We start from the raw sequence: 63,663 nt of genomic DNA on the forward strand, positions 1-63,663 counted from the left end.
AACGAAATACCCATATCGTATTCCAATGTGAACAATAAATATTTCTGATAACTTCTTCTTGTATGTCACTTGTGTGTCCTTACTCTAACAAACTTCGAATCCAACTATGTACCATATCACAACAGAGATCGTTCAAAACTAGAACATAAAAGGCTGGTCTAAACATATTAGCGTTAGCTACAAACTACCCTCTAACACAGATCAGGCTTATTTTTTTTTACTGACATTACTAATCTTTCGCAAAAAAAGTTAAACGCATCTTAATGGGGAATTAAATTGTCGTAAAGTTTTAAGGAATGAAAATCATACAATGTAATTATTAAACCTTGTCCGGACTGTAGCATACACGCTTACACACACGCTTACACACACAAATACACTCTTACCCACACACAAGCTTATATATAAACACACTATCACACACATAATTATACACACACACACACACACACACACATATATATATATATATATATATATATATATATATATATATATATATATATATATATATATATATATATATATAAGCGGGGGGGGGGCGCCAAATTGAAAGTTCGCCCCGGGCGCCGGGAAGGGTCGCTACGCCTCTGTTCGCTAATAAAAGTACGTTTCTGTTTGACCTCAGCGGGTACGCTGTGATGTGAAGCCGAGATAACGTTAAGCTAACGGATCAGCTGTTCAGCTGCTGACAGCAATGTGTGTCTCCCACCGTGAGAGCGGTAGGCAAACAATATGTGCACTTCGTCACAGCTCGCGCTTTGTAGGTCAACGCCGCGGTGGTAACATTAATCACGGGAACACAATGTGTGCACTACGTCACGTCGCGGTTCGCTCCACTTTTGAACAGCTGATGTCTTTAACCTCAACCCACTTTTCTATCCGATTCTCGTTTAAACATTTTTTTTTTATGTTGGAGTCATTAACTTCTGTCTCGTCGTGATTTAGTACTAATTTAGTTTCTGTGCGGTGTCTCTGTAAGACATTTTTCTCCGGGATAAAGGGGCACTTATATATTTAGTAAAGTTGTATTTCGTTTAGGAGGGGGCGGTAGACGTTCTTCAAGAGGGGGGGGGGGGCAGTGCATCATGAAGAGATGCCGAAAAAGATTCTGTTTCTAAGGCTCTTCCATTGACTGTTGATTCGGGAAAAAAAATTATATCCATCCTTTGAAATCTAATTATTAAGATCATTAATATGCATGGTATACAATACTACACTTTTTAGATTTTGCTTTCAGTAAAATTGGGCTACTTTATATTTATTTACTATGCTTTTGAAACACATTTAAACATTAGCTACCCCTCCTAACATTATAGTGAAACGACGACACGCTTTAGACTTAGCCTCCCCCCCCCCCTCCCACACTTTCCCCCCAATTTGTAATTCTTATGGCTTTTTTTTTTTTAATGGAATATCTTTCCAAATTAATAATTCCACTGGGTCGAAATTAAGAAATTAAGTATAATATTTTTTTAAATGTAAAAAGTCCTATTTTAAAAAACAAAACAAACAAACAAAAAACGAATGTGACGTCACATAACCCCCTCTCTCTCCCCCCCCCCTCATCCGCCCATAATATGTTTGACATCGTCACAAAAGTGAAAAACCAAAGGAAATGTGACGAAACATAATTTGATGTAGTGTAACTAATAGCAACATAACATGACCTATCCTAACCTAACAAAAAAAAAAAAATAACAAGACGCAATATAAACAAAAAGTTCAGATTGTTGTCATACTATGGTATTTCACATGTTACATAATGCATAGCGTATCTTTGCTTACTCACAGGAAGCCATCAAAGCCAACTCGTACTATGACAACAACCAGCACGTGCGGTGTGGTCACGTGACTGACGGCTTCTCCTCATGTGACCAGACCGTGGAGGGGGAGCTGTCCATGGGGGCCCAGGAACATTTTTATCTGGAGCCCCACGCCTGCATCGTCTCCCCCCGGGACACGGACGAGTACCACGTGACCTGCATGACTCAGAACCTGGATGCTATCCATGTAAGAGCATCTATTTTTAGCTGCCTCTCTACTGCTAGGATATCACTTATAGAACGGTAGCAGTAGTAGAGTTACCTTTCGTACCTGGCAGTCCATGGGGCAAGTGAAGTAGAGTTCAGCTGTTTCTATGACCTTGACATGTAAAGAGATAGTGTGCTCAGCACTAGTTCCAATCGCCTTTACTCACCCTAACGTGAGTTAGGTACCCGTCAGAGCTGAGTGGACTCAGGGACGATCTACTGTCTTGAACCCGGATTACTCGAGACTTTAGTGTTACTAACGGCAACTACTTATACTATTTTCCAGTGTCACTGTTTTTGTTGCGGCATGTAGTTTTATAAAGTTTCTTTGATTTTAATTAATCTTAAATTAAGATTATAAAATTGATTAGTTTGAATTTTGGATGCAGTCTAAATAGGCCCAACTATTAAACCGATACTCATAGATGCACTTCATATTTATTTCATCCAGCCAATCTAAGAACACATTATGCTTAAAATGTATTCTGTTTGATGTAACTTTAGTTTAAAGCATAAGAAAAAGTATAACATGATTATATCTTCTTTAGACTGAATTAGCCCAAGTGTTGGGCATTTCACAGAGCCAAATCACTGTCAGTGTTAAGAGAATCGGTAAGTTGTTTTAATTGCTCTTTAGTTACGTTACTCTAGTATTAATATCATTGTGCAGTTTGTAAAGTTTACAAGACAAATTGAAATGTCCAAGTTATTTGAGTTATAATTAACTGGCATAAATAGTTTCAGTGGAAGATTATCTGAATAGTAAACTCCCATGTAAAGGGAGGCTACTGATTAAATATTCCAAATTTATAGTTTTTGTGCTTTCGCTCCCTTTACAGCCACAATTTTTAAAACAATGTGAATATAGTTGGAATGTCTAACCAAAAACTACACTTTTATTTAATAACTTTTTTTTATCAACGATTTTTAGACTAACTCTGTTAAGATTGTTCAACATTGCTTAAACTAATTAATAAGCAAAATATTTTTTTTAAACGAAATGTTAAAATTCTTTCATTGAATGATTAGCCTGAATGAATGAAAAAAAAATTGTTTGAAAATGAAATGTTTGTTTTATTTGAAGATTGATACATGGATGATGGATGGGATGTATTAATATAATCCGTGGTGTTCATAACAGCTCACCCCCCCCCCCCCCCCCCCATGGAAGACAACACCCACCACTCTACCTCCCCTTGTAATGCCCTTTAGTTAGCCTTGTGTATGTGAAAATAAAATATGCCTTTATTGTATACAGGCAAATTTTTCGTGGTAAATTTTGCTATGTGTGTGTGATTACAAAATATGCCTATATTGTATGCAGGTGGTGGATTTGGTGGGAAAGTTTGCTATGTGTGTGTTATTATAAAATATGCCTATATTGTATGCAGGCGGTGCATTTGGTAAGAAAGTTTGCTATGTGTGTGTTATTATAAAATATGCCTATATTGTATACAGGCAGATTTTTTGTTGTAAATTTTGCTATGTGTGTGTGATTATAAAATATGCCTATATTGTATGCAGGCGGTGGATTTGGTGGGAAAGTTTACCTTGTGTATGTGATTATAAAATACGCCTATATTGTATGCAGGCGGTGGATTTGGTGGGAAAGTTCACTATGTTTGTGTGTTATTATAAAATCTTCCTATATTGTATACAGGCAGATTTTTTGTTGTAAATTTTGCTATGTGTGTGTGATTACAAAATATGCCTATATTGTATGCAGGTGGTGGATTTGGTGGGAAAGTTTGCTATGTGTGTGTGATTATAAAATATGCCTATATATTGTGTATGTGAAAATAAATATGCCTATATTGTATGCAGGTGGTGGATTTGGTGGGAAAGTTTACCTTGTGTATGTGATTATAAAATATGCCTATATATTGAATGCAGGTGGTGGATTTGGTGGGAAAGAAACTCGCCATGGCAGTGTTGTGTTTCCTGTAGCAGTGGCTGCACACAAGTAAGCCAAATGTAGATTAGTTGTATTTATAAATGTATCACTTAGCCTCTGGAATGTAGATTTGTTTTAGGGCGTGTTGAGTGTCTGTAGTGTGTTGTTAATTTAAACCTCTAAGATACTGGTTTCTTAGCACTCCAGGCCCAATCGCTTGATATTTCTATAAAAATCAACACTAACCTATGGCCTAACCAAGCTCTGTAGTATCAAGAATCATCATTGCTCAATCTGTAAACCTAGCCCTACACAAACATTTATAATAATAATATCCTAATCTGGTCTATTGAACATCTTGGCCCTCCTCTCCCACATACTCAATGTTACAGCTAAACAGGCCAGTAAGGAGGTGAGGCAAATACTCCATGTCATGGTGACCATGGCCCCAGATGATTTTTATATTACCTGGTGAAGCTTTCTTCATTTATACCTGTTGCTATTCATTTAAAAGAGTCCACCTGTATTCCAGGTACAAAAGGCCAGTTAGAGCAGTTCTAGACCGCGATGAGGACATGCGACTTACTGGCACTAGACACCCTATACTGGCCAAATACAAAGTAGGAAAACAAATCAGTTTAAATTACTTTACTTCATTTTACGTGAAAATATTAGTTTTATTCTTTTTCTGATTTTTATTTTTATTTTATTTTTCAATAAAATATATGTGAACTTTTATTATTTTCATTATTATTTTTTTTTTTTTGCCAGGTTGGGTTCAACAAAAATGGCAAGCTGGTTGCACTAGAGGCTGAGGTTTACTTAAACGCTGGCTCATCTCTGGACATGTCTGCCCCTGTAAGTTTTTTTTCAAAAACTAAGTCCAAATCATTAAAAAAATTAAAATCTATATGTCATTTTTTTTTCATTGGTGAATAATTTCTATCTTGAAAAATGTTTACATAAAAAAGATTATGAATTTATTTATCTTGGCTCTTAAGTAGACAAACATGCGACCCAAAAAATATAGTGCTGACATAATGGCTTACAATACTCACATTGTTTTATTTTAAATAAATCAGTTCTAAAAAAACAAGTTCACTTGCCTAAAAATACCAATATCAATATTGATATACCAGGTACTTCCAATGTTGTTGCTAATTAATACATAACATCTGAACATATTGAATATAAAATAATGTACTTTACCTCCAGGTATCAGAGCGATGTATCCTGACGATGAGCAACGCTTACAAAATTCCCAATGTCCACATTCAGGGCAAGCTGTGTAGGACCAACATAGCCTCTAACACGGCCTTCAGGGGGTTTGGTACCCCCCAGGCCGTGTTTATCATGGAGAGTATCATGGACCACGTGGCTACAACCCTGGGGATGGACCCTGTGCTGGTGAGTACAGGGTTGGGTTGGGTCCACAGTTTGTAGTTGTTAAGTTAATTATAATTAATGATAATTAACTTTTACATTAGGCCCAGATATTTTAATATTTGTCTGGTTTTTTTTTACTTTCTTGTAAACGTAGTTTAGAGAAAGTTTTGTAATCAAGCAAAAAATTGAAATCTTGAATGAATTCCTTCGTCAGAAAAACTTAGTTTTTAGTAAAATCAAATTATTTTAAGTACTGCTAAGCTGGTCAAAATGTTTGATCAAGAAATAAAGATGAAAAAACACAGTCAGTGAAACAAATTTTACAGTAAAGATCTGCTGTCATGTCAGGAGCAGATGTTGTCATAGTTTTTACCACCCACACCTCCCCCTCACTTTCTGTTTAGAATTCTTGATTTAGTTCACAATGGCAATACAATTTTGCAGTGTTATTCAAAAAGTATGTGTGTAATCTTTGCATCCAAATAAGAAACTGCCCCATTACTCCAAGCTTTAACATTTATCATTTTCTTCTGTAACAGATTCGTGAAATAAACTTCTACAAGCAGGGTGACCAAGTGGCATACGGCCAGGTCATAGAAAAAAGTCATCTTCTGGACTGCTGGGGGGAATGCAAAATATTTTCTAACTACGATGAACTTAAAACTAATGTGGAGAAATTTAACAAGTAAACCATTTAATAGTCAATAAAGGTTGTTTTATGTGTGTTCGCGGGATGCTCAGTCTTACTGAATTCTTTTTAAAATAAACAATACCAATAAGATTTTAATAATTATAATGCATGAAATAAAATGTAACAATCTACTATGCTTTTTTTTACAATACAAAGACAGTTTAGAACACAAACTCTTAAATATAGAGAAATTTAAAATTTGAATCTGAAAGTAACAGAATTTTACTATCAGTTCAATTTTTAAACTATATTTTATAAACCATATTTGACTTTAAACAATACTAACTTTTATTTTCTTATGCACGTTCTTGATAAATATGCAAAATAAGAAGCTTTTCAACATACATTTCAGATAAACTTTTAATTCCACTAATTTTTCAGATCAAACACAAATAAAAAGAGAGGCATTGCATTATCACCCTTAACCTATGGCATTGGTTATCCATTGAAGCTATTAAACAAGGTATTTAGCACTGTATGTTTTATACAGTATATATTAATTTAAAGCTAATGCATTCACAACTTTCTTAAAGTTTTGGATATGAAAAGTAAAATCTCAGACTGGTTTTAGGACTCTAAGTGAAAACATTTCAGTGTTCTAAATATAAACTTAGTCTTGTGTGTTATTAACTCTAACATTTAAATATCTTTGACTTGACCCCCCCCCACCCCAACCTCAGATATTTCGAAAAATATATCAGCTTACTAATAAGTAGCTTATATTTTTACAAGCATGGAGTGTTTCTTTTGTTAGAATATAAATGGCACACTTGTGTCTTATAAGCTATTTGTTTTCAATTATACAAACTTATACAATCCACACCCAACATTACCAATATTTTCTGAATACTTTTATTTGCACATAAAGGCCATTTCTTCATTGTGGTTCATTGTTAAGTTGCTTTTAAGGGTTTTTCTTTGTTTTTGAAAAAAGAATATTTTAAATCACTTTCATGTTTTTCATGTATATTTGTATCCAATGTCTTACAGTTGCTGCTTACCTTATGCATACCTATATTACATGATCAGTAAATTGTTGGCTTTCTAATTGGTTGGCACAGAGGCGTAGCAAGGGGGGGGGGGGGGGGCGGGGGGATATATGTCCCCGGGCGCCGACCTTAGGGGGGCGCCAAATTGAAAGTTTGAGGGGGGGTGCAAATGAAAAGTTCGAGGGGCGGGGTGCAAATCGAAAGTTTGAGGGGGGGTGCAAATCGAAAGTTTGAGGGGGGTGCAAATGGAAAGTTCGAGGGGGGGGGTGCAAATGAAAAGTTCGAGGGGCGGGGCGCAAATCGAAAGTTTGTCCCCGGGCGCCGGGAGGGGTCGCTACGCCTCTGGGTTGGCATATATTAAAAATGCATTGATATCTGTTTGTGTCTGCAGGGTTCTGCACAGGTGAATGTCTATCGTGATGGATCTGTGCTGTTGTTGACTAGTGGGGTGGAGATGGGGCAAGGTCTGAACACTAAAATGATACAGGTACTATTTTCTTTTTTTTAAAGTACTTTGTTAACCAGTGGGGTAGTTGAAGTAGAGTTCACCCATTTTTGTGTATGGGCATGCACTCTACAGATTTGATCCAGGAAGAACCCAAGGCTTGTATGTAAGAAATGTCATACTGTACCACTCGAAAACAGTTTACAATTTTGCAAAAATGACAGCATTTTTAATCTTTAACCTTTCTGTATACCCAATATTCTTCTTCTTCGCTCTTAATTTTAGTATTGGAAGGGAGCCCCTTCAACTCAATTAAGTATACGCGTCAACTGGTTATGCGTCATTGAGACTATTTACTCCGATTTCAGCCTGCTTTTCTTTTGGATTTGCTTCCATAACCTTTGTCCAACCAAGAACAAACTACAAGGCAGCAGTTGTTTGATTTTGGAGTTGTCTCTCCTAGAAGAGTGGCTGTCCCTAGCTAACAAGTTTCATCTACCCGAGGGTTCATGAGCTTTACCGACTTGACCACGCCAACCCCTCTATACCCAATTTTAATAATTATTTTTACCAATAAGACTGGGATGTAATTTTTATGTATTCAAAAGTAGCAATATGAATTAAAATGTTGACGCCTTTTCCTATTTTTTTCTCTCAGATTGCCAGCCAGGTCCTAAATGTTGACGTCAAGTTTATCCGTGTTCCTGACACATCCACGGACACAGCTCCCAACTCCAGCCCCACGGCAGGCAGTATGACCTCTGACCTTATAGGACCAGCTGTGGTGGTATAATGACTTGTTTTATATAATGACTTGCTTAATTGATCACATTTAAACTGATTCAATAGCGGTTTTATTTACATGATGAAGCTTTGATGAAAAATAATTCTTCATGCATAGTTTGTGATATCATCACATCATCTCTCTATTTTTTTATAGTTTCTTGCTATATATATATATATATATATATATATATATATATATATATATATATATATAGATGTAGCTAGGGTGGGCCTAACTACTAGTTACAAATCTGATAACGAACGAGAAGCCGAGACGCAGTATTGCAGTCTGACGCAACCGATAGCAGGTGGCTTATTGAAGTCGGACTGATAACAATCTCAAAGCCAACGCGTGCTATTTTGGGAAACGGTACGAAGAGAGTCAGAAGGCCTGTCAACTTTGATTGATAGGATGCAGATGTTATTTCACGGACTGTACGCTAGAACTGCGTAACTAGTGGTCGGAGACATCGAGTACAAGTATCGATTACGGAGGAATACAAGTATGCAGACGAGTACGGATACAAGGCATAAATAGGAGGGGACGACTGAACTCGTTCTCTTACGGCTCTTACGGCTCTTACGGCTCTTACGGCTCTTACGGCTCTTACCGCTCTTCCAGCTTCATCGCTCGCTTTAGATCAGTCAGTCTGTGTGACATACTCAAGTTGGTTATATTGTGTTAAGAAGGACAATAGACATGTGGATTCAGTTATATGAAGCCTAGTGAGGACTGTTAGGGGGTCAGTTGATTCAGACTATTATTGTGAAACATTTCTGTTGATTCATTGTGTTATATTGAAGCATTTCTTGATTCATGTAATAAAAGGATCAATAGCGAACCTGCATCTTCGAGTCTTTCTACTGTAGTCGATGTTGTGTAGCATGAGTGGTTCAACTCGTTACAATTGGCGTTGTCGGGCAGGATAGACTCGGGGAAGGTCACATTTGGCGTTGCGAACAGGAAAGATGCAACTAGCCTAGGTCACATTTGGCGTCGTCGAGCAGGATGAATTCAACTAGACTTGCCGTTTTAGGCACCCATAGTCAACCTTGTGCATAACTGTGTTTTGTGTGTATGTGAATTCGGACATTCAGGAACTGTGAAAATCGAGGAAAATTTTTTCATATACACACGGTAAGAAAGAACTCTTTTGTTTTACTTACGGAATAAAATGTCTACTCTGGACGAGAAGCAGACCCATATAGTGGTCCTACCCAGAGAGTCCCACATTAACAAATTTTACGGGGACGGTGATCCCACTTTAACCAACAGGTTCAGTGAAGAGGTCAAAGCGGCCTGGGCCTCGAGAGGCATGTCACCAGAGGAAAGATTAAGACTGCTGATGGGCAGCATAGGAGAGACGGTTAGGGCAGAGGTCAAATGCCACGATAAAACCATCCAATCAGATCCAGATAAGGTGCTGGATCTGATTATGGAGACCTTTGGGGAGAGACGGTCGGGATCGCAACTGCTAGCAGGGTTCGTAGGCTTGAGGCAGAGATTGGCGGAGAGTGTGATGGAGTACTCACACCGGATGAATAGGGCCTTTGATTCGGTAAAGGTCAAAACACCGGACATTGATGTACGCCTACTGAGGGACCATTTCATTGAGGGGCTGGCAACCCCAATCCTAAGAAGAGAGTTGAAAGAGGAGGTCCACAAAGAACCGCAGTTGACCTTCCTTCAGGTCAGGAACTCAGCGATCCGCAGGTCCGAGGATGAGGACCAATCGAACTGTTCGGTGGACAAAGTCTCTGTGCCTGAACAGAGACAATCCCCACCCACAGGGGCCGACACGATGGAGACCATGATGGCTCAACTGTTGGCCCACCTAGATAAGGTTGACCAACGTTTGGAGAGGTTAGAAAGCAGGTCAACAGCTGAGAATCGGGAAAAGAACGGGACAAAACAGGGACGGGTTGGACGGCCGCGTCCGGCCAAGCCATCACTCCAATGGACGGCCGACGGTCGACCAATTTGTTTGTCTTGTTCACAACCCGGACATATGGCACGGTACTGCCAGGGAAACGGTCGTCCTCTGTAAGGCAGGGCCAGGCTACAGAGGGGCGAGGGTATGGCCCAAGAAGCACAATGATGGGAGTCTGTCCAGAAATGGTGATTACGATTGGGGACATCGCGGTGAAGGCAATTGTGGATACAGGCTCCCAGGTGACGACAATCACGGAAAATTTTTACACCAAATGGATGAAAGGAAAAGACCATAGGTTGAGGTCTGACACATGCATGCGCCTGACGGCAGCTAATGGACTAACCATTCCATACTGTGGTTATTTTCTGGCGGATGTCGTGGTGGCAGGACATAGGTTGAAGCAGGTTGGGGTGTTCGTTACGAAACACAACCTAGAGACAAATGTGTCAAATATACCTTGCCTGTTGGGCATGAATATTCTTGGCCAGTTGCCAGAATTTCTTACAAATATTGTCGCATCGACCACACCAGGTCGGGGATCCAAGTTGACCAGGTTTGCCAAGACCAGAGGAAGGATATCAGTCCCGGCAAACACGGTCAAGGCAATCACATTACAAATTGGTGATAGAAGCGTGAATGGTGATGTGATGATAGAACCATGTGGCGCCGCACTGAGGGCAGGCGTCGTGTTACTGCGGACATACACATCAGCGGAAAATGGACTAGTTCAAGGATTAGTGGCAAATGTTTTGGATGAAGAAATTTTTATACCACCTAACACTCTGGTAGGAGTACCACAGAACGTCGAGGTACAAAAGTCGGCACAGTGCATCGAACTGAGCAATACCAGCAGTAATGAAGTAACAGTTAGGTCGGTCAATGTGACGGCCGAGGTGAAGAAAGAGGATGGCCGATCATATACATTCCCGGAAACTGAGGACCCAAAACTAAATGAATTGCTGAATAAATACAGTGATATATTTGCCTCGTATGAGGGTGATTTGGGGTACACGGAAGTAATCAAACACCAGATACCCTTACTACAAGACAAGCCGGTGGCGCAACCCTACCGAAGATTACCACCGAGTCACTACTCTGCGGTGAAAGCACACCTGAATGACCTACTAAAAAAGGGAATTATTACAACCAGTACGAGCCCGTATGCGGCACCGATAGTAGTGGTAAAAAAGAAGTCAGGGGAGATAAGACTGTGTTGTGATTACCGGAAATTGAACAATATCACAAGAAGGGATGCATTCCCCTTGCCTCGTATTGATGAATGTCTTGATGCGTTGGGGGGAGCAAGATTTTTTTCTACCTTGGATTTGGCTAGTGGCTACCACCAAGTGGCCATGCACCCCAACGATCAACATAAAACTGCATTTATTTCTCCACTGGGACTGTACGAGTGGACCCGTATGCCGTTTGGTCTAACTAATGCACCTGCTACATTCCAGCGAGTAATGCAGAGTGCTATGAGTGACTTTCTATTTCAAATAATGTTGGTGTATTTGGATGATATTCTAGTTTACTCAAAAACTTGGGAGGACCATCTAAAAAGATTAGAACAAGTGTTTCTCCGTCTTAGGGAGATAGGAGTAAAGCTGAACCCAGACAAATGCTGCTTTGGTCTGAAATCGGTACATTTTTTGGGTTATGTGATTTCGTCGGATGGCATCGCCACTGACCCAGATAAAATTGCAGCTGTTAAAGAATGGAAACAGCCAACAACTACAGTAGAGGTCAGATCATTCTTGGGTTTTGCTTCCTACTATAGAAAATTTGTGCCGGGTTTTGCAAAAATTGCCGCACCATTGCATGACTTGGTAAACAAAATGACAAAGAAACACAGTAAGGAGAAAAAGAAAGGTAAAACACAACTGATAGGTGAATTATGGACTGATGAATGCCTGAACTCGTTTAAGCTATTGAAAAAGGCTTTGACAGAGGCGCCGATATTGGGATACGCAGACTTTGACAAACCATTTCGGCTAGAAATTGACGCCAGCTCTAAAGGTCTGGGAGCTGTGCTATCACAACAACAAAAGCAAGGTTTCAGGGTTATTGCGTATGCAAGTCGAGCTCTGAAGGGATCAGAGAGGAACATGACAAATTACAGCGCCATGAAACTAGAACTTTTGACATTAAAATGGGCTGTGACTGAGAAATTCAGGGACTATCTATTAGGTGCTAAATGTGTGGTATACACTGACAATAACCCCTTGAGCCACCTAAAGACAGCAAAGTTGGGATCCATCGAACAGCGATGGGCAGCAGAATTGGCACTCTTTGACCTAGAGATAAAGTATCGCCCGGGGCGGTCCAATGGCAATGCGGACGCCTTATCAAGGAATCCTTACGAGAGACCGGGTGATGAGGAAGAAACACTGACAGGAATATGTGAGGTCAGAGCGTCAACAGATATCCCTCATGGGGTACAAGTGATGCAGAACGGGCAGACCGGGGTGGAGCACATATCCACGGAACCCGGACATATGGACAGTAGTGATTTTAATTGCCTTAATCACCAAAAGATAAGAGATGCCCAGAGAACGGATAGTGGCTTACAACCGCTATTGAAATACGTCCAGGAACAAAAATTCCCAGGAAGAAGGGAAAGAGAACAATTTGGTCGAGAAACAAAGAAAATACTGAGTCAGTGGGACCGTCTCAGTATAGAGGATGGTGTTCTCATGCGGAGAATTCATGACCAAATTGATGGGACAATACACCAGGTGGTGGTGCCTGGACAGTTAAGAGAAGAAGTGCTAAGGTTGGCACATGACAGGGCAGGACACCAGGGTCAGGACAGGACGCACAAAATATTACGACGGAGGTGTTACTGGCCCAATATGGAAATGGAGGTCAAACGCCATTGTGAGGCTTGTGTGAGGTGTCAGCATGCGAAAATGCCAGTTGTCAAAATGAGACAGCCATCAGGACACCTACTAGCGACAAAACCACTAGAGATTGTGGCTATGGACTTTACGTCGTTGGAGCAATCATCGGATGGGACGGAACATGTGTTGGTAATGACTGATGTATTCACCAAATGGACGGTGGCGGTGCCCACGCGAGATCAGACTGCCAAAACAGTGGCAAAGGTCTTAATAGAACATTGGTTCATCAAATATGGCATACCAAGACAATTACACTCTGACCAAGGAAGGGCTTTCGAGTCAGAAGTAATTAACCAACTGTGCAGCCACTACGGGATCAACAAATCTAGAACAACCACATTTAATCCGAAAGGAAACGGACAGTGTGAACGGTTCAACCGCAGCATGCATGATTTGCTGCGTACGCTAGAACCTGAACAGAAAAAACGTTGGCCTGATTTTCTCCCAGAGTTGGTATATCTATACAACTGCACACCCCATGCCACAACCGGCTTTGCGCCATACATGTTGCTGTTCGGACGGGAGGCTCGACTCCCTCTTGATTTGTTCTTAGGAAAAAGGGAGAGTATGACTGGCTCATACACCGCACTGGAATATGTGAATGAACATATGAGAAGAATTAGAGAAATGTACAGGGTAGTACAGGAAAGACTAGAACATGAAGCACGGCGAAGGGAACCGCCGGTACAGACAAAGGACCCGCCACCCAAACTGAATGACAGGGTATTACTGCGTAGTCACCCGTTAGGCAGAAACAAAATCCACGATCTCTGGGGACAGGAGATATGGCAAGTCGTGGAGATGCCTAAAGCAGCAGGTGGCCCCTTTAAGATAAGACCCATCGATCACGCCAAACCGGATCGGTGGGCGAATATTGCTCAATTAAAGAAATATTGGAATAGGCAAGAAGAGCAGTTACACACAAGGAAATCCAAGACAATTAGGGAACCGGAAACTATAACGGAAATTCACATACCCATCCCGGAACCATATCACCATCATCAGAACAACCGCGATACACAAGTGGAGGATAACGGCAACAAAGAGGATCCCGTTCCTTCCAGAAGCAGAGAGACAGTAGACCATCAGATAAGTGGTCCGCGGAGAAGTTTGAGGAACAGAAGGAAGACGAAATTTTTTGTCAGCAACCATCAAGTCTTTCATGGTCGCGCTGGTATGAGAACAGACTGTTCAAAAAGCTATAAAAGTGAACTGGTGAAGGCACCAAACGAAAAGGGTGGATGTGAATTCTAGAACTGTTTTGTGTCTCAGGAAGACGATGTAGACACAGTTGAGATGTGAAATAGGTATAACTGTCAATCGTATACGAATGGGACGTCGTGGACAGTGAGTGGAACAATAAAATTTTTTTACGATTATGCGATTGACTCTGGAGGAGTGCACCTGCCAGGCGTTGTTTGTGGTTGAAAACACACAAAAAAAGGCAGGGGTGGATGTAGCTAGGGTGGGCCTAACTACTAGTTACAAATCTGATAACGAACGAGAAGCCGAGACGCAGTATTGCAGTCTGACGCAACCGATAGCAGGTGGCTTATTGAAGTCGGACTGATAACAATCTCAAAGCCAACGCGTGCTATTTTGGGAAACGGTACGAAGAGAGTCAGAAGGCCTGTCAACTTTGATTGATAGGATGCAGATGTTATTTCACGGACTGTACGCTAGAACTGCGTAACTAGTGGTCGGAGACATCGAGTACAAGTATCGATTACGGAGGAATACAAGTATGCAGACGAGTACGGATACAAGGCATAAATAGGAGGGGACGACTGAACTCGTTCTCTTACGGCTCTTACGGCTCTTACGGCTCTTACGGCTCTTACGGCTCTTACCGCTCTTCCAGCTTCATCGCTCGCTTTAGATCAGTCAGTCTGTGTGACATACTCAAGTTGGTTATATTGTGTTAAGAAGGACAATAGACATGTGGATTCAGTTATATGAAGCCTAGTGAGGACTGTTAGGGGGTCAGTTGATTCAGACTATTATTGTGAAACATTTCTGTTGATTCATTGTGTTATATTGAAGCATTTCTTGATTCATGTAATAAAAGGATCAATAGCGAACCTGCATCTTCGAGTCTTTCTACTGTAGTCGATGTTGTGTAGCATGAGTGGTTCAACTCGTTACAATTGGCGTTGTCGGGCAGGATAGACTCGGGGAAGGTCACATTTGGCGTTGCGAACAGGAAAGATGCAACTAGCCTAGGTCACATATATATATATATATATATATATATATATATATATATATATATATATATATATATATATATATATATATATATACACACACACATTAATCCACAGAATGCTTGTAATGAAATAAAAGACAAACTTAAACCATTGAGAGAAGCAAAACCAGATTTGTCATGGCAACAATTGGTTTGTAGAAATACTCTTTAGATTAAATATAAACTTCATGTATTTATATATAGGTATAACATCCATATAAATCCCAGTTTTTTAAATAGGTCAAGCATGGAACTAGTCCAGCTTACACATTTAGTGGTCATTTTTGTGTAAGCTAATTTCATAATCATCTTCAAGCAAAAGGAAAACATTCAAAACTCTCATCAATAATCATAATAAAACTAACAATTTGTGATAACACAAACTTTTAAAATTGAATATTTAAAGCCAAATGCTGTTCAAAATCATGTATGAGAGAAAAGCTTATGAGAAATATCATAACATGTAACTTAGATATTTAAGCATTTGACATTACAATACAAATTATATCTGATAGCCATCATTTTTTTAAACAGCTGCATGAAATAATTTTAGGTTTTAAACTTGCAATGAGGATGGTGTGTTATAAAACTGAACCAGTTTTTCAGTAAAATGCAGTGGGGAAAAGTTTTAAAATCTAGAAACAGTGAAAAAAAAAAAAATTTTTAAATATTTCATTTTGTTTTTAATTCTGTTATAGGTGAATGAGGCCATAGATGATAGAAAATATTTGTCAGCGATTGGATTTTATGCGTGAGTGTATTGTATAGTTGTAGTGGGGTATACGATTAGATTGACTTCAAGCTCATTCGGCATTAAAGGATATAATAACTAAAGTAAAAATGATAAAAGGTCATTTATTTTAATATACTGAGTCATTTTTTAAATCTAAATTTTTTTGTGTGATTTGATTTTGTAAATTTTATTTTTTATTTTATCTAATTATTTGATTAAGCTTTTGTTTTTATGTAAGGCATTTTTAAAATAAATTGGTAACACCTAATTAACACCTAATTCTTTCAGGCCTGAAGTAAATGGAATGGACTGGAGCAAAACAGTGAACTCACCCTTCCAGTATTACTCATTTGGGGCATGTTGTAGTGTGGTGGAGATTGACTGTCTTAACGGGGATCATACGGTATGTGTTGACCATTGGCTAATTAGCTTTAGCCCGTCAGATGGTCAGTGGCTAATTAGTGAAAGCTCTTTAGATGGTCAGTGTGTAATGACCATAGGCTAATTAGTTTAAGCTCATTAGATGGTCATTGTGTAATGACCATAGGCTAATTAGCATTAGCCTATCAGATGGTCAGGGGCTAATTAGTGTAAACTCATTAGATGGTCACTGTAATAACTATAAGGCTAGCTAGTGTTGGTCCATCAGATGGTCAGTGGCTACCTAGCATTAACTCATTAGCTGGTAAAAAAAATGTGTTGAGAATGTCAGTCTGTGGAAGATGAGTTAATCACTATCTTAAAGTCAGAGACATTTTTCATGAGTTAATCACTATCTTAAAGTCAGAGACATTTTTCATGAGTTAATCACTATCTTAAAGTCAGAGACATTTTTCATGAGTTAATCACTATCTTAAAGTCAGAGACATTTTTCATGAGTTAATCACTATCTTAAAGTCAGAGACATTTTTCATGAGTTAATCACTATCTTAAAGTCAGAGACATTTTTCATGAGTTAATCACTATCTTAAAGTCAGAGACATTTTTCATGAGTTAATCACTATCTTAAAGTCAGAGACATTTTTCATGAGTTAATCACTATCTTAAAGTCAGAGACATTTTTCATGAGTTAATCACTATCTTAAAGTCAGAGACATTTTTCATGAGTTAATCACTATCTTAAAGTCAGAGACATTTTTCATGAGTTAATCACTATCTTAAAGTCAGAGACATTTTTCATGAGTTAATCACTATCTTAAAGTCAGAGACATTTTTCATGAGTTAATCACTATCTTAAAGTCAGAGACATTTTTCATGAGTTAATCACTATCTTAAAGTCAGAGACATTTTTCATGAGTTAATCACTATCTTAAAGTCAGAGACATTTTTCATGAGTTAATCACTATCTTAAAGTCAGAGACATTTTTCATGAGTTAATCACTATCTTAAAGTCAGAGACATTTTTCATGAGTTAATCACTATCTTAAAGTCAGAGACATTTTTCATGAGTTAATCACTATCTTAAAGTCAGAGACATTTTTCATGAGTTAATCACTATCTTAAAGTCAGAGACATTTTTCATGAGTTAATCACTATCTTAAAGTCAGAGACATTTTTCATGAGTTAATCACTATCTTAAAGTCAGAGACATTTTTCATGAGTTAATCACTATCTTAAAGTCAGAGACATTTTTCATGAGTTAATCACTATCTTAAAGTCAGAGACATTTTTCATGAGTTAATCACTATCTTAAAGTCAGAGACATTTTTCATGAGTTAATCACTATCTTAAAGTCAGAGACATTTTTCATGAGTTAATCACTATCTTAAAGTCAGAGACATTTTTCATGAGTTAATCACTATCTTAAAGTCAGAGACATTTTTCATGAGTTAATCACTATCTTAAAGTCAGAGACATTTTTCATGAGTTAATCACTATCTTAAAGTCAGAGACATTTTTCATGAGTTAATCACTATCTTAAAGTCAGAGACATTTTTCATGAGTTAATCACTATCTTAAAGTCAGAGACATTTTTCATGAGTTAATCACTATCTTAAAGTCAGAGACATTTTTCATGAGTTAATCACTATCTTAAAGTCAGAGACATTTTTCATGAGTTAATCACTATCTTAAAGTCAGAGACATTTTTCATGAGTTAATCACTATCTTAAAGTCAGAGACATTTTTCATGAGTTAATCACTATCTTAAAGTCAGAGACATTTTTCATGAGTTAATCACTATCTTAAAGTCAGAGACATTTTTCATGAGTTAATCACTATCTTAAAGTCAGAGACATTTTTCATGAGTTAATCACTATCTTAAAGTCAGAGACATTTTTCATGAGTTAATCACTATCTTAAAGTCAGAGACATTTTTCATGAGTTAATCACTATCTTAAAGTCAGAGACATTTTTCATGAGTTAATCACTATCTTAAAGTCAGAGACATTTTTCATGAGTTAATCACTATCTTAAAGTCAGAGACATTTTTCATGAGTTAATCACTATCTTAAAGTCAGAGACATTTTTCATGAGTTAATCACTATCTTAAAGTCAGAGACATTTTTCATGAGTTAATCACTATCTTAAAGTCAGAGACATTTTTCATGAGTTAATCACTATCTTAAAGTCAGAGACATTTTTCATGAGTTAATCACTATCTTAAAGTCAGAGACATTTTTCATGAGTTAATCACTATCTTAAAGTCAGAGACATTTTTCATGAGTTAATCACTATCTTAAAGTCAGAGACATTTTTCATGAGTTAATCACTATCTTAAAGTCAGAGACATTTTTCATGAGTTAATCACTATCTTAAAGTCAGAGACATTTTTCATGAGTTAATCACTATCTTAAAGTCAGAGACATTTTTCATGAGTTAATCACTATCTTAAAGTCAGAGACATTTTTCATGAGTTAATCACTATCTTAAAGTCAGAGACATTTTTCATGAGTTAATCACTATCTTAAAGTCAGAGACATTTTTCATGAGTTAATCACTATCTTAAAGTCAGAGACATTTTTCATGAGTTAATCACTATCTTAAAGTCAGAGACATTTTTCATGAGTTAATCACTATCTTAAAGTCAGAGACATTTTTCATGAGTTAATCACTATCTTAAAGTCAGAGACATTTTTCATGAGTTAATCACTATCTTAAAGTCAGAGACATTTTTCATGAGTTAATCACTATCTTAAAGTCAGAGACATTTTTCATGAGTTAATCACTATCTTAAAGTCAGAGACATTTTTCATGAGTTAATCACTATCTTAAAGTCAGAGACATTTTTCATGAGTTAATCACTATCTTAAAGTCAGAGACATTTTTCATGAGTTAATCACTATCTTAAAGTCAGAGACATTTTTCATGAGTTAATCACTATCTTAAAGTCAGAGACATTTTTCATGAGTTAATCACTATCTTAAAGTCAGAGACATTTTTCATGAGTTAATCACTATCTTAAAGTCAGAGACATTTTTCATGAGTTAATCACTATCTTAAAGTCAGAGACATTTTTCATGAGTTAATCACTATCTTAAAGTCAGAGACATTTTTCATGAGTTAATCACTATCTTAAAGTCAGAGACATTTTTCATGAGTTAATCACTATCTTAAAGTCAGAGACATTTTTCATGAGTTAATCATTATCTTAAAGTCAGAGACATTTTTCATGAGTTAATCACTATCTTAAAGTCAGAGACATTTTTCATGAGTTAATCACTATCTTAAAGTCAGAGACATTTTTCATGAGTTAATCACTATCTTAAAGTCAGAGACATTTTTCATGAGTTAATCATTATCTTAAAGTCAGAGACATTTTTCATGAGTTAATCATTATCTTAAAGTCAGAGACATTTTTCATGAGTTAATCACTATCTTAAAGTCAGAGACATTTTTCATGAGTTAATCACTATCTTAAAGTCAGAGACATTTTTCATGAGTTAATCATTATCTTAAAGTCAGAGACATTTTTCATGAGTTAATCATTATCTTGAAGTCAGAGACATTTTTCTCAAACTTTGGCCGATACAAGTAAATACACTATTGTTTTTAATTTATGAATACAGTTTGTTTAATAAATTGTATAATAAAATAAACCAAACACCTACATAATTATTTTATTCAATTGTTTATATTATATACATCTTCAGGTTCTGTCTACTCATATAGTCATGGATGTTGGGCACAGTCTTAACACAGCCATAGACATTGGTCAAATAGAGGGAGCCTTCCTACAGGTATTTGAAGAAAGGACATTGGTGTTCATTCAAAATTGTAAAAAAAAATGTTATTATTGTCTAAGATTTTTGCTGTAACATGGCTTGGGTCAACATTTTAACAAGTTGATCTTGAACAAGATATCTGTTTTACATGAACATAAAAATTATGTATGAAGATAGTGTGAGAGAGTTACAGAGTCATTATTTTCTTATTTCAAGAATTAGAAGAGATTATAGATTTTTATCAATGAAATGGCATGGATAACTACTGGGGTAGCCTAAGCTCTCTAAAGATCATGATATCTAATGCAAGGAATATTGAAATTGATTTTTATAACAGAGTAGAAAATAAAACTGCATGAACATTTAAATAATTTTATTTTAAAAACCTACCTTAGCCTATAGATTTAGGTGTTAAATGAATCACAACATTAAAAGCACTATATAAGCCTATAAACATGTTTAATGTTTATTGTAGTATAGTATTTTACATCTTGTTAATAGATTTGTTTATTTTATATTCCCTCAAGGGCTATGGTTTGATGTGTTTAGAGCAGTATAAAATGTCTGCCAAAGGGAGCCTACTCTCATCTGGACCTGGCACTTACAAGATCCCTTCCTTCTCAAACATACCCAAGTGTTTCAATGTTGCCTTGTTGAAAAATGAAGGCAACCCTAAGGCTGTCTACTCATCCAAAGTGAGGAATTTTTAGCCAGTCTTCTGTTTATCAATTAAAGCTATAGGCTTCATGTGTTGTTGTTTTTTTAAATTATGTTAGACATTCAAATATACTCTTTTAAGCAGTGTTACTGAATACTACCATCCCTGAGTCCACCCAACTCTGATGGGTACCTAACTCACGTTAGGGAAAGTAAAGGCGTCTCGTCATAGTGCTGACCACACTATCTCTTCATATGCTGAGGTTACAGAAACAAGTGAACTCTACTTCACTTGCCCCATAGACCGTCAGGTTTGAAAGGGAAACTTTACTTTTACTGAATACTACACAGTTAAAGTTTTACAAATGGACTGATTTAACTAGTTATTACATCTAATGTATGGCAGTAATATGTATAGATATACATAAATATGTACATATACAGAGATAGTTTTTATTTATTTTTGTATCTATTTATTTACCACCTCTTTATCCCTTTCATTTTACCACTTTATCATTTTTCTCTTGACCACCTCTTTAACTCTTGACCACCTCTTTATCTCTTGACCACCTCTGTACCTCCTCAGGCCATTGGTGAGCCACCTCTGTGCCTGTCCGTGTCAGTTCTCATGGCCATCAAGTCTGCCATTCAAGCTGCAAGACCACAACGGTCAGCTGGTCACTTCTTCCTTCACGCCCCAGCTACCCCAGACAGGATTAGAATGGGATGTGACGATGACCTGGCGCAGATGGTGAGTCAACCCTGACCTTGTTTTAATAAACTTTAATCTCTGACCTAGTTTATAAATCATAAACTCTGACCTTGTTTATAAACCATGAACTCTGACCTAGTTTATAAATCATGAACTGACCTAATTTATAAATCATGATTTCTGACCTTGTTTATAAACCTTAAACTCTGACCTAGTTTATAAACCATAAACATTGACCTAATTTATAAACCATGAACTCATACCTAGTTTATAAACCATGAACAATGACCTTGTTTATAAACCTCACTGGCATATCCCACTTTTCTTTTTTTAACACTATTTTTAAAAAGAAAAACATAACAATATAAAGATAATTTTAAACATCCCAGCATTGAATTTGACATGGGCTTATGGTTGATTTTGTTTTTGTTCTAGTTTACCCAGGATGCTGAAGCTGATGCAGAAAAACCATTCTTCGTCGTTTTGTAAAATATTTTTAGCGAAAGTATTTATTAATACAAATTTATTACTTGTGTGTTGGGTATAAACTGTTTGGCCTTTTTGTTGTTGATATTTTTTAAATAAATGTGTGATAGTTAAATGTTATTAATTTAAGAAAAGAAAAATGTAATATCTCAAGAGAAATGTATTGTGTATTATACAAACACGAGCCGACCCGCTGCGTATCATACGCCTCTATTTAGTTGTTTTTTTTTTCTACTTTTCAGTAATTTATAATTTGTGAATTCGACAGTACCAATGCCGCCACTGAAAATATTTGCTTAAAAACACTAAACCCCCCTCCCCCCCCCACGTGAAAGCAGCCTCCTCTTAGTTACCTCCTCTAAGTTTAAAATCGTTTCAAACTAAATTATCTGCCCCTAATAGCCGTCACCAAACCCGTCTCTATGATTGTAAAATGACAATGTGGGGGTGGGGTGGGGGTGGTAGTGATAGTGATAGAGAGAAAGAGAGGGGACTGCAAGGAGGCGCTTGCAGCTTGTTTTCTAACGGCTCCCAGAAGAGAATTATATATATAGATTATATATATAGATTTTACATAAAGGTTTATTGCTGAATACAATACTTTTAAAAATAAAAATGTAACTATTAAACTTATGGAAGACGATTTCTATGCAAATATTTTTTTACTCAGTGTATAGATTTACATAAATTGTTTCTATGAATGTTTTCAGTAACACGCACATCAGTTGGCCTATAATTAATCAGAATATTAATTTACAAAAATGAAATAATTCTGAAAATAACAATAACTTTCATAATAGTTCAAATTAAATAGGTTTCTAATTGTATTGGCTAGTAATTAAATTCATGTATCTGGTGCTATTATGTTAAACTTGAACTTCTGATCTGCACCATTAACTGTTATCTTAGTATCTACGTTTACCCAGAATTCAATATTCCAATTTTTTAAAGTCATTATTTTATTGATTATATACAAATATAGCTATGCAATATAAATAATCTACATGTATGATTTGTATTTACATGAATAAATTATGCATGAATTGGAAAAATAACGCATGTCAATATTTGTAGTTGTATTATGTGTTATTTAGATTTTCTGTTAACAATAGGCTCTAGTTGGCCTATTTATTTATGAACAGTTTCTTTCAGGTATCTTTTTCAGGCGGAAAAAAAATCACAGAAAAAAGTCACAAAGGAAAAATTTTATCGGAAAAAAAGTCACAGAAATAAGTCACAAAAACCATTTAAGAAAAATTTTGATTTAACTGATGTTTACTTTTAAATTTTGGATGTTTATTGATGCAAGTGGTGTTTTTTTTTCGTAGCATATTCGCAAACTTTAAAGCATTATGGCTCATGGTTTATAAAGTATATATATACAAATACTGTAAGATAATTTACACAGCAACCTCAACTTTTGTTACGTATTTAGATAAATACGCGGTAGGAAAAATAATTATAAAAGAAAAAAAACATATAAAATTTTGTTAGAACACATCATTGTGTTTCGCATGTGTTTTTTTTTTGCTGCAGGACGTTTCTTGGTCGGCTTCTCCTCAGTCAACCTAGTCCGTCCATGTTGTGTGTAGTTGACGTTTTGCGTCAATGACAGCCTTTGTACCGTGTCGGCTTTATGTTTTGATCCTAAGCTTTGTTATGAAATGAGCGTGATAAATGTGGGCAGTACAGGTGGTTGAACTAGTGCTGCGATGAGTTGAGAGAACAGCAAGTCACATTAACTACGTCTTTATGCAATCTCACGCGAATTTAAAGTTAGTATTAAAAAAAACACAATGAAAACCATCAACTATTATATGTAAGCCTATAACGGAATTAAAATCTACATACTTCATACTAAATATTTTTTAAATAAATATTACTATACGTATAGGTTTACAACATACACATTACATTGCATTTAATTAGTCGTAACTTTCTGAATATTTAATACATAAAGTATTAATAAATTCCATGCCAATACATATTTGTGATTTTTTTCCTGTGACTTTTTTTTCCCTACAATCGGGAGTAGGGCACCACCTTCTTCACACCACCCCTCACCCCCTCACACAATAGAATTTATATATTAGAAAATAAATACTTTTACCCCACTCCAGAAAATTTAGTCCCTTCAAAAACAGATTCAAGTGCCCTACCCGCCCCCCGCCCCCATCTCCCCGTAGAAAAACATCTGAAAGAAACAATGGATGTACAAAAATTAAAAGCAATGTATTTCATGAACAGTAAAGTTAAAAGAGCAAATTATGAATCAGCATTTCAGCTAACATTTCAGACACAATAACACAATTTAAAAAGTTCAGCCCATTTTCAACCAGAATTTTCAAAAATTTTAAATAACTTGGAGCACATAGACGACAAACAACTCGGAGTGTAGATGAGAACTGACAACATTGAAACCTGTGTCCTTGGCATATTGAATGGCTGTATCCTTGCCCAAAAATACGCCGTGTGTCGTGGACTTCTCGTCCAGGTACGTCTGGGGGACGCAGTGGAAGGCACTGATGCAGTAGAGTGGACCTGCACCCAGGGTGTTTTTGTTTAACATAACGTCATCTTCCGGGCCGACTTCAGTCATGACGTAATAACATCCGGGTCGCAGCAGTTTCCGGATATTGGTCAGACCCAGGGTTGGGTCAGGCAGACAATGGATGACCTCGTTGGTTAAAGCGAAGTCATATTTGGCGTACATCTCTTCAGGTATATCAAAAACATCAAGTTGGATCATGGTTAAATTTGGAAGGTTCATGGCTGATATCGCCTCTCTCCCTTTTTCCAAACAGAAGCTGGAGTAATCGAACCCTAGAAATTTAATTAAACAACATGATTAATTAAGAAAAATCACGAACATAATATGAACATTTTCAGTACCTGTTGATAGACAAACAGACAATAACCTACCTGTAAATGTACTAGCGGGAAAACGCTTGGCCAGACGTGAAATGAACGCCCCCATCCCACAACCTATCTCGATCACGTTGATGCCTGCCTCTAGATGTGGGATAAAAGTTATAATATGAATACATGCACGTCTATACATGATATATTGGTACTTTAACCAGAGGCGTAGCGACCCTTTCCGGCGCCCGGGTTCAAACTTTCAATTTGGCGCCCCCAAATGCACAACTGCAGCTAAAATGAGCTTTTAATTTTTTTGTCCAACCCATTTTGACCACTCTAGGGTCATCACCCGGGGACATATGTACCCCCCCCCCCCCCTCTCTCCGCATCTGACCTTAACTTATTACTTTTTATTGTTCTTATATTAATTTTGAATTAAATGTTTTTAAAACTGATTTTTTTTAAACAAAACGACCCAGTCAAAATAGCCCTGTCAAAAGAACCCCGAAAAATTGGCTCATGACATATTAACTCCCATCATCTGTGCTTACGACAAAATAGGCTCCTGACATATTCGTCCAGTTGTCGTTGGCCCTTTTGACGGAGTCGATTTGATTAGGCTTTTATGTCGGGGCCGTTTTGACGGAATCGTTTTGTCACTGGCCGTTTTAACATATAATTCGCACTGAAGCTCAAACACTAAGCATAATTTAAAAGAAAAATACCTTAATATTTATTTTGCACACAAAATATCAAACGCATATTTTTTTAAAATTCTTTTTCGTTTTAGCGATTGGTATTTCTACATGTGCGCATATCTTCTATGCTGCAATCCCCCCCCCCCATACGCTTTTAAATATGTGCAAGTTTCCATTCTGCATTTTTTTCGTTGCCACAAATATACAAGCCTCATACTAACATCACCGTATACACAACATAAATATCAGGTAAAAAAAAGTGATGGTCACTTACCTAGTTCGTCCATCAGCCCAGGTGTGTTCTGTAGGATAATGTCGACCTCAGTGTTGTACCTGAGTGTGCTGAGCTTGTTTAGAGCTAACACTGATGGCAAATTCTGGGTATAGGGCAATCCTGGGAGTTAAACGGTGTTGTGGAAATAAAACGGCCAATAAAATTTAAACCCAAATGTTAAAATTAACAATAGTCTCGTTAAAAGAAAGTCGGACTTAATTTAAACTGCATTCATGCTTTTAAAAGCTGAAAGTAAGTTTTAGACAATAGCTCTATCAAAAGTAAGTAAGAACGAGATTTTCTTCCAGGTACCTCTTCGGGTGGGCTCTGCCGCCCCCCTCCCCCGAAAAAATGGTATTTATAAAGAAAGCATATACTTTTACCAGTGTCCGTCCACCGGAAAGTGTTGTTGTCCCCCCCCCCCCCGAAAATTTAAAGTGCCCTCCCTTCCCCCCCCCCCCCCCCCCCCCCCCGGAGACAAAAAAAAGTCTGGAAGAAACACTGGTCACAACCAATTTTAACTAGTTTCATTCTTTTAAAAGTTCTCTCAAACAAAAGACATCGTGTTCTCGAATAAAAGAGATGTACGTCAAAAGTAAAAGACAAAACTAAATTCACACAGTGTTGTAAAACAGCAACACGTTAAGACACAAAATAGTTGGGGGGGGGGGGGGTTGTATGTTGATAGTTTGCTCGTATTCTGCCAATCACTTAATGTGTTAGAACACAGGCTGACCCTAACATTAATGCCATTTCTGACGTACCAATTATGTAGGGATTGTGTGGTCAGCCGTCTTTAAGATGGGTGGACTCATGGGCGTTCAAGAGTCAGAAATTTTTGAACAAGAAAAATTTTTTAAGTAGAAGATATCGTGTGTCCTACCTCTATGCCTCCGAGCGAGAGTAATAGTAAGTGCAATCAATTGAAAATCTGATCACAGCTTTTGTTTGAAAACATGTTTAAATATCTTGTGCATGATAACCAATCTAAAAAACTTACCATATGGTCCATCCTTTTGTATGCATTTTTTTATCGAGCCATAGAATATCTTGTGCATGATAACCAATCTAAAAAACTTACCATATGGTCCATCCTTTTGTATGCATTTTTTTTATCGAGCCATAGAATATCTTGTGCATGATAACCAATCTAAAAAACTTACCATATGGTCCATCCTTTTGTATGCATTTTTTTATCGAGCCATAGCGCATGTATGAAGACGTTACACTTCCCATGAAAGGTAAACTGTCATCTAGGAGAATAGACCCTTTCTCACGATCTATGTTGTAATAGTGCTCGTTGCCATGGCACTCGACATCAACAATCTGTGCACACACCAAACAGTTCAAGAGCTCACGAGTGTATCTAAACAAAAACAATCAGGCAGATAATTAATTAAAAGAACAGGAAAATAACATACAGAGGCGTCATTAAGTCGTGTGAGAATCCTTGCGGTAATGAAGGGTGACACCAATCGTGTTACCTCCTCTTTGTGTCACTCTTTACTTCATGATGCCTACAATATTATAACAATCAGCTATTAATCCTATGATGCAATTAAAATTGATGCTTTTTGGTTTGATGGTCACCTCCACAATTGGTGTTTCACCTCTGGGACTAAACGTTCAAGTCGATGTTATATGATACAATCTACATTTTAAAAAAAAAAATCATAAAAAACGTTTTAATAACAAGCTTTTATGTAATAATGCACTAAAAAGTAGAAAATAAATTATAGACTACTATTTAAATTACTATAAAGAAAAGCGTGGGTCACTTTAATATCTATTGGATACCTTTACTAATGTTTAGGAAGAGACCCACGCTTTTCTTTCTAGTTATTTAAATAGTAGTCTATAATTTATTTTCTACTTTTTAGTGCATTATTACATAAAAGCTTGTTATTAAAACGTTTTTTATGAATTATTTTTTTCAGTACATTACATGTTTTATTTACAAAAGTTACATGACTAAAAACCATTGCGCGTCTATTGAACGTGATGGTGCAGCCATTGAAAGTGATGGCGCAGCTATTGAACGTGATGACGCGTGTGGTGTGGTTGGATAGACATGCCTACTAATTCGGTCCAAATTTTAATTAATTCATAAAAAATTAATTAGGCATCCAATAAAGTCAAATTTAGTTTCAGATTGCATTGTCTTCATGTCTTGACCCACGTGCCAACTGTGAATCGTATCGGTCAAGTAGAAGTGTCCGAATTTTCACTCCAGCGTTTCGATCTAGACAGACTGACGACTGACGACAGAGGAAGCAAGTTAAATAAAAGCTTGTAATAATCACAACATTGTCTGCGTATTTTAACAAGTTCCTTCTTCTTCTTCCTATATTGTCAAGCAGAGGCTTATTTGAACATATTGTGTTTTTTGTTTATGTTAATACAATATTTACCAATGTTAACGTATCTTTAAAAAATATGATTACCCCACAATGTTTCTTAGTCAGACCCACCTTTCTTTGAGTTCCTTTCTGTTTGCCACTTCCTGTGACGTCATCGGCTGATCTGTCAGGACAAGAAGCTCCAAGATCCCTAACTCCTGTGCCACAGACAGAACAAATCCCACAGTGCTGTAGTGGATTATCTCCTCCAGTTTTTTCTTCAGTGATTTCCTTTCACTGCTTGCCATCTGAGTATTTTTATGCTTACATGGGAGGAATTAATTAATTTTTATTGTGCTAATTAGTTACCTCACTTATATTTTGATAGCGTGTTTCTTCTGGGATGGCTCTAGGACCTATTACAATCACTGTCGTAAACTAAAGGCTCACACATCGTTGTTCAACGCAGAAAGAAAATCATGACAAGTATCCAACATTTTTAAACCAACCAGCCCCCCCCCCCCCACACACACACACACACTTTATTCAACACAAGAAGGTTTTATCTATTGAACCCACGTGACCATAAATTAATGCGGTCAATGGCGAAAATACATAACACGGGTCAAATTAGTGAAACACGATTAACAGACTAAGCGTGACATAAAAACCAATTCTTTAAAAGTTACACATTTTAGAATTATAAAAACAACATTGAAAAGTAAACAAAATAATACACATGCAACAAAAGCGAGAACGGAAACTGAAAATACTTTAATAGATAAGAAATAAACAAGACAATTATATGTATTCGTGTATGTGAATGTATATGTATGTATGTCCGATAATAGTTATTCGCATTTGTACAAAATAGCATAGTAGAGAAGAGTTGTAACATTTTAGTTCACAATACAATAGAGGTAATCTTTGTTTATATATCATTGTGATACATAAGTATGATTTTATATATATATATATATATATATATATATATATATATATATATATATATATATATATATATATATATATATATATATATATATATATGTATATATTCGTCTTGTTCAATTATCAGCTTGATTATTATCAACTTCCAAAATATAAACCACAAATATTTTAGAATGAGGATGGCAACCAACAAGTCTGAAACCAGATTCTTTAGCGTAACGAATGGTTGTATCCTTCCCCCACAGTATGCCGTGGGTGGTGGACGTGTCGTCTAGGTAGGTCTGGGGGACACAGTGGAAGGCGCTCACAGAGTACAAGGCTGCTGCTCTAGGCTCATCTTTGTTTAACATGACGTCATCTTCCGGGCCCATTTCAGTCATGACGTAATAACATCCGGGTCGGAGCAGTTTCCGGATATTGGTCAGACCCAGGGTTGGATCAGGCAGACAGTGGATGACCTCGCGGGTGACGACCAAGTCATATTTGCCGTACATCTCTTCTGGTATATCAAACACATCAAGTTGGATCATGGATAAATTTGGTAGGTTCAAGGCTGATATCGCTTCTCTCCCTTTTTCCAAACAAATATTGGAGTAATCTGAGCCTGAACATAGCAAATATTAAGTCAGATTCCTAATTTATTAATGAATATTTAAAATATCGCTAGTTTTTATTATATATATATATATATATATATATATATATATATATATATATATATATATATATATATATATATATATATTAATCTTCAACTTAAACCTAGAAGATTTTTAAAACAAAATTATAATACTGAAGATAAGGGTGCATACATTTAAGTGAAAACCACTCATTGGAGCCACTAAAATCGCAAAGTCATATTGTGTTTATGACCATCTTCATATAATCATGTAATTACATAGGGTACAGCGAATTTGCTTGGCAACAATCACCAAAGGTAGTGGGTAACATACTTGCTACTCTCATGTAAAGCCCGTGACACAAGAGGGTCGGATTGCTTTTAAAATGCCAGGGAAATTCAATTATATTCAACGAAACGAAACCGTTAAGGGAAGTACATGTTTACATACAAAGTGTCCTGTTTTGTTTACAATTCCCGTTCAAAAGAAAATATTGTGATATTTCTCAAATAATTTGAAAAGTTTGCTTAATACAATATTCGTTGAACTAAATTATAGTTTATTGTGCATGTTTAAACACAACAATATCACATTATTATTTAATACTCTAAGTGGCGTCGCTAAGTCGGGTGTCACCCGGTGCGGCACTTTATGGTGTCACCCCCCTACACACACCAAAAGATAAAAGTGTGTGTATTTGTGTGTGTGAGTGTGTATGTATAGTCGAGGTGGTCGACTTTTTAACTCAAATTATTCATTAACTAAACTGGCAAAAAGCATTTTTCTTCTATATGTTTTGCAATTTTTCGTCGTGGTGTCACCCCTCTAAATGTTGTCACCCGGTGCGGATCGCACCGCCCGCCCCCGCCTCGCATCGCCTCTGAAAACTCTTTAGTCTATATTATATTTATCGAAAACCACCCTCCAAGTACCTCAACAAACCAGGTGGAATGATGTACTTACCTGTAAATGTACTGGCGGGAAAACGCTGGGCCAGACGTGAAATGAACGTCCCCATCCCACAACCTATCTCGATCACGTTGATGCCAGCCTCTAGATGTGGGGTGAAACGTCATAAAATTGTGTAAGTTTAATAGAACTTACCACATATATGGAAAATAAAATGTGCACGTAAGTATTGACAACAACGTTTTTAAATTTAAAAAAATTAAAACCAATCCTCGTTATTATCAGTTAAAGGGGAAATCACAAATTATGGTTCTAATTGGTAAAATATGCAGCGAAAATTTTAATTAATAATAAAAGAAACGAAAGCAGATTTAAATATAAAAATTGTCCTATCCCACCGCTACACTATACACACACAAAAAATGTAAAACAAAAAAAAAATGCTAAACCACCCACCTGCCTGCTTTGTAATATAATTTGTGAAGGGTAATTTGTTATATTAAAGTCGTAAGGACATTAATTACGCGCACGTAATGTCTATTTGAACAACACGTATACAGTGAGAAATATGAAAATAAAATCCATTATTTTAAAGACGTCATTTCTTTACAACTTTATCTTAAAAACTAGCATATCGACTAAAACTTAGCATATTGATTTAAAAATTAGCATATTGACTTAAAAATTATCATATTGACTTAAAAATTAGGATATTGACATAAAATTAGTATGTTGACTTAAAATTAGTATATTGACTTAAAAATTAGCACATTGACTTCAAAATTAGCATATTGACTTAAAAATTAGCATATTGACTTAAAAATTAGCATATTGACTTAAAAATTAGCATATTGACTTTAAAATTTGCATATTGAATTAAAATTTAGCATAATGACAAGAGCTCACCAAGTTTGTCCTTCAGCCCAGGTGTGTTGGCTAGGATAATGTTGACCTCTGTGTTGAACATGAGGGAGCTGACCTGGTTTAAACACGTGACAGTTTCTATTGTCCCTGTGTAGGGAAATCCTGGGAATGGTTTTAGTAGTAGACATGAAGGCTACAAGTTGACCCGGGGATGGTTTTAGTAATAGACATGAAGGCTACAAGTTGAACTGGTGATGGTTGTAATACAAGACATGAAGGCTACAAGTTGAAATCACGAGACAAGTACATTTTGACTGGAAGGCTAAACAAAATGTACAAGTTGACCTGGGGATGGTTGCATCAAAAGACATGTAGGCTACGAGTTGGTATCTTCGACTAAATATTTTGAGAAAAGAACATCTTGAATTGACAGACTAAATACAATGTACAAGTTGACCTGGGGATGGTTGCATTAAAAGACATGTAGTCTATAAGTTGGCATCTAAGACTAAATATTAAGACAAGAACATTTTGACTTGATAGACTAAACAAAATGTACAAGTTGACATATACGACTAAACTAGATATGTAGGCTACAAGTTTGCATCTTATATATAGAGACAATACATTTTGACCTGGAAGACGAAACAAGAAATGTTCAAGCTAATCTGGAGGACTAAACAAAATGTGTACAATATGAACTCAAAGACTATACGACGTATACCTTGATTTACAAGACTAAACAAAATATCTACAAATTGATCTTGAAGACTGAACAAGATGAGAACAAATTGACATGTACCACGCTAAAGAAAATGTACTTGTATTTCATTCTATTCTTTGAATTTTAAAACGTGCTATTTGAACTGTATTATCGCGTCAATGATTTGTTTTATTTAAGGTTCAACCACATACCGTACGGTCCGTCTTTCCTCACACATTTCATAACAGGCTCGAACCGCACAGCAACAGACGATATGCCGGCCATATTTGGTAGGCTGTGGCCCAGAAGGATGGGACTTAACTCTTTGTCAACGGTGTAGTAGTAGCCGTTGTCATGGCATTCGATGTCAACTATCTGCGCACACACCAGGCTGTTCAATAGCTCACGCACGTATCTATTGTTAATAAAAATATCAAGTATTATGTACATCAAAGTTAAAATTTTAAAGTTAAAATGCTACAGGAATAAATATATGATTCAATGAATAACAGGAACATATTAAGGAACTTCAATAATAATATTTAATTAGTATTAAATTTATAATTGCTCAAAATATAAACATAATCAAATTAAAACGATCAAATATAAAGAACTTTAAAATTTAATAATATTGATTTTTTAAAAATGCATTCTGTTGAAATAACATCGTATTATTAAAGTATTTTGTTTAAATAAATTAACATTTTAAAATATCAAACTTCCAAAGATTTGAAATTGCTCACGTAAACTCCACAGTCAATTAAAATCTTACTCTCCCCCTTTCCCCCCCCCCCCCCCTCCACCCATATTTAAAAAAAAAGAGGAAACCTCTAAACCTCATAAAATTGTATCTACATAATTTCTAAAATCAAATTTTGTAGGGATGGTGAAACGTTCACTAGGTAACGACACTGATTAATAAAGTGGATCGTCTCAATATTCCAATTTGTTATAGGTTCACGTTGTCAATTTGTTTCTCACAGTACTACTCACCTCTCTTTCAGTTGCTTGGCGTCTGCTATCTCCTGTGATGTCATGGGCGTATCTGACATGACCAGAGCCTCCAAGATCCCCAGCTCGTAGGACATGGACAGAGCCAAGCCCACCAGAGTGTGACGGATGGTCTCTTCCAGTTTGTCTTGTAGTGGATTCTTTACGGTGCTCGCCATTGGTTTACTGTGACGCTAGGCACAAATTCTGTGGGAGAAGGCGCGGGTTTTATTTAGATTTACCATACTTATGTTTAGTTCCAGAAATTTTAAGGTGTAAGAATGTTAAACCTGATTGAAACATGCTTTGATTACTTTATTGCTTTATCGCCAGAACTTTAAAAATAAACTTTATCATATATATATATATATATATATATATATATATATATATATATATATATTGAAACAAAATTCACTTTACCTGAAATGAATGAAGTGACAATAAAAGAGATGGTAGGAGTTGTGCCCCTTGACTAGTGTTTACCTCCGTACTAGTACATTTACCTTGTTTGTTACAGAAACGCCACATTCACCCACCGTAACTTTTTTACTACACGTGATGTAGGTGGAACTAGAGATATCAAAATTTCTTGTATTTACTCCTTGTTCTAATGTTCTAAGCTTTATACGCTTGTCATCAGCTCCACCCCCCCCTTACCCCATCCCCAACAAAAACACAAACACACACACGCATTGCTGCTAACGCATACATTCTGTATGAAATCGAGTAACGAAATTTAGTTTTAATTTAGTCTGAAATAATTTTTTACCTTTTAAAAAGAAAGAGAGGGAGTTATTAAAGTATGTGTGAAATGTCATTAGTAAATTATGCATTATTTAAGACGGTGTTTACTAGAGCATGTCAATAATTAACTGAGATGTTGATACGCATGTGAACGAGTAGCAGTTGATTACTACTATATTACTACACTCGTGTGTATGATGGATTAGCTGGGGGGGGGGGGGGGGGGGGGGGGCGTGTTTAGTTACCTTATCCTGTACACTTAAGTATTCCAGTATACTAAAAACGGTGCATTGACAATCATCGACATGGCGAATGAAGCTACTTTTCTGTTTTTCTCTTTTATTTTAGTAAATTATTTTGCTGTTTAACCCCCCGAAATGGTGTCACCCGGTGCGGTCCGCACCCCCCCCCCCTCCTCGCTACGCCCCTGCATTAACAAAACCTTAATTAGTCACATCAGGCGATGTTACTTTTAAAAAAATAAAACTCAATGCCAGCGACTAAAATAAACAATGATAAAAATAGAGCAGCAAACAACAAATTTAGTACAAAGAAGCGTAACTGAATTCATTATTTACACGGTTTAGTGACATCTAAGTCTGTAAACATGTTTACTTTCTCGGAGATGCCCTAAATAATATTTTCTAAAATAAGCGGAAACACACCAACATAATTTTACTTAATACACGCGAGTTTTGTCTTTATTAAATAAAAGTATACTTTCTCACCCCGGATACCCTACACACAAACACAAGCTTGGATTGTTTTTAACGAAGGATTGTGTCGTCTGATATGTTGTTTTTATCGCGGCGTTGTGCGGTCAGCACTTTGCTCAGCGCCGTTATTTTTCCGGAACTGGGTGTATTCCTGCTTGGTAACAGCAGCGGATACTTACAGGTTTGCAATCATTAACTCTACAACATCGCCCCTGGTTTTTAATTACTTTAAAAATATTTGTGATAAACGATCGAAAGTCGTAGATAAAACATTACATTTTTGCAAGAACTTGGTACAAAAGTTAACTTCAGTTGTTATGTGCTCGATGTCTTGTCTTCTTCTATCCATAAAGTTACAGTCTGTCTAAAGAAAAGTAAACGGGAAAACTCTTCCTTCGATATAACCCCCCCCCCCCCAACACGTCCGCGCGCTCCCCCAACTCACCTAAACAAAATAACACACCACCACCACTGACATCAACCCCTAGACTAACTCACCTGACAAATTGTGAACATCGGTACGATGTCGTTAATTACAGCTGTACGATGTCGTTAATTACAGCTGTACGATGTCGTTAATTACAGCTGTACGATGTCGTTAATTACAGCTGTGGTAGTAGAGTAGTGTGGTATAGCATTAGGGTTGCCAGATACCTTTTCCGAAAATACTGGACACCTTTCCATCCTTCCCTTCTCAGGTTATGCCGCAAAGCAGAAGAAGGGGGTAACAGTATTATTCATATACTTGTCCAGTATTTATATTTATTTTATCCTGGACAGTCTGCTCAAATACCGGACACCTGGCAACCCTATATAGCATTAATAGGACACGGTACAGAGGAAACAATGCACACCATGGTGACAGAAGGGGGAAGACGGGGATGACAGAGACAACACTGGATGGAGGATTTGAAAGAATCGATTGGGCTGACCGTTGCAGAATTACTTAGAGCAGCAGAGAACCGAGGAAGACGGTGACCCATTGACTTTAGGGTTAATGATTGGTCGATTGGTTGATTGATTGGTTGATTGATTGGTTGATTGATTGGTTGATTGATTGGTTGGTTGGTTGGTTGATTGGGTGATTGGTTGATTGATTGATTGATTGATTGATTAGGAAAATCCGACATTGACGGATAAGAGTGGGTGTCCACATATTAAATTTACAATCCTAAAGCTCAGGTTATAAACATAAAAATTTATGGAATTAAAAGTGTATTAAACAGTTATAGTTTCTCTTTAATTATAAAAAAATAACTATCTTCATAATTTTGAAAGCTTTTGAAAATACAAATATGCATAATTTGTTTAAGCTTTCATAGCATCTTTAAAAAAATAAAGATTTTTTTCAAAGTAAGGATAAATCTTATTCAGCCTGAAGTACATAACGCACAAATATTTTAGAATGAGGATAATAACCAAAAAGTCTGAAACCAGATTTTTTTAGCATAACGAATGGCTGTATCCTTCCCCCACAGTATGCCGTGGGTGACTGGCGTGTCGTCTAGGTAGGTCTGGGGGACACAGTGGAAGGCGCTGATGCAGTAGAGGGCGTCCATTCCAGGTGTATCTTTGTTCAACATGACGTCATCTTCCGGGCCCATTTCAGTCATGACGTAATAACTTCCGGATCGGAGCAGTTTCCGGATATTGGTCAGACCCAGGGTTGGGTCAGGGAGACAGTGAATGACGTCTTTAGTGAAAGCGATATCGTATTTCCCATTCATGTCTTCTGGGATTTTAAAAACATCAAGTTGTATCATGGTTACATTTTCTAGGTTCATGGCTGATATCGCTTCTTTCCCTTTTTCCAAACAAAAGGTGGAGTAGTCCGACCCTTAATAATAAAAAAAAAGTCGGATATAAAATAATAATAAATATAAAATATTGTATTTAATTCCAGAGGCCAAAAAGTAAAAACCTGCAAATGTCTGTTTACACATATTATCGTTTGAGTCCCTTTCACCTTGTTTAGGTACTTATCCAGAAGTTCTGACAAGGAGTAAGATAAAACCAACATTGTGACTCAACGTCGAGATTTTTAAACATGTCACACTTTATCAACAACGCAAAAGTTGTAAAAATGTAAGTTTATCGCCTATGGTCCACGTATTATTTTAGTGTTTGGAATCAGCCACGAAAAGCTAACTCCAGGTGGAATGAAGAACCTACCTGTAAATGTACTGGCGGGAAAACGCTGGGCCAGACGTGAAATGAACGTCCCCATCCCACAACCTATCTCGATCACGTTGATGCCAGCCTCTAGATGTGGGGGTGAAATGTCATATACTTTTGTGAATAACGTAACTTAGTATTTAAAAATAAAATAAATAGAATTATTTTAATAACCAAAAGCTTTCAAATCCACTGAAAATAAGAAGATAAAACAGAACTTGCTCTCTTTAAAAAAAACATAATTGGCCCAATAAATCTCTTAACTGTCTGTATATTGCAACGACAAATGTTTGTATTAAACAAAGCAAGGTTTTTTTTCATTTTCTGAGTTTAACTGTATTTAAAAAGTTATTGGTATTTGTTTTAATTTCTTTTTTTTTAGTAATTCGTTCTAGATGTACACGAAGTTGAAACCATATTGGTCACATGTAAAACTATTATTTGTGTTAGAAATAAATCTATATTGGCGCTAGTTATACATGCAACTATTTGAATTGTGACAGTACAAGTATGCGTGATCTCGACTTAAGCGACAAAGTTAACGGTAGGGTAAACTTAAACAAAGGGGTGAGTAATTCCAAACCACCTTTTATAAAATGTGCATCTTGCCCATGAGGATCTGTAATCGATCGAGCTATAAGAATTGATACAATGAGGGCCAATTATGAAACCAACTTTTATTTTCTTATTTCTTCAAACTCTGTGTGTAGCATCGAATTAACAAGAAGATCATTGACCAACAAACTCGTCTAGTAGTTGTTTTTTTCTTCACTTTCTTTCCACCATCTTCTCTTCTCCTTTTCGAATGATCTTTTCATAGGCATTCTCTGACTACTGAATTTAAATGCTAAAACGGTAACTTTTTAAGAAAGAATTTTTTGAGATTTGATAAAACATGTTCAAAACCTTTGCAATCAACACAATTTAGATGCATAAATAGTGGTTTTTTAAAGATAAGCATATATGCAAACACAATAATGTTTTTAGAAACATTTTTATAAATTTTTGTAATCATAAGTAATTTATATTCACAAAAAAATTACAAAAATATGTGTAATAAAATAGGTTTTAGTGTGTCAAAAGTATCCAAATTGTGTTATAAAATACGTTCATGACTCCAAATCTACCGAACCTGCAAGCTCAAAATAGTACTTTAATATCGTCAGTGAGCCGTTGCAAGTTGTTCTTTCTTGTGTAACAACGCTAACCCTCTTGCTAAACTTAGCCCTCACATTTAAAAACAATAGATGGTGTCCATAGGCTTACCCCTAAATCTCCAACAGAACGAAATCCACGTTTAAATTTTACTCGGAATGCTACTGTTAATAAATTTAAAAATATGTAGCCCAAAATGCGTAAATCTAACTTCTTAAATTAATATGACGTCATCGGCTGATCTGTAAGGACAATACGCTTCAAGATCCATAACTCGTAGGTCACAGACAGAACAAAACCCACAGTGCTGTAGTGGATTATCTCCTCCAGTTTTTTCTTTAGTGATTTCCTTCCACTGCTTGCCATCCTAGTGTTCTATGCTTATATGGGAGAAATTAATTACTTTTAATTAGGCTAATTAATTACCCCAATTTTATGTTGATAATTTTTTTTCCTTGCTGGGCAGCTAATTTATGCAATCACCGCAGTCAATTGTCACAAACACGGTGATGCAAGTTTATTTAGAGAGAAAAAAATCCAAGACTTAGCAGTTTCAATATACAAAAACAATTTAATATTTCCAATTTGATTAAACACGCGAAAATTGTATCTCTTGCATAAAACAGGTGATCTCAGGTTGAACTGAAACTAATTAGGTCAACCTCAAGGGCTAGGTTGACAATATGTCAAGAACGGTTTATGCCTTACAAAAAAAGCTGTTATTGTTATGTCGTATTTTTTATATTTCACAAACGTATATTACATCAAAGGTACAAAGAAGCAATGAAAATCAAAAACAAACGTAAAAATGCAAAAAAAAACAAACAAAAAACTAGTAATAATTTATTTGATAGGAAAATATATAAGATACGTGCTCGTATATGCATGTTACATGTATTTGAGTGATGCTTTAATAGTGTTTATGTGTATGGCAATATTTTTTGCAAGTGATGCCATTTACTGTATGCCATACCGTGTTTTATCTGTATCAAAACACATGCATTGGAAAATATACTTCCGTGTAGCTCACTCTATTTTTATGAACGTAAAGTATATTGTTGTTGTTTAAGAAGATGCAATTTACCGGCTTCATATATATTAATTAGTGCTTAGTATTTATGTCAAAGTATTTTCTAATTAAAATAGTGCGTTCTACGTTTTCTAAATAACTGATGTTTATTCCAAGTAAATTAAATTAGTGTGTTTGTTTGTTCTTAATTAATTTGTTTTAATGGCAAAACGTTTTGATTTTTAATAACTTAAGACGGTTTTAAACTTTTAAAATACGATTTACTTTTTGCATCTATGAACAAATATCCCTTTCTATCCTTGACCATGCTTCAGCAAGTGTTGATCTCAGTGTTTCTTCCAGGCTTTTTTCTCCGGGGGGGGGGGGGGGGGGGGCACTTGAAATTTTCAGGGGGGGGGGGGCGGACACTGTTAAAAGTACATATTTTCTATATAAATTATATAAATTTCATTTAGTTAGGGGGGGGGGGCGGTAAAAAAATTTCTGAGGGGGGGCTTTGCCCAACCCCCCCCCCCCCCGCCCCCGAAGAGATGCCTGGAAGCAACAACACGGACTTGAAGAAACAGTCAAAAATAAGAAGTCAAAATACAATATATATATATATATATATATATATATATATATATATATATATATATATATATATATATATATATATATATGACTCCATCACTGTTCAGCTTGTTTATTTTCAGCTTTCAATATATAAACCACGTATATGTTAGTATGGGGATGGTGACTAACAAGTTTGAAACCAGATTTTTTAGCATAACGAATGGTTGTATCCTTCCCCCACATTAAGCCGTGGGTGGTGGACGTGTCGTCTAGGTAGGTCTGGGGGACACAGTGGAAGGCGCTCATGCAGTATAATCCGGCTGTTTTAGGATTATCTTTGTTTAACATGACGTTATCTTCCGGGCCGACTTCAATCATGACGTAATAACTTCCGGGTCGGAGGAGTTTCCGGATATTGATCAGACCCAGGGTTGGGTCAGGTAGACAGTGGATGACCCCTCGTGTCACGACTAAGTCATATTTGCTGTACATCTCTTCAGGGATATCAAACACATCAAGTTGTATCATGGTTAAATTTGGTAGGTTCATGCCTGATATCGCTTCTCTCCCTTTTTCCAAACAAACACTGGAGTAATCTGATCCTTAACAACAAAAACGTAGAAAAATATTAGTTTTAAAAATTGAAATACATTTCAAAAGTTAACAAAATCAACTTAAAAGCCTACATATTTATCGGCGTAACCTACACCAAATATATGTAGATAAATTAAATTTTTGAACTTCGCCAAGCCGTTCAGTGAATTACACTTCGAGTATTCACTCTAGCATTTAGGAAAAGTCAACTAAATATGACTTCTGTTTCATATCAGTTTGGCCAGTTTACTTTACGTGGTGCATATTTAACAAGACAAGTTGTATATTTTTGTGTTAAAGATACAATGAGGTTATAGTTAAAGTGCCCTGAAACCACCACCGAAGGGGGAGACACAACTTGCGTTACCCCACCTGAAGTCATCTCACCTAAAGACGACATTTTTCTTGTCGGTGGTTTAACTTTACAAAGACCAAAGTGGGTTGAATTATCTCATTAAGAGCGAGGTAAAAAAAAACATTTTGCTGACTAAAAGATTAGCTTGGACTTAAGCGTTCGTACGACAGGATTATGATGTAAAATACAATTGCTAAAGTGCAAATTCGTTGGATTAAGAAATTCGCTTCACGCATCCGCAAACATATAGTACCACTAATGCATTCACTATATAAGTAGCACTTAATACCAGGTGAAGAACTTACCTGTAAATGTACTGGCGGGAAAACGCTGGGCCAGACGTGAAATGAACGCCCCCATCCCACAACCTATCTCGATCACGTTGATGCCTGCCTCTAGATGTGGGGTGAAATGTCAAAATAATTGTGTAAGAATATAAATTTTTATTTAGATTTAAAACAAACAAAAAACTAACATTTTGTTTTATTAAGTTTTTAAGAAAAAAATGTATTTTCATGGTGTAGCGTAGGGGGCTGTCATAACTGCTTCTATCATAATGACATGATCAATACATGATTCAGTCAGTGATGCCAGACACTTCATCAACCACAGCAACTAGCAAAGATTGTGTGATAGAAAATATCTAAAGAAATCAAAGTCTGAGCTATACAACTATTGACCCATTTCCTCCATCATATCACGTATAACATTATACACACATATATAGGCCTATACCGATATATATATATATATATATATATATATATATATATATATATATATATATATATATATATATATATATATATATATATATATATATATATATATATATATATACATACATATAGGATCTCTTGTTATACTTTAAGTCAGTTGTTTGCTACTTGTAATGTCTACGTTAGCAATACGAAGTGCGTGATAAGAAACGAAATTCAAATCCCTAATTTTTACAAATCTTGTTAGACGTTTTTCTGCTTTACAGTAGAGCAGGGGTCTCCATACTACGACCCGCGAGCCGGATGCGGCCCACGAAGTCCTCTCACCCGGCTCGCGGAGATCTTTTCGTCCAAGGAAAAATCGTTTGTTGGTGATGGTTGAGGAACTTTTCGTAGAAAAATCAAAGACATGCCTGGAAGAAATAGGCCCCCGAACTGAAATTTAATAGTTAATGCGGCCCTCGGACTGAAAAGTTTGGAGACCCCTGCAGTAGAGCAAGACCAATGGACAACTCATCAAGTTTGTCCTTCAGCCTAGGTGTGTTCTCAAACCCTGGGACAACTCACCAAGTTTGTCCTTTAGCCCAGGTGTGTTCTCTAGGATAATGTTGACCTCTGTGTTGAACACGAGAGAGCTGGCTTTGTCTAAAAAACTGACCAACTGTGTAGTTCCCGTGTATGTACACCCTGGAAATGGTTGTAATAAAAGACATATAGGCCTACACGTTAACACAACATTAAACAAGAGTTAGTCTTTTCTGTCGTTATCTGTACGAAGGTTAGCGTTAGAGTTTTGAATTTGATTATTATTAAGATTAGGATTAATGCTAGAGTTAAAGGTTGTGTTATGCTGGCAACTTTAAACCAAACATATAACTTGAACACGGTTTGGTACTATTTTAGAACATACTATTTTAAATGTACAAGCCACATACCATACGGTCCGTCTTTCCTCACGCATTTCATAACAGGCTCGAAGCGTACAGCAACAGCCGATATGCCGGCTAAGACTGGCACGCTGTTGCCAAGGAGGATGGGACTTAACTCTTTGTCAACGGTGTAGTAGTAGCCGTTGTCATGGCACTCGATGTCAACTATCTGCGCACACACCAGGCTGTTTAAGAGCTCACGCACGTATCTGAGATAGATATTTAAAGTGTGTCACATTCAAGGAGTATTTAAAGAGCTTTAAATTGTAAATGTTTGTGGAGACTTGGGTAGTCTCTGGTAATACAAAATATTACTTTTTGATACATTGTCATGTGACGCATAAGCTTCTTTTTTAGACCTTGTGATCCGTTTGGCAGAAGAATTAGAGTTCATACGTTTCTTGACCTCGGCAAATGAAAGAAGAATGTGGTCAGCATTATGCTTAGTCGCCTTTACTTTCCCTAAAGTGAGTTAGGTACCCATCAGAGCTGAGTGGTCTCAGGGACCTTCCAACTTGAACACGGATTCGAACTCGAAACGTTCGAGTTATCAGTCTTGCGCTCTACCGCTAGGCCACACAGTCCCATGGTATGTGGCGTCGTGGCCTTGGAAAGATTTTGACATCCATCCCGTAAGCTGCGGGTTCGGACCCCCCCCCCCCCCTTCACAACAACCCTTAGCTGGTCCCAGGTGAAATGAACCGCCACACACACATGGCTGACCCCATAGTGTAGCCATTTATATAATCAAAGTATTTGCGGCAGATTTAAGTTCATTTTCAAAGGTTGATTTAAAGACCTTAACTCTCATATTTGGGAGTCTTCTAAACTTCAACAGTTGTAAGATAAAACATGCAGCATTATCGAACCCTATGTTACTCACCTCTCTTTTAGTTGCTTCGCGTCTGCTATCTCCTGTGACGTCATGGGCGTATCTGACATGACCAGAGCCTCCAAGATCCCCAGCTCGTAGGACATGGACAGAGCCAAGCCCACCAGAGTGTGACGGATGGTCTCCTCCAGTTTTTCTTGTAGTGGATTCTTTACGCTGCTCGCCATTGCTTTATTTTAAATCCCTGAGATTGACTGGACAGGTCGTTTCCGTACTAGTACTGTAACCAAGAATAGTTTATAGATTTCAGAGTTACATGGAGTTATACGTAATAGCAGCACGCTAGACTATCTGTATTGCTTGAAGTAAAAATTAATACGAATACCGATTATATATGTGTTTATATATATATATATATATATATATATATATATATATATATATATATATATATATATATATATAATTTAGATAGAAGGATAGAGATTCAAAACTGTCAATTAACAGAAAAACACATTTACCTTACTGAATGAAGAGAATAAATCAAAGAACTAGTATGAGTGATGCGCCTTGACTAGTATTTACCTCCTTAGAATGACATTGACCTTGTTTGTTACAGACACGCCACAGAAACCAAGCGTAACGTTGTTCTAATTGTGACGTAGAAACAGGAGATATAGCCCAGCCCCTTCTCCCACCCCAATCAACAACCATGGTGTGAGGTTCAAATTTCGAATGCAGTGGCGTAGCGAGGGGGGGCGGGGGGTGCGGACCGCATTGGGTGACACCATTTAGGGGGGTGACACCAAGGCAAAAAATAGCAAAATATATAGAGAAAAATGATAATTCCACTTAATTTAGGTGATTAATTCGAGTGTTAAATAGTCTTTTAAAAAAAAATTTCCTCCGACGACCCATCTTGAAATTTTGTGAGGTGGTAGGAGAACGCCTTGGGGTGTCACAAAAAACTCGCCATGTCCGGGAAAAATCGGGAAATGGGTCAAAACTGACCAGTCGTATTTCCCTATATAATCTTTGTATTTTATGGGAAAAACAGAGGGTCATTTCAAACCAGATTTTAGGGCACTTACCCTCTTTACATCTCGCTAATTTTTGGCATGTTTATAAGTAAATGGCTTGGCCGTAGGACAGACCTGTCGGTTTGACTCAAAGCCCTCGACGAGGGCTAAAAAGTGACCGCGAGTGAAATTCTCTTTATATGGGCTATATTACGAAAAAAAATTTCCTTCGACGACCCCCCTTGATATTTTGTGAGGAGGTAGGAGAACGCCTTGGGGTGTCACAAAAAACTCGCCATGTGCGGGAAAACTTTGTAAAGGGGTCAAAACTGACCAGTTGTATTTCCCTATATAATCTTTGTATTTTATGGGGAAAACAGGGGTCATTTCAACGCAGGCTTTAGGGTACTTAAACTCAGTATATCTGGCTAATTTTTTGCATACTCTTAGGTAAATGGCTTGAATTTTAGGGAAAACTGTCGGTTTGACTCAAAGCCCTCGACCAGGGCTAAAAGATGACCGCGAGTGAAATTCTCCTTATATGAGATATATATAAAAAAATTGACGAACAATCCCTTTAATATTATTTGAGGTCGTAGACCGACCCTGGAGGATAACAAAAAAACTTTATTCCCTTCGGAAAAAGCCATTGTAGTTAAATATGTTCATATATTGTATTTTCTTATATAAGCATGGCAACTGTTTGTTTAAAAAAGTAAACAAAGAAATACGTCATAGGTCCATTTTCAAGGGAGGTAACTTTTTAAAATAATTATTTTTCAAATAATTGTATACTATTTTATAAAGAAACAGAAAATGACAAAGTATAGCATTTGTTTTAGTAAAAAATTAAGTTGATAATTAAGCTACGTATCATAATTAAATTTAATTTTTTTTTAAAAAGTCAATTTAATATAAATAATGAGATATACTGTTAATGGAACCCCTGTAGTTTTAATTCCATTTTAGTCATACATCATTTTAGTCAGAAATCTTCTTTGAAAACGGATGTTAAACTGCATACAACAACATGTTCTCTAAAATTAGGATTTCTGTATAAATTTAAGCACTCCACGCCTCATTCATCACTAAATAATTAGTATTCAAATTATCATGTTTTTGAAAACCTAAGCGAAGGTAGGCAGTATGCCTAGTATTATATAGTTATATATGTGAAGTGTCCATTATATAAAAGTGGTAGACTGTGTGTGTAAAATGTCAATATAAGTGTTCTAGAATCTAGATAGAGCAAGTCATCACGCAATGTTCTAAGCAGAGCAAGCCACCACAGAATGTTCTATATAGAACAAAGTCATCACACCATGTTCTATCTAGACTAAGTCACCACACTATGTTCTATCTAGACTAAGTCACCACACCATGTTCTATCTAGACTAAGTCACCACACCATGTTCTATCTAGACTAAGTCACCACACCATGTTCTATCTAGACTAAGTCACAACACCATGTTCTATCTAGACTAAGTCACCACACCAAGTTCTATCTAGACTAAGTCACCACACCATGTTCTATCTAGACTAAGACACCACATCATGTTCTATCTAGACTAAGTCGAAACACCATGTTCTATCTAGACTAAGTCACCACACCATGTTATATCTAGACTAAGTCACCACACCATGTTCTATCTAGACTAAGTCACCACACCATGTTCTATCTAGACTAAGTCACCACACCGTGTTCTATTTAGACTACGTCACCACACCATGTTCTATCTAGACTAAGTCACCACACCATGTTATATCTAGACTAAGTCACCACACCATGTTCTATCTAGACTAAGTCACCACACCATGTTCTATCTAGACTAAGTCACCACACCGTGTTCTATTTAGACTACGTCACCACACCATGTTCTATCTAGACTAAGTCACCACACCATGTTCTATCTAGACTAAGTCACCACACCATGTTCTATCTAGACTAAGTCACCACACCATGTTCTATCTAGACTAAGTCACCACACCATGTTCTATCTAGACTAAGTCACCACACCATGTTCCATCTAAACTAAGTCACCACATCATGTTCTAGATAGAACAATTAACCACATCATGTTCTATCTAGGCTAAGTCACCACACCATGTTCTATCTAGACTAAGTCACCACACCATGTTCTATCTAGACTAAGTCACCACACCATGTTCTATCTAGACTAAGTCACCACATCATGTTCTATCTAGACTAAGTCACCACATCATGTTCTAGATAGAACACTTAACCACATCATGTTCTATCTAGACTTAGTCACCACACCATGTTCTATCTAGACTAAGTCACCACACCATGTTCTATCTAGACTAAGTCACCACACCATGTTCTATCTAGACTAAGTCACCACATCTTCTATCTAGACTAAGTCACCACATCATGATCTATCTAGACTAAGTCACCACATCGTGTTCTAGATAGAACACTTATCCACATCATATTCTATCTAGGCTAAGTCACCACACCATGTTCTATCTAGACTAAGTCACCACACCAAGTTCTATCTAGACTAAGTCACCACACCATTTTCTATCTAGACTAAGTCACCACATCAAGTTCTATCTAGACTAAGTCACCACATCATGTTCTAGATAGAACACTTAACCACATCATGTTCTTAGACTTAGTCACCACACCATGTTCTATCTAGACTAAGTCACCACACCATGTTCTATCTAGACTAAGTCACAACACCATGTTCTATCTAGACTAAGTCACCACACCATGTTCTATCTAGACTAAGTCACCACATCATGTTCTAGATAGAACACTTAACCACACCATGTTCTATCTAGACTAAGTCACAACACCATGTTCTATCTAGACTAAGTCACCACACCATGATCTATCTAGACTAAGTCACCACATCATGTTCTAGATAGAACACTTAACCACATCATGTTCTATCTAGACTAAGTCACAACACCATGTTCTATCTAGACTAAGTCACCACATCATGATCTATCTAGACTAAGTCACCACATCATGTTCTAGATAGAACACTTAACCACATCATGTTCTATCTAGACTAAGTCACCACATCATGTTCTATCTAGACTAAGTCACAACATCATGTTCTAGATAGAACACTTAACCATATCATGTTCTATCTAGACTAAATCACCACACCATGTTCTATCTAGACTAAGTCACCACACCATGTTCTATCTAGACTAAGTCACCACACCATGTTCTATCTAGATTAAGTCACCACATCATGATCTATCTAGACTAAGTCACCACACCATGTTCTATCTAGACTAAGTCACCACACCATGTTCTATCTAGACTAAGTCACCACACCATGTTCTATCTAGACTACTATCTAGACTAAGTCACCACACCATGTTCTATCTAGACTAAGTCACCACATCTTCTATCTAGACTAAGTCACCACATCATGATCTATCTAGACTAAGTCACCACATCATGTTCTAGATAGAACACTTAACCACACCATGTTCAATCTAGACTAAGTCACCACACCATGTTCTATCTAGACTAAGTCACCACACCATGTTCTATCTAGACTAAGTCACCACACCATGTTCTAGATAGAACACTTAACCACACCATGTTCTATCTAGACTAAGTCACCACACCATGTTCTATCTAGACTAAGTCACCACATCATGATCTATCTAGACTAAGTCACCACATCATGTTCTAGATAGAACACTTAACCACACCATGTTCTATCTAGACTAAGTCACCACACCATGTTCTATCTAGACTAAGTCACCACACCATGTTCTAGATAGAACACTTAACCACACCATGTTCTATCTAGACTAAGTCACCACACCATGTTCTAGATAGAACACGTCACCACACCATGTTCTATCTAGACTAAGTCACCACACCATGTTCTATCTAGATAAGTCACCACACCATGTTCTAGATAGAACACGTCACCACACCATGTTATATCTAGACTAAGTCACCACACCATGTTCTATCTAGACTAAGTCACCACACCATGTTTTTCACATAACCTACAATAACAAAATATAAACTAACCAATGACGGTAAAACACTGCAAAGTGTATTGGGGGTCATAGGTCAGATAAACAAGACGGCTTCAGTTGTTTTGTTACAGTTTTTTTTATAATTTAGATCCGGTGTGGGAATTACGCCAGAGTTGTTGTTTTTCTGTGTGAGCATTTTATACGTGGCATTGTCGTACATTTTCACCGTATTATTTCTATAGTGTGTGTTCATTTACAATAGCTCGGCCTATTTATTATTAGCGTTATAGCTAAACTGATAGCACCTCCCGGGCGCAGGAATACGTCGCTATGCATCCGAAAGTATCGTTTTTAAAACCCTTCAAGCAACCCAAAGAATGTTAAAACAGTACTTAGACAATCTTCGTCATGCGAGTTACAACTAACTCAAATATCAGTTCAGCAATTAATCAAGGTATCAATATATTACAACTTTTTGTATACGATACTGTAATACTCCAATAGTGTTTAAAATAGACCGGAAACGTAACTCTATTGATTGTTGACAAAGATTAGAAACTGAATCAAGTTAATAAACATGTTTACATCACGTGGTCATGACCTGAAGAATCTTTTGTGTGACGGATCACAAAACATCAACACATTTTTCTTTCCTCGGCTAACTTTCTGTTTATGAAAGTTGATTACAATTTTATCTTCCTGGATACCATAAATAATTCAATGGAAGTACATTTGATCTATAAACACACTGTGGCGGTGTGAATGTGCTAAGACTATTTAACTTTTTGTTAATTCAAAGAGTGATCGCATATGGACACCGCGTAGGCCTACGTCTCCATTTTACCAACAATTTTTCTTAAAGCTAATCAGAGATTGCATGTTATTGCAGTCACACATGCAAATAATTTTTTAAAAAAATTTTTACTGAAGAGGGGGTGGGTGGGCTGCAGAACAAAACATTTTTAATGTCGTCAGTGGCTATCTGGTGTGTGCACACGATTTGGGTTGGGTGAAAAATTCGGCTAATTAACGCGAAGTCATTTATGAACGGCCGCTAGACAGTACAATATGTATGGACTACGGTCCTTGGCTACCTCCCCTTAGTTTCAAATCGTTTAAACATTCGGCGTGAATCACAGCTCACCAGACTGGAAAGCGTGGAAGGGGGCGGGAGGAGGGTTAGATATTATGTATAGAGATGTCCAGTCGCAGCATTGGTAGTGTCGAACCTATAAATTATGAATTACTAAAAACTACTAGTATATTTGTCTTATTTACAATATGAGAACTGTTTTTTTTTTAAATTTAAATGTTAAATCCATCATGTGGACGTACAAAAAAATCCTACCCCCCCCCCCCCCCCCCCCCGCACAATCCACGCTTCTGCTAAAGTCTATTTTTCCCACCCCCCTACTATGCTGACGTCATAAATTGTGACCCCCCCCCCTAAATATAGATTCCAGTGGAGGGTGGTGACAATAGAAACTGGGGTGTCTGGTGACGTGGTTTGTGTGAAGTTTATGCGAAAACGCTCACTGTAAAGAATGTGTAGTGAGATTGTGTGACGTGTGTGTTTGATGGGTGTAGCACAGTGGCAAGTAGAATGTGTAGTGAGATTGTGTGACGTGTGTGTTTGATGGGTTTAGCACAGTGCCAAGTAGAATGTCAACCAGTACCCGTGTTTGTTTTGACAAGTGCCTGGGGTAGAAATAGTTCATTGTGTGACACAATAATGTGAGATGTCATGCGCAGTGGAGGCCAAACGTTAGTGCATAATCGAGTCATGTGTCTTTGGGAACAGGCGCGTATCGTTTGGACTTAGACCTCCATCTTGAATTTAGGGATTTCAATAAAATATTTCATGTGTTTGGATAACTTATCTTTCTAATTGCCACTAAACAACGTCAACCTACACAACAGCATCATTTTGACGACGATGTTTCTAATAAAATGGTGCTCATCGTTCATGTGTTTGGATAACTTATCTTTCTAATTGCCACTAAACAACGTCGACCTAAACAACAGCATCATATTGACGACGATGTTGCTAATAAAATGGTGCTCATCGTTCATGTGTTTGGATAACTTATCTTTCTAATTGCCACTAAACAACGTCGACCTAAACAACAGCATCATATTGACGACGAGGGTTGATGTAAGTTTTGTATACTACCAATGTACAGAATATTTAAAATTTATAAGGGCTAACTTTTATTTTTATTTTTACTTTCTCAAATAGGTCTATAGTAGTGTATGCGAAATATACTAAGTGTATAGAGTATTTAGTATCATGAGATATTTATTTTACATATCCTCGAATACCTATGGTAAACTACTAGCCATCGGTACCCGACGCGAATTATAGCCCTATGCCTATATATTTTTGTTATTCTTGTTGGAGAAAAATAATTTATAAAATAGTTATTGGTCAAAACGCAATGTGCTTTACTACACGTTGAACGATATTAGCGATAAATTAAAGAAATAACTAAATAGCTAAAAATCCGACACCTTTAAAATAACATAGGCTACCAATACCTATTAGAAAAACCAAATTATATACATTATTAGTCAACGCAAAACCATATTAAATGCACAAACTGATTAACAGACTTAAAAAATGATTCCGTTAAAAGCCCGGCTGTTATTCGTGTTGTTTTTTAAAGTATTTTTTTGCCCGAGAAAATTATAAAGGTCTACATTTATAGCATAAGTCTTGATAAGCCGATCTAGAATCTATAGATTTAAATCTAATTTGAGCGAAATAGTTCCTTTCTTTATATTCTATAATTGGAAAATGTGGAAAGCAAATATTATTGAAGATGACTTCATTAGTATTGTGTATCATTTTCGACATTCTATTTTTATCCTGAAAGCGATGACGCCATTGTTTTTAAATTTGTATGTTCTCTAAAGAGTTCTTGTCACAACCATAAACACTTTTCCAGTTGCATGATTTAAAAAGTTTCTACATTCGATAATTCCTTTTTCATCTTCCTTCTTTAACTACAATTTAGGTTATACATTTAATAATCCAACATATAGTTTACAACAAAAGCCCGTTTCATTAAGGTCTCCATACATCCATATATCGCTGAAGATACTGATCTCATTGCCTCGGAAAATATTTTGCGGACAGAGAAAGAGAGAGAGAGAGACAGAGAGAGAGAGGTGTGAACACTGGCTTTCATATTATTAGGATAATTTAGTTATATTATGGGATTTAATACTTTTCGTCAGGAAAGTTGTCTCTTCCCCCGCCCACCCCCTCTTTTTAAAGAAAAACTTTTTTTTTCAAAATTATGTTATACAGGACCATTTCCTAAACGATTCGAGCATAGACACAAAAGACATATTACAATATATATAGAATATAAAATTATTTTAGTAAGATTTAAATTATATCTTGTTAGTTATTGTTACGTCCCTTATATTATACATATCATAGTTACTTCCCTTGAATGTTCAGTCTGTTAACGTATAGTCAGAGTTGTCTGCTGTAAATAATAAAACACTGAAGTCAATACAAAGTATTCTCCTCTTTGTTCTGAATGATGGAAATAAAGTAATAAACTGTAAGATAAAAATAAATTACCGTATAACAAAAAAGAAAGTTTATTAAATCGTTGATAATATGACAAACATTACACAATTCTTCATTATGTTATTACTTATTTCATCACAGGGTGATTTGGATACCGGAACTTTCACCGGAAGTTGGGGAGAACATTTATGTGATGCTGTCGACAGCTACTTTACACGCCATCATCGAGTGGACCCATCATCAAGTCCACCCATAATCGAGTGGACCCATCATCGAGTGGACCCAGCAAGTGGACCCATTATCAAGTCGACCGATCATCGAGTGGGCCCATCATCAAGTGGACCCTTCATATAGTCTAACCATCATCAAGAGGACCCATCATCGAGTGGACCCAGCAAGTGGACCCATCATCAAGTCGACCGATCATCGAGTGGGCCCATCATCAAGTGGACCCTTCATATAGTGGACCCATCATCAAGTGGACCCATCATCAAGTGGACCAATCATCGAGTGGACCCATCGAGTGGACCCATCATGGGCAGATCTCCTGCAAGAGTACTCGGCTTAAGGACTTTAAGGTCTGTTTGATGTGTGTTCGTCTGGTTGTGCGTTTAGGACGTGTGACATGATACGTGAGACATGATACGTGAGACATGATACGTGAGACATGATACGTGAGACATGATACGTGAGACATGATACGTGAGACATGATACGTGAGACATGATACGTGAGACATGATACGTGAGACATGATACGTGAGACATGATACGTGAGACATGATACGTGAGACATGATACGTGAGACATGATACGTGAGACATGATACGTGAGACATGATACGTGAGACATGATACGTGAGACATGATACGTGAGACATGATACGTGAGACATGATACGTGAGACATGATACGTGAGACATGATACGTGAGACATGATACGTGAGACATGATACGTGAGACATGATACGTGAGACATGATACGTGAGACATGATACGTGAGACATGATACGTGAGACATGATACGTGAGACATGATACGTGAGACATGATACGTGAGACATGATACGTGAGACATGATACGTGAGACATGATACGTGAGACATGATACGTGAGACATGATACGTGAGACATGATACGTGAGACATGATACGTGAGACATGATACGTGAGACATGATACGTGAGACATGATACGTGAGACATGATACGTGAGACATGATACGTGAGACATGATACGTGAGACATGATACGTGAGACATGATACGTGAGACATGATACGTGAGACATGATACGTGAGACATGATACGTGAGACATGATACGTGAGACATGATACGTGAGACATGATACGTGAGACATGATACGTGAGACATGATACGTGAGACATGATACGTGAGGCATGATACGTGAGGCATGATACGTGAGACATGATACGTGAGACATGATACGTGAGACATGATACGTGAGACATGATACGTGAGACATGATACGTGAGACATGATACGTGAGACATGATACGTGAGACATGATACGTGAGACATGATACGTGAGACATGATACGTGAGACATGATACGTGAGGCATGATACGTGAGGCATGATACGTGAGGCATGATACGTGAGGCATGATACGTGAGGCATGATACGTGAGGCATGATACGTGAGGCATGATACGTGAGGCATGATACGTGAGGCATGATACGTGAGGCATGATACGTGAGGCATGATACGTGAGGCATGATACGTGAGACATGATACGTGAGACATGATACGTGAGACATGATACGTGAGACATGATACGTGAGACATGATACGTGAGACATGATACATGAGACATGATACGTGAGACATGATACGTGAGACATGATACGTGAGACATGATACGTGAGACATGATACGTGAGACATGATACGTGAGACATGATACGTGAGACATGATACGTGAGACATGATACGTGAGACATGATACGTGAGACATGATACGTGAGACATGATACGTGAGACATGATACGTGAGACATGATACGTGAGACATGATACGTGAGACATGATACGTGAGACATGATACGTGAGACATGATACGTGAGACATGATACGTGAGACATGATACGTGAGACATGATACGTGAGACATGATACGTGAGACATGATACGTGAGACATGATACGTGAGACATGATACGTGAGACATGATACGTGAGACATGATACGTGAGACATGATACGTGAGACATGATACGTGAGACACGAAACATGAGACACGAAACATGAGACACGAAACATGAGACACGAAACATGAGACACGAAACATGAGACACGAAACATGAGACACGAAACATGAGACACGAAACATGAGACACGAAACATGAGACACGAAACATGAGACACGAAACATGAGACACGAAACATGAGACACGAAACATGAGACACGAAACATGAGACACGAAACATGAGACACGAAACATGAGACACGAAACATGAGACACGAAACATGAGACACGAAACATGAGACACGAAACATGATACACGAAACATGATACACGAAACATGATACACGAAACATGATACACGAAACATGATACACGAAACATGATACACGAAACATGATACACGAAACATGATACACGAAACATGATACACGAAACATGATACACGAAACATGATACACGAAACATGATACACGAAACATGATACACGAAACATGATACACGAAACATGATACACGAAACATGATACACGAAACATGATACACGAAACATGATACACGAAACATGATACACGAAACATGATACACGAAACATGATACACGAAACATGATACACGAAACATGATACACGAAACATGATACACGAAACATGATACACGAAACATGATACACGAAACATGATACACGAAACATGATACACGAAACATGATACACGAAACATGATACACGAAACATGATACACGAAACATGATACACGAAACATGATACACGAAACATGATACACGAAACATGATACACGAAACATGATACACGAAACATGATACACGAAACATGATACACGAAACATGATACACGAAACATGATACACGAAACATGATACACGAAACATGATACACGAAACATGATACACGAAACATGATACACGAAACATGATACACGAAACATGATACACGAAACATGATACACGAAACATGATACACGAAACATGATACACGAAACATGATACACGAAACATGATACACGAAACATGATACACGAAACATGATACACGAAACATGATACACGAAACATGATACACGAAACATGATACACGAAACATGATACACGAAACATGATACACGAAACATGATACACGAAACATGATACACGAAACATGATACACGAAACATGATACACGAAACATGATACACGAAACATGATACACGAAACATGATACACAAACATGATACACGAAACATGATACACGAAACATGATACACGAAACATGATACACGAAACATGATACACGAAACATGATACACGAAAACATGATACACGAAACATGATACACGAAACATGATACACGAAACATGATACACGAAACATGATACACGAAACATGATACACGAAACATGATACACGAAACATGATACACGAAACATGATACACGAAACATGATACACGAAACATGATACACGAAACATGATACACGAAACATGATACACGAAACATGATACACGAAACATGATACACGAAACATGATACACGAACATGATACACTAACTGATACACGAAACATGATACACGAAACATGATACACGAAACATGATACACGAAACATGATACACGAAACATGATACACGAAACATGATACACGAAACATGATACACGAAACATGATACACGAAACATGATACACGAAAACATGATACACGAAACATGATACACGAAACATGATACACGAAACATACACGAAACATGATACACGAAACATGATACACGAAACATGATACACGAAACATGATACACGAAACATGATACACGAAACATGATACACGAAACATGATACACGAAATGATACGAAACATGATACACGAAACATGATACACGAACATGATACACGAAACATGATACACGAAACATGATACACGAAACATGATACACGAAACATGATACACGAAACATGATACACGAAACATGATACACGAAACATGATACACGAAACATGATACACGAAACATGATACACGAAACATGATACACGAAACATGATACACGAAACATGATACACGAAACATGATACACGAAACATGATACACGAAACATGATACACGAAACATGATACACGAAACATGATACACGAACATGATACACGAAACATGATACACGAAACATGATACACGAAACATGATACGAACTGATACACGAACATGATACACGAAACATGATACACGAAACATGATACACGAAACATGATACACGAAACATGATACACGAAACATGATACACGAAACATGATACACGAAACATGATACACGAAACATGATACACGAAACATGATACACGAAACATGATACACGAAACATGATACACGAAACATGAGACACGAAACATGAGACACGAAACATGAGACACGAAACATGAGACACGAAACATGAGACACGAAACATGAGACACGAAACATGAGACACGAAACATGAGACACGAAACATGAGACACGAAACATGAGACACGAAACATGAGACACGAAACATGAGACACGAAACATGAGACACGAAACATGAGACACGAAACATGAGACACGAAACATGAGACACGAAACATGAGACACGAAACATGAGACACGAAACATGAGACACGAAACATGAGACACGAAACATGAGACACGAAACATGAGACACGAAACATGAGACACGAAACATGAGACACGAAACATGAGACACGAAACATGAGACACGAAACATGAGACACGAAACATGAGACACGAAACATGAGACACGAAACATGAGACACGAAACATGAGACACGAAACATGAGACACGAAACATGAGACACGAAACATGAGACACGAAACCATGAGACACGAAACATGAGACACGAAACATGAGACACGAAACATGAGACACGAAACATGAGACACGAAACATGAGACACGAAACATGAGACACGAAACATGAGACACGAAACATGAGACACGAAACATGAGACACGAAACATGAGACACGAAACATGAGACACGAAACATGAGACACGAAACATGAGACACGAAACATGAGACACGAAACATGAGACACGAAACATGAGACACGAAACATGAGACACGAAACATGAGACACGAAACATGAGACACGAAACATGAGACACGAAACATGAGACACGAAACATGAGACACGAAACATGAGACACGAAACATGAGACACGAAACATGAGACACGAAACATGAGACACGAAACATGAGACACGAAACATGAGACACGAAACATGAGACACGAAACATGAGACACGAAACATGAGACACGAAACATGATACACGAAACATGATACACGAAACATGAGACACGAAACATGAGACACGAAACATGAGACACGAAACATGATACACGAAACATGATACACGAAACATGATACACGAAACATGATACACGAAACATGATACACGAAACATGATACACGAAACATGATACACGAAACATGATACACGAAACATGATACACGAAACATGATACACGAAACATGATACACGAAACATGATACACGAAACATGATACACGAAACATGATACACGAAACATGATACACGAAACATGATACACGAAACATGATACACGAAACATGATACACGAAACATGATACACGAAACATGATACACGAAACATGATACACGAAACATGATACACGAAACATGATACACGAAACATGATACACGAAACATGATACACGAAACATGATACACGAAACATGATACACGAAACATGATACACGAAACATGATACGACGAAACATGATACACGAAACATGATACACGAAACATGATACACGAAACATGATACACGAAACATGATACACGAAACATGATACACGAAACATGATACACGAAACATGATACACGAAACATGATACACGAAACATGATACACGAAACATGATACACGAAACATGATACACGAAACATGATACACGAAACATGATACACGAAACATGATACACGAAACATGATACACGAAACATGATACACGAAACATGATACACGAAACATGATACACGAAACATGATACACGAAACATGATACACGAAACATGATACACGAAACATGATACACGAAACATGATACACGAAACATGATACACGAAACATGATACACGAAACATGATACACGAAACATGATACACGAAACATGATACACGAAACATGATACACGAAACATGATACACGAAACATGATACACGAAACATGATACACGAAACATGATACACGAAACATGATACACGAAACATGATACCGAAACATGATACACGAAACATGATACACGAAACATGATACACGAAACATGATTCACGAAACATGATACACGAAACATGATACACGAAACATGATACACGAAACATGATACACGAAACTTGATACACGAAACATGATACACGAAACATGATACACGAAACATGATACACGAAACATGATACACGAAACATGATACACGAACATGATACACGAAACATGATACACGAAACATGATACACGAAACATGATACACGAAACATGATACACGAAACATGATACACGAAACATGATACACGAAACATGATACACGAAACATGATACACGAAACATGATACACGAAACATGATACACGAAACATGAATACACGAAACATGATACACGAAACATGATACACGAAACATGATACACGAAACATGATACACGAAACATGATACACGAAACATGATACACGAAACATGATACACGAAACATGATACACGAAACATGATACACGAAACATGATACACGAAACATGATACACGAAACATGATACACGAAACATGATACACGAAACATGATACACGAAACATGATACACGAAACATGATACACGAAACATGATACACGAAACATGATACACGAAACATGATACACGAAACATGATACACGAAACATGATACACGAAACATGATACACGAAACATGATACACGAAACATGATACACGAAACATGATACACGAAACATGATACACGAAACATGATACACGAAACATGATACACGAAACATGATACACGAAACATGATACACGAAACATGATACACGAAACATGATACACGAAACATGATACACGAAACATGATACACGAAACATGATACACGAAACATGATACACGAAACATGATACACGAAACATGATACACGAAACATGATACACGAAACATGATACACGAAACATGATACACGAAACATGATACACGAAACATGATACACGAAACATGATACACGAAACATGATACACGAAACATGATACACGAAACATGATACACGAAACATGATACACGAAACATGATACACGAAACATGATACACGAAACATGATACACGAAACATGATACACGAAACATGATACACGAAACATGATACACGAAACATGATACACGAAACATGATACACGAAACATGATACACGAAACATGATACACGAAACATGATACACGAAACATGATACACGAAACATGATACACGAAAGAACACGAAACATGATACACGAAACATGATACACGAAACATGATACACGAACATGATACACGAAACATGATACACGAAACATGATACACGAAACATGATACACGAAACATGATACACGAAACATGATACACGAAACATGATACACGAAACATGATACACGAAACATGTTACACGAAACATGATACACGAAACATGATACACGAAACATGATACACGAAACATGATACACGAAACATGATACACGAAACATGATACACGAAACATGATACACGAAACATGATACACGAAACATGATACACGAAACATGATACACGAAACATGATACACGAAACATGATACACGAAACATGATACACGAAACATGATACACGAAACATGATACACGAAACATGATACACGAAAAATGATACACGAAACATGATACACGAAACATGATACACGAAACATGATACACGAAACATGATACACGAAACATGATACACGAAACATGATACACGAAACATGATACACGAAACATGATACACGAAACATGATACACGAAACATGATACACGAAACATGATACACGAAACATGATACACGAAACATGATACACGAAACATGATACACGAAACATGATACACGAAACATGATACACGAAACATGATACACGAAACATGATACACGAAACATGAATACACGAAACATGATACACGAAACATGATACACGAAACATGATACACGAAACATGATACACGAAACATGATACACGAAACATGATACACGAAACATGATACACGAAACATGATACACGAAACATGATACACGAAACATGATACACGAACATGATACACGAAACATGATACACGAAACATGATACACGAAACATGATACACGAAACATGATACACGAAACATGATACACGAAACATGATACACGAAACATGATACACGAAACATGATACACGAAACAGATACACGAAACATGATACACGAAACATGATACACGAAACATGATACACGAAACATGATACACGAAACATGATACACGAAACATGATACACGAAACATGATACACGAAACATGATACACGAAACATGATACACGAAACATGATACACGAAACATGATACACGAAACATGATACACGAAACATGATACACGAAACATGATACACGAAACATGATACACGAAACATGATACACGAAACATGATACACGAAACATGATACACGAAACATGATACACGAAACATGATACACGAAACATGATACACGAAACATGATACACGAAACATGATACACGAAACATGATACACGAAACATGATACACGAAACATGATACACGAAACATGATACACGAAACATGATACACGAAACATGATACACGAAACATGATACACGAAACATGAACGAACGTACCGAAACATGATACACGAAAACATGATACACGAAACATGATACACGAAACATGATACACGAAACATGATACACGAAACATGATACACGAAACATGATACACGAAACATGATACACGAAACATGATACACGAAACATGATACACGAAACATGATACACGAAACATGATACACGAAACATGATACACGAAACATGATACACGAAACATGATACACGAAACATGATACACGAAACATGATACACGAAACATGATACACGAAACATGATACACGAAACATGATACACGAAACATGATACACGAAACATGATACACGAAACATGATACACGAAACATGATACACGAAACATGATACACGAAACATGATACACGAAACATGATACACGAAACATGATACACGAAAACATGATACACGAAACATAGATACACGAAACATGATACACGAAACATGATACACGAAACATGATACACGAAACATGATACACGAACATGATACACGAACATGATACACGAAACATGATACACGAAACATGATACACGAAACATGATACACGAAACATGATACACGAAACATGATACACGAAACATGATACACGAAACATGATACACGAAACATGATACACGAAACATGATACACGAAACATGATACACGAAACATGATACACGAAACATGATACACGAAACATGATACACGAAACATGATACACGAAACATGATACACGAAACATGATACACGAAACATGATACACGAAACATGATACGACATGATACACGAAACATGATACACGAAACATGATACACGAAAACATGATACACGAAACATGATACACGAAACATGATACACGAAACATGATACACGAAACATGATACACGAAACATGATACACGAAACATGATACACGAAACATGATACACGAAACATGATACACGAAACATGATACACGAAACATGATACACGAAACATGATACACGAAACATGATACACGAAACATGATACACGAAACATGATACACGAAACATGATACACGAAACATGATACACGAAACATGATACACGAAACATGATACACGAAACATGATACACGAAACATGATACACGAAACATGATACACGAAACATGATACACGAAACATGATACACGAAACATGATACACGAAACATGATACACGAAACATGATACACGAAACATGATACACGAAACATGACACACGAAACATGACACACGAAACATGACACACGAAACATGACACACGAAACATGACACACGAAACATGACACACGAATGACACACGAAACATGACACACGAAACATGACACACGAAACATGACACACGAAACATGACACACGAAACATGAGACACGAAACATGAGACACGAAACATGACACACGAAACATGACACACGAAACATGACACACGAAACATGACACACGAAACATGACACACGAAACATGACACACGAAACATGACACACGAAACATGACACACGAAACATGACACACGAAACATGACACACGAAACATGACACACGAAACATGACACACGAAACATGAGACACGAAACATGAGACACGAAACATGAGACACGAAACATGAGACACGAAACATGAGACACGAAACATGAGACACGAAACATGAGACACGAAACATGAGACACGAAACATGAGACACGAAACATGACACACGAAACATGACACACGAAACATGACACACGAAACATGACACACGAAACATGACACACGAAACATGACACACGAAACATGAGACACGAAACATGAGACACGAAACATGAGACACGAAACATGAGACACGAAACATGAGACACGAAACATGAGACACGAAACATGAGACACGAAACATGAGACACGAAACATGATACACGAAACATGATACACGAAACATGATACACGAAACATGATACACGAAACATGATACACGAAACATGATACACGAAACATGATACACGAAACATGATACACGAAACATGATACACGAAACATGATACACGAAACATGATACACGAAACATGATACACGAAACATGATACACGAAACATGATACACGAAACATGATACACGAAACATGATACACGAAACATGATACACGAAACATGATACACGAAACATGATACACGAAACATGATACACGAAACATGATACACGAAACATGATACACGAAACATGATACACGAAACATGATACACGAAACATGATACACGAAACATGATACACGAAACATGATACACGAAACATGATACACGAAACATGATACACGAAACATGATACACGAAACATGATACACGAAACATGATACACGAAACATGATACACGAAACATGATACACGAAACATGATACACGAAACATGATACACGAAACATGATACACGAAACATGATACACGAAACATGATACACGAAACATGATACACGAAACATGATACACGAAACATGATACACGAAACATGATACACGAAACATGATACACGAAACATGATACACGAAACATGATACACGAAACATGATACACGAAACATGATACACGAAACATGATACACGAAACATGATACACGAAACATGATACACGAAACATGAGACACGAAACATGAGACACGAAACATGAGACACGAAACATGAGACACGAAACATGAGACACGAAACATGAGACACGAAACATGAGACACGAAACATGAGACACGAAACATGAGACACGAAACATGAGACACGAAACATGAGACACGAAACATGAGACACGAAACATGAGACACGAAACATGAGACACGAAACATGAGACACGAAACATGAGACACGAAACATGAGACACGAAACATGAGACACGAAACATGAGACACGAAACATGATACACGAAACATGATACACGAAACATGATACACGAAACATGATACACGAAACATGATACACGAAACATGATACACGAAACATGATACACGAAACATGATACACGAAACATGATACACGAAACATGATACAC

At 37.0% G+C, this 63,663-nt stretch overlaps 5 protein-coding genes across 5 annotated transcripts; 1 reads left to right on the top strand and 4 right to left on the bottom strand.

The window, feature by feature from the left end:
• Positions 1-1,794: 1,794 nt before the first annotated feature.
• LOC131929095 (xanthine dehydrogenase-like) lies at positions 1,795-22,466 on the top strand (the record flags this gene model as incomplete). Its single annotated transcript, XM_059285288.1, has 17 exons — positions 1,795-2,013; positions 2,582-2,645; positions 3,927-3,996; positions 4,460-4,547; positions 4,699-4,785; positions 5,143-5,334; positions 5,853-5,998; positions 6,386-6,467; positions 7,385-7,480; positions 8,097-8,225; positions 15,383-15,457; positions 16,005-16,057; positions 16,328-16,442; positions 20,131-20,217; positions 20,730-20,897; positions 21,446-21,610; positions 22,007-22,466. Coding segments are annotated over 17 exons (1,890 nt in total), but the record flags the coding sequence as incomplete, so codon positions are not given.
• Positions 22,467-24,410: 1,944 nt separating this feature from the next.
• Positions 24,411-28,538, bottom strand: LOC131929099 (S-adenosylmethionine-dependent methyltransferase Rv2258c-like). The gene is made up of 5 exons (XM_059285291.1): positions 28,363-28,538; positions 27,055-27,257; positions 25,892-26,011; positions 24,980-25,069; positions 24,411-24,880 (listed from the first exon to the last, which is right to left on the bottom strand). The coding sequence occupies exons 1-5, from the start codon at positions 28,536-28,538 to the stop codon at positions 24,411-24,413; spliced, it is 1,059 nt and encodes a 352-aa protein (XP_059141274.1).
• A 730-nt stretch (positions 28,539-29,268) lies between these two features.
• On the bottom strand, positions 29,269-34,102 carry LOC131929096 (S-adenosylmethionine-dependent methyltransferase Rv2258c-like). Its single transcript, XM_059285289.1, has 7 exons — positions 34,040-34,102; positions 33,691-33,840; positions 33,271-33,474; positions 32,490-32,692; positions 31,617-31,736; positions 30,765-30,854; positions 29,269-29,785 (listed from the first exon to the last, which is right to left on the bottom strand). The coding sequence occupies exons 3-7, from the start codon at positions 33,444-33,446 to the stop codon at positions 29,298-29,300; spliced, it is 1,077 nt and encodes a 358-aa protein (XP_059141272.1). The 5' UTR covers positions 33,447-33,474; positions 33,691-33,840; positions 34,040-34,102; the 3' UTR covers positions 29,269-29,297.
• Positions 34,103-36,130: 2,028 nt separating this feature from the next.
• Positions 36,131-38,426, bottom strand: LOC131929100 (S-adenosylmethionine-dependent methyltransferase Rv2258c-like). The gene is made up of 3 exons (XM_059285292.1): positions 38,318-38,426; positions 36,903-36,992; positions 36,131-36,567 (listed from the first exon to the last, which is right to left on the bottom strand). Exons 1-3 carry the CDS (start codon positions 38,424-38,426, stop codon positions 36,131-36,133), a joined length of 636 nt encoding a protein of 211 aa, XP_059141275.1.
• Positions 38,427-39,759: 1,333 nt separating this feature from the next.
• LOC131929098 (S-adenosylmethionine-dependent methyltransferase Rv2258c-like) lies at positions 39,760-43,687 on the bottom strand. The gene is made up of 6 exons (XM_059285290.1): positions 43,596-43,687; positions 43,126-43,354; positions 42,249-42,451; positions 41,881-42,000; positions 40,900-40,989; positions 39,760-40,247 (listed from the first exon to the last, which is right to left on the bottom strand). The coding sequence occupies exons 2-6, from the start codon at positions 43,299-43,301 to the stop codon at positions 39,760-39,762; spliced, it is 1,077 nt and encodes a 358-aa protein (XP_059141273.1). The 5' UTR covers positions 43,302-43,354; positions 43,596-43,687.
• Between the last annotated feature and the right edge of the window lie 19,976 nt (positions 43,688-63,663).

The sequence above is a fragment of the Physella acuta genome, unplaced genomic scaffold (genome assembly GCF_028476545.2).
Source record: "Physella acuta isolate Inbredline_101_S28 unplaced genomic scaffold, ASM2847654v3 ptg001596l, whole genome shotgun sequence".
Lineage (NCBI taxonomy): Eukaryota > Metazoa > Mollusca > Gastropoda > Physidae > Physella > Physella acuta.

Bases quoted from the DNA above. Each gene is read 5' to 3' on its own strand.
- LOC131929099 (XM_059285291.1), bottom strand. From the start codon at position 28,538: ATGGCAAGCAGTGAAAGGAAATCACTGAAGAAAAAACTGGAGGAGATA. The intron at 26,012-27,054 runs GTAAGTTTTTTA...TTTAACTCCCAG, and splicing joins ACAAAAGGATGGACCATATG to GATTGCCCTATACCCAGAAT. The intron at 25,070-25,891 runs GTAAGTGACCAT...TCCCACATCTAG, and splicing joins TGGGCTGATGGACGAACTAG to AGGCAGGCATCAACGTGATC.
- LOC131929098 (XM_059285290.1), bottom strand. From the start codon at position 43,301: ATGGCGAGCAGCGTAAAGAATCCACTACAAGAAAAACTGGAGGAGACC. The intron at 42,452-43,125 runs GTGAGTAACATA...TATCTATCTCAG, and splicing joins GCGAAGCAACTAAAAGAGAG to ATACGTGCGTGAGCTCTTAA. The intron at 42,001-42,248 runs GTATGTGGCTTG...AACCATTTCCAG, and splicing joins GAGGAAAGACGGACCGTATG to GGTGTACATACACGGGAACT.
- LOC131929096 (XM_059285289.1), bottom strand. From the start codon at position 33,446: ATGGCGAGCACCGTAAAGAATCCACTACAAGACAAACTGGAAGAGACC. The intron at 30,855-31,616 runs GTGAGCTCTTGT...CCCCACATCTAG, and splicing joins TGGGCTGAAGGACAAACTTG to AGGCTGGCATCAACGTGATC. The intron at 29,786-30,764 runs GTAAGTACATCA...TGCTATGTTCAG, and splicing joins TCCCGCCAGTACATTTACAG to GCTCAGATTACTCCAATATT.
- LOC131929100 (XM_059285292.1), bottom strand. From the start codon at position 38,426: ATGGCAAGCAGTGGAAGGAAATCACTAAAGAAAAAACTGGAGGAGATA. The intron at 36,993-38,317 runs GTATTGTCCTTA...CCCCACATCTAG, and splicing joins CGAGTTATGGATCTTGAAGC to AGGCTGGCATCAACGTGATC. The intron at 36,568-36,902 runs GTAGGTTCTTCA...TTTATTATTAAG, and splicing joins TCCCGCCAGTACATTTACAG to GGTCGGACTACTCCACCTTT.